This window comes from Numida meleagris, chromosome Z (assembly GCF_002078875.1).
Source record: "Numida meleagris isolate 19003 breed g44 Domestic line chromosome Z, NumMel1.0, whole genome shotgun sequence".
Taxonomy (NCBI): domain Eukaryota; kingdom Metazoa; phylum Chordata; class Aves; order Galliformes; family Numididae; genus Numida; species Numida meleagris.
The window spans coordinates 16,794,985-16,867,073 of NC_034438.1; the positions used below are offsets into that span (position 1 = coordinate 16,794,985).

General features: G+C 40.5%; 1 protein-coding gene across 2 annotated transcripts; it reads right to left on the reverse strand.

Moving 5' to 3' along the window:
* On the reverse strand, positions 17,416-58,152 carry LOC110389709 (chondroitin sulfate proteoglycan 4-like). Of its 2 annotated transcripts, XM_021380575.1 has the most exons (11): positions 57,998-58,152; positions 46,952-47,115; positions 44,503-46,361; positions 42,804-43,647; positions 41,469-41,939; positions 40,498-40,674; positions 34,927-35,125; positions 31,319-31,450; positions 26,246-26,418; positions 22,979-23,162; positions 17,416-22,458 (listed from the first exon to the last, which is right to left on the reverse strand). In XM_021380575.1, exons 1-11 carry the CDS (start codon positions 58,107-58,109, stop codon positions 20,405-20,407), a joined length of 6,369 nt encoding a protein of 2,122 aa, XP_021236250.1. In that variant the 5' UTR covers positions 58,110-58,152; the 3' UTR covers positions 17,416-20,404. The 2 variants fall into 2 exon arrangements, with proteins under 2 accessions (XP_021236250.1, XP_021236249.1); XM_021380574.1 differs by having other exon boundaries at positions 42,804-46,361.

A 72,089-nucleotide genomic window follows, 5' to 3' on the forward strand; every position in this document is an offset into this window, starting at 1 on the left:
ATATCTGCAGTATTAGCTCTGAATATTTAAGCCACACATTTAAACTTCTAAGTTTAATGACTAAAGACAGAATAGGCCAGTATGGGACCAGGAACTGCATGTGTGTCTGTCAGGCTCTTTCCACTGAAGTGAAATAATCTTAATTTTCCCAGATGTGGAGAATTATCTGATGTTCTTCATTTTCAAGCATAGGCCCTCATTTCTATTACCAGAACTATTAGATCACACTACAGATGTACCTGATCAATCAGTTCAGCTACTAAAAGATCAACATCTTTGTTTCTACAGGAACTCACCCTGTTTTCTTCTGCCTGAGTACAATTACTCTGGAAGTAGTACTTCACAGTACGTGGTTTTGTTTTTGTTTCCGTGGAGGTGTGTGGGGGAGGGGCAGGTTAATGAGCACCTTGCTAGGAAGATGAATTTAGTGCACACAGCCTCAGCAGCACTTGTGTTACGTGGCAACTGATAGGATCTGGAATCTGTTTTGTCAGATGAACAACTGACCCCAAGGATTATGACATTTCATTTAAAAATATATCAGAGCAAAGCAAGTAGGTTAGTAAGCAGTTCCTGTTTGCAAGCAGAGGAATCTTTTCAACCTTACTCAGCATTTTGTGTCAGACACTGGATGTCTGTGGTCATAATCTCAAATTCCTGTTTATTTTCAGTGACTCAGCTGTTTTGCTTTTTTTCCTGAGAAAAGAAAATCTAAGTCTAAGTCTCAGAAAACAAATCATTTCACAGGACTCATTTTCTGTAGACATTGTATTTGTTGTGAGATACAGAGCATATGTCACTTCTTGTCTTCCTTGCCCCTCAGGTCATGACAACCCCTCTCATTCTTCTCTATTTCTTTCACTCTTTAGAACATACCTGACAATTGGGCTTATTTCTCAAATACAAGAAGTGCAAAAGCCATTTCCTTCTTGTACTGTGCAAGAATTGCGTGTGAGAAATAAGCATTTAGTTCAACATCTTATAAAGGGAAAATAAACAGAACATGAGAACACGTATTTTTTGTAGGGTTGTCTAGCACAGCACATTGAAGTAAGACACATATAACTGTGAAGCCACTGGGATTATATATTTTCTTCCTGTATCACTTGCAGCCCTGTTAAAGCTTTTTGTCTATGTGTTTTGCTGATGTGAACAGTCTTCCTTCTCTCTTTTTTTTTTCAATAAATGGAATTGTGGCCTAGTTTTATAAGAGGACATCTCCCTGGAGAGTTTGTACACCAGAAGGAGATGGGCTGTTGTTTGCTGGGCCTTGGCAATACCAGACAAGCAGATCATGCAGCTGTGAGCCACAGGGCTCTGCTGTTTCTGTGTCATAAACTCTTCCAGCATAGCCCTCCACTGCAGAGGAGAAAAATTATTTTCAGAGAGGCTTAAGAATTTGCAGCTTATATTCTTACTTGAATATTGAGTCAAAGAACTAAAGTTTGCTGAAAAAGTTATGTGAAGGGGTTTTGTCTCCTGTTGTATTATCTCTGTACTGCAGCCCTATATTACACTGAAGCACAAGGCAAACATTTTGTTAGCTAGGCCAATGCTGTAGGTTGTTCCTTGCCATTGGCACTCAGTGTTGTTAGATCACCAGAACCTCAGTAAGGTTTTGGTCCAAGACAACAAACTGACTCCCCAGATTTCCTAGATAGTCAGTTTTCCTAGTCAGTTTCTTAGGTTAGGGACCTTTCCCAGGGAAGTAACCTGTGGGCATCACTCTTGGGAAGGCAGGAGGGATTAATAGGATGTGGGCTCTCCTAAGAGAATTGGCTCCTGTGCCAAGTAAAGATCTCCGCCACGTTTGACTTACTTGCATAGGTGCAACCACTAAGCCAAGCTCTTACCTGACTTCTATAGTTGTGGTCTTCAAATTTTGACTATAGCAACTGGTGACTGTGAAGGATGTACTACGGCCTTTAAATCTACTCCAGAGATTCTCAGTATAGCAGGTTAGACCCTATCACTATACTACCATGCTGTCTGCAAATCTCCTGACCTAAATTTGACTAAAATTGGGTCAAATTCAACTTTTCCATCTTCCATCTGAAACCTGAACCGATAACACTGATCTTGGGAGCCTCATCACACAGCTTTCTGGGCAGCTAACACAGGAAAATGGAACTTGCCTTTGGAAAAAAAAAAAATAATAGAAGCATTGACATGTGCTTGTGCTTTTGGAATGAAAAGTAAAAGTAATTTTTCCTGGATGGGAAGAGAGAATGAATGCAGTAAACAGCAGTATAAACCAATGAAGCCAATTCTGATGATTTTTTATGAGTGGACTGCATGTATAAATGAATCGTTCTTACTAAAACTGGCAGGGTGGTTACTGGTTTTTCAAATTTTGCTGTTCAGCTCTTCAGGCACAATTGTGGCAAATACTTTTTTTTAACAACCTGTTTTGTGTCAGAACACAGCAAAGAGGTGTGAGTTTCAGAAACAGGGAATAGCATGACGGTAGTCCTTTTTGGCCATTATACTTTTCACCTAAGTCATCAAGGGTCCTATAGAAATAAATAAGAATTAAAATATTAAAAGCAGAAAATGAATTTGTCACTCTTTGGGGGTTATTTAAGCAGCTGGGAAATTTTCTTGTCATGATCATTTCCACTCTCATTTTTTTCCTCTCTGTGTTTCCCTTTCACTCTTTAACCCCACTTCAGGAAACGGAAAAATAAAATTGAGAAGGAGAGGTGCCTTTGGAACAACTGGGAAAACAAAACACCATGTGAGTGGAAGATGGAGGGATTCCACAACAGTGGATTCATCTGTGGAGTTCGTAGCCTCCTCTTTCCAGTCTGCCCAGCAAGAGGCCACATTGCCCAACCTAGCTCATTTTAACGCAAGAAAAACCCATGACTATCGCAAGCAGGAAGTGTTGACATAATGGAGTTACTAAGAAAACCTGAATGTTAGTCATTCTCCAGACTAGCCACATCACAGGCAAGGTCACACAAGCATTATTCAGGCAAATACCAACCGCTCTTTTGTTTTGGCAGACAAAATCAGGCCCTGACTTTTTGTTGATATATGAAATAAAACAGCATTTTCCTTGAGTGCATTGAAAGAAAGTGTGTTAAGCCCATAGTGTGGTTGTATGTTGTGAATAGAAAATAGATCTACTGCAAGGGGAGTGGCATTGCAGAGAATTGTGAGGACAGATTAAGATGAGTGGGGGTATCTTCTTCCTCCAGTTGCTTTCATTTATATACATCTAATTGAGCTTAAAAGCCCATGAAGAAACATTAATCCTGTGTTCAGGAATTCTCTCTTAATATAAAAAAATCTGAACAATAAAGTGCTTTTAAGCAACAACACTTTGATAAATAAAATCCATCACAGTAGCAGCAGGATACATGGAAGATGATTGAATAACTGAGGTTTCTGTGGCATGAAACAGGGAGAGGAAAGCAAGAGCGAGTTGCTTTTTCTGGGGATGATGAACAAAACCATGAGCAGATGTGCAACCTTACACAGCTTTGGTGTCATGAGTGGGCCATTCCCTTTGCGGTGGGAAAGGAGAGGGAGAGTGCTGTCACAGACTGTGGGACCACCTGTATGTGGCACATAGGTGTGCTCCTGAGCAGAGCTGCAAAGGTCGAACACCTGCCTTTGCCTCCCAGTCCCTGCAAAACCTCCTGCAGGGACCTTTGCTTTCTGATCAGTTTCACTCTCACTCATATGTACCCCTATTAACAGCAACTCATTTTCCATCATCTCCCACTTTCCCAAGACAGAAATATGGCTGATTTTCATCACGTTATACAAAATAAAGATCTCAAAAAGCCTTTACAAAAGTTAATCTACCATGGTTGTGACAGTTTGGTGGAGGTGAGGTTGAAGATTATTGCTCAGAGTTGAAAAAATCGAGGCAAAGATAAGCATTTATTTAGTCACTATTTTTTGGCACCTTCATTTCTTAGGCTCATTGCTTTTTGATACTGTCATATTTAGGCCTTGAAGATGTGAGTAAATGGTCCCTCCACTAACACACTTCATCTAAAGACATGGACTAAATCAGTAACTGTTAGAAGTCAGAATTTCTAACATCTAGATCTTCCAATGTAACTCACACTTATCTATTTCCTGCATTTCAGAGCAAGTGATCACAGAGGATAAAGGAACACAGAGGATATTTCACTCATCATGTTTAAACTGCAAAAATGTTTGGCTTTTATAGTGAACTGATATGTGAGGAGTATATGGACAAAATCTGAGTTTCTTCTCTTTTGTTCCTGCTTGCTGCAAAGCTTGAGTCCTTGAGTAAAAACAGCCATTTTGTTTAAAAAGGACATTAGTACATCGGCTTCAACTGAAATAAGCATGCATGAAATAGAAGCTTGTATTTCTCTGTGAAAGCAAGTCATCAGTATTTTCTGGGTAATTAAAAGGGTATATGTCACAATGGAGGGATCGCAGACAGGACTAACCACAGGCATGTCATTTAACATTTACTGTGATGCTGAGAGAGGAAAGTCAGTCTTCCTTTTACATTTTAAAGCTAAAGGTCAGGTTTGAAACATTTTCAGGTTATTTGTAAAGTTAAGGTTCTTACCCCCAAAAATATAAATACTCTGCTCTGAATATGTATGCCAGAGTATACAGTTCTGTGCAATCCAAGCTCTTTCATGTGTTGAAAAATACCCCAGTTGGAGTTGCTTGTCTTTCTAATTGAACTGCAGACATGTTTCTTCTGGATAGCATTATCATCTAATGACTCTGAAAAGCTGAATTACTGAATCTAATTTAAATTCCACTCTGAGAAAATGTAGAAAACCCACTACAAATCTGTTCCTGCCAAAAATATTTTTTTGCCCTTAATTTGTGATTTAAACTTTAAAAGAATTATCTCATTGTTTTCACCCTGACGTTTTAGCTAACACAGTTAAAAATAGCAGTGAGGAAGAATACGTGAACTTTTAAAAAAAAGTCTCAGTTTTCCTTTGCATTTTGTCTCCTTTAATGTAGCAAGTGCATTTATTTCCAGACTAGGAATCTCAGGACAGGCACAAAGCACCTGTCATTTGAGGCTCAATATTAGAAATACAGCAATACCAGAAAGATGGCATTAGGAACACTCGAGTTGCTTCTGTTTGCAAACAAAACAAATCAAACAGAAACCCTCCATATTTTAATGGCCTGAAAAATTAAATTAACCCCTTTCATTGTGGAAAGGTTACTTAGACTGCATATACCCCAGAGATTTTGGCCTCTTTACCAATTACTCTGGTAATTTTCAATGATTTGGACACCTGTTCTCTGGACACACAGTTCAGGCCACCATGTTCATTTCATCTGGGACAATAAGCAGCAACCAGATGGCTGCCGATTATAAGCCTTTTAGGAATTTGAACCTGAAGTGGGAAACAATGTGTGCTATTCTGTTTCCCAAGAAAATGAGCCGCATACATACTGTGAAAATCCAGAACAAAAGAGCTACATTTTCCTCCTGTGCCATTGGTATTTCCTTGTCTCACTCTCTAAGGTAATATAACAATATCAACATCAATACTACTAATTGTAATTAAGCTCTTTGGGGAATAAATGCCAATGTCCTTTTGAAAAGGAGTATAAATTTCTTCTGTATAGATGTGCTGAAGCACCTCAAGTGCATCCACACAGGGCAGAAGGAGAAGTATATCATGCTGGACTTTGGCACAATGCAGAGGCTGCAAACAGAAAGTGACTTGGCTCTTTCAGTGCAAGTGTCAGTTAACAAAAGTCTACTCAAGTATTAGGCAACCCTTCTCATTCTGCTTTTTCCTTCCAAACCTTTAATCTCCAAATTAAAGCCTCACTAGATTGAGAAGAACTTCTGGAATGACAATGACTGGATGCACCGGGGATACATTTAAAGCCTAAGGTAACTCCAGATAGGCACCAAAATCTCTAGCAGAATATGTATATAACTGCTAAGTTCAAAGATGTAAGGAACATACTGTAGCTCTTTTATGATTTCAGGAGAACTTCAGGCAAGAGTTAGCCTGTCAGAGCAAGGTGTGAGTTAGGCAAGAGCCTAAAGAAAAGCTGCACTTTGGACCTATCACTTCAGATGATACACTTCAGCTATACATTCAGGTAAGCAGTTCCCATCATCCCTGGACATATATGCTGAAGACTGTCAGGATAGAAGAAAGTGCAGTTCAGGGAGGAGGGATGTGTTTGGGCATTAGATGAGCCAACTTTTTAACTTCCCCCTCCCCAGACGGATGAGGTGGGCAGCATGTCTTTGCTGCGCTGCTGGCATATTTTTTCTACTTTCTTTTAGCACCAGGACACTTTTCTTCTGATTACCATTATTTCTACTCTTAATTTCTTCACAGTCAGCTTCAAATTTCACTCTGGATTTTTTTTTTTACTATTGATTTTATTTTATTTTATTTTATTTTTCTGTTAGCATAACCTGCAGTCAGAAATCTCTGCTCCAGAATTGTAACAGCCAAGGCCAACACCAAGGCAGACCTCAGACATTTTTTCCTAAGAAGAAAAACACAATTACTAGTCTTCTCTTCAGAGACATAAGTTTGATTTCCTCAAGTATATCCCCCACCAAATCACTTTGGTTTAGGTTTCTTTCCTACTTATACTGCTTTTCCAAACGTGCACATTAGCAGTAGGAAAACTGTTCCTTTTTGGTCCCCTTTATGTAGCACTGGGATAACACTTCATCCTTAAGCCACTTGGATGTTCTTCTGCCCATAAGACCAAGAGTTGTCCTTGCCTTTGATCTGATGAGTAGCATTGCAGACCAGGTTTTCTGTTGTCATCTGTAGTCATCTGCACTTTCTGATCAATATCACTGCTTTCCAGGAAGGAAACTTTACTCGGACTTACAGTCTTCCCTCAGACACCGTTGTGGTTATAGGTTTTTCAGAAATGTAGTCTCTCATTACTACTGAAGTACAGCAAAAGAAAAAGGGTGCCAAAAGAAAAGGAGGAGAAAACAACATAAACAAACAAAAACATTGTGAAAGTATAGCCATAAAGAGGATGGTGAAGAGCAACTGTAAGAGCATAGTAACAGAGTTTATTTTTGACAATCACAAAACACATTTTAAAACATTATTCCTTATTCTTTAGCTATCTACTAAACATAATTTTAGCAGATTGTTTCCATGTAGCTGAGTTACACAACTCAATCTTTCAACATATGCAACTCTTCAAAACTTCTTTGTACTCCCTAATTGTTCTTCCCTGTTAGCCTGTTGTGTAAGGGAACAACCCCTGTGCAACTGTGCCATCTGCCTACCTCCCACCTCCAAAGTCAGTGGTACAGCCAGCTACATCCAACCACAGAAGGGATGCACGGTCTGTAAGACTTGACATTGTTAGAAGTTCTGTGAAAGTTGGCAGCTGAAAAGAGGAAAGAAGCCCAATTTAGTACCTCCTGGTGAGGGAAGGACAGGCACAATCCTGCATCTTCTCTATTTGAAGAGGGAGCAGCCATACGACCAGTGCATACACATATTTTGGCTGGTTTGTTAAGGCACACAGCTATGAATCAAGCAGAGGATGCAATGAATCTGACTGTGTAAGATATGTATGAAAGAGCTGAAGGTGAACGTGGGGAAGAGAGGACTAAAACACAGCTCCACAGGAAGTTAGGCCTCATCTGTCTTGCTGATCATCATCTTTCAAGTGATTCCCTTTAAGGAAAAGACTACCTTTTTCACAAAGGCAAGGAAAGGAGAACACTGATATTCTTAGCCTCAGTGTCAGGTTGCCAGTGGTTTTAGTTAGGTATCAAACAACAAAAGGGCATATCAGCACAGCTGATAAAATAGGAAACCTCTTGAGATCCCACAAAACTCAATGAAGAGGTGTCGACATTATACTAATACACTTTTTGTGCCACCTTGTCCCAGTGTATATGGTCACATCTCACACCATTGTTACCATATGCAAAAGGTGGCAATATATTGTGCATAAAATATTTAAGCCAACACAATTTTATGCCAGCTTCCTGTTAAATGTTGTTCTCAATATGCTTGACGAGGGGCCTTTCTTTCCCACTCTGTGCTTAGCAAGGTTGTCACCAATTTATTTGTAGCTCAGACATACAGCTGTTTCTATCACTTCCAGATTAATACAGAAACAGGTTCTAAAATACTCTGCTCTGAGTAAACTGACAGTGAGTCATTAAGGATTTTGAAGTTAAACCTAGCACCGTTTTAATATTATTTCTACACTCAGAAAACCAGTTTCTATTAAGATAGAACTGCAGCAAGGCCAGGCAGTGTCTGACAAGGCTGCCTCTTGCATTTTTTAAAAACAAGCCAAAATACGCTCATATTTTCTTTTCAGGTAGGCCCAAGGCAGCTCAAAACCAGAATGGATTATATGAAACAGTGTGGTTTTGTATTGTACACATCTGAGAGAGAGAATCTGCTGTGGTAGATTCACATCTGCTACCAGCTGAGCTATTTTACTGGGTGTTAGAATAACATTAGGAGCTGGTGCAGCAATGGGAAAACAACATTTCAAGAAAGAAGCAGGCATAGCTGCATGTAAATCATTAAAACTGGAAAACAAAGTAAGCATTGTCACAAAAGTAATGGGAAAACATGTTTGTCGGGTAGCTGCTGGGTAACAGTAAAATGTCAGAAAAATTGCTTTGCTTGAGACTGTCATGATATGATTTCTGTGAGACAGTTTATATGAAAACAGAAAACAAAAACATCAAAAGTTGTAAAACAATGGGTAAAAAAGCCCCTGTCATTAACATCTAAGGGCAGTTCTCTGGAGAAGAAAATTTATGTATTGCCTTTGTCAGAGCAGATTTGAATGCTCAGACACCACCACTCTGGGAGTTGGTGGCTGTATATAACATATTAAAAATAAAATCTGCTAGCTAATGGGTATGCAGGAGGTGGGGGTCACAGCTTTCCCAGTCAGAGAGGAAAAAGATTTAAACTCAGATTTCCCTAGTAATATATGAGTGCTCCAGACAATAAATGTATGGAAAAGCATCCTTACCTGGCAAAGCTTTGCAAATATAGTGGCAAGGGAACAATTTGTTCCCTTTGTTAATGCTGCCAAGGTGCTGGCTGGAGCAAAAGGCCAAGACTTTGCTTCCTCTTCAGCTGTTGCATTTATATGGCCACTGGCAGAAATAGGGCTATTAAGAGATTTGGGAATGTGATATTGCTACCTAGTCCCATCATCATTGCTGCACTGGTGGTTAAAGTTGGCAGAATGATGAGAAACTCAGGTCACTTTCTATGCTGAATTGCCAGTCCTGGCCCCAGCCTAAGGCATGCCCAAGGGCCAGTAGTGTGAGGATTGCCTCCAGCCAACTGGGCATGGCAGGGTTGAGGCCTTCACATGGGTCGCTCTCTGTTAGATGGTGACAACAAGGCAGGTGTGGAGATAGCCAAGTCCTTTTTGTGATTTACCTCTGCATGAAAGTGCTCACTAGATGTTCCTTCTCTCTGTCATAGTCTGTGGCTAACAGGAAGCAGGATTCTGGTGCCAGCAGCACTCACTCCTGCTGCACCTCTGTGACAGATCTCTCTGAGCTGAGATAAAGAACCCAGCAAGGTCACTTCCAGCCAGCCGGCCCCCGGTTGGCTGTGTAGCTGTGTAGTTGTGTGACTTTCAAACGCTTTCCAAAGCATACAGGAGTCCTGTGGGTCTGCCCTGAACATGTGAGAAATCACACATGAAATACCTTCATGGGGTACTTCCTAGATCCACCTTTGGCATTTTTTAGGCTTGTGCTGTCAGCGTACCCAGCTGGATGGCAGTGGGGACACCAAAGCCCATTTCCATCCCGAGATGCTCCTCACTTCCTACAGAAGGGCAGTCAGTCACAGCAGAATCTGCTTTAAAAAAAGAAAGAAAGAAAGAAAGAAAGAAAGAAAGAAAGAAAGAAAGAAAGAAAGAAAGAAAGAAAGAAAGAAAGAAAGAAAGAAAGAAAGANNNNAAGAAAGGAAGAAAGGAAGAAAGGAAGAAAGGAAGAAAGGAAGAAAGAAAGAAAGAAAGAAAGAAAGAAAGAAAGGAAAGGAAGAAAGAAAGAAAGAAAGAAAGAAAGAAAGAAAGAAAGAAAGAAAGAAAGAAAGAAAGAAAGAAAGAAAGAAAGAAAGAAAGAAAGAAAGAAATGCACAAAAAGGAAGTTAAATTTCTCACAGGAACTGGGTATGTCTGCGTTTCACAGAAAAGATCTGCCCTCTGGTCACAGCTGTCAGTCTGAGAATTCCCCAGCAGGGTGAAAGCAGGGGTCTGCAAAACCAGAGCAGAGGAGCTCTGCACAACAGCCCATCCAGCACTTCCCGCAGAAGAGGGCTGCTCTCAGGGGCTAAGGAGGGGCAGAGAGGTCTCAGGGAGGGCTTAACCCTGAGCTGTTAAATGCCTAAGGTTTGCCAGGGCCCAGGTGTGCTGCAGTCATGCTGGGGCTGAGGGAGCTCTGCCTCCCAGCAGTGGCAATGCAAAAGGAAAATCCTGAACCCACCATTTGACATTTCAGGCATCCTGGGGAACCACAGAAATGGACATGGTGTATAATGTGTCTTTAAATGTAACTTGTGGATTCAGATTACAGTAGGCCACAACTCAGATCAGTGACAACCAGTAGTTACCACCCCACGACTCCTGCAAGGCATGGACAGAAGCACTGGGCCGAGGCCAGATCCTGTACTGACAGGCAAGGACCAACAAGCAGACCTCCCACAATCCCAGGAATCAGAATGAAGGGGAAAGACTAAATGATCATAAATTCTACAACTAGGAGAAAGGTGAGAAAACACTGATGCTTAAGCTGCAGCTTTCCTAACAGTGTATAGCACCTTGGTTGGATATTCCTAACTGACTAAGAGGTGCTATAAAGTAGGAAAATGTTCTTCCAGCTGATTCATACCACTTCTGCTTACTTTGTCCCTGATCTAATCATAGCTCTAGCACCAATCTTTAACTGTTTTCTGCAGCCACGTGTAAATGAGAATGGTCCTCAAGCTACTTCCATTTTTTTCAGGGACTAAGCTCAGGTCTATCTTTATCCACATTAGTTTGGTGCTCTGAGTCAGAACCTCTGTCACCACTCTTTCAAATACCTTCCAGCATTTGCAGCTAACTAGAGTTACCATTAATCATTAATTGTGATTACAATCAGTCAGAACCTCAGGCAAGTCCACCCTGTTCCATTCCCCAGTTTGACCAAGAGAATAAGAACGTGGCAGCTGTATTTTTAAGGGAATATTCATGCCAACAGGCTTTACCATCTCTGCTATTTCCTGGCTAACTCTGCTCAGTAAGGCTGGGCAATGATTATATAAGGAACGATCTTTGTGACCTGATCTGATGAATCCCTACCACTGGACTTCATGACAGCCAGCCATCTTCTAATTCAACATTCAGTATATTCATGTCATAGCAAGTTTAATTCTCCTGAATCTCCTGCCAGCTGCAGAGGAATGTATTAAAAAAAGCTAATTGAACTTTTCTCCTTGAATGGCAAGGGAAACTGTCATCTCAATTCTTGCTCTTCCGTTCCTCTGTCAGAGAGGTTACTTCTCTAAGCCATGTGGCATGTTGCAAGCATGCAGTACTTCCCACAGGCTCAGCCCCACACACCACCTCTGCCTTTCAAAGAAGCAAGTCTGCTTCTAAGTGACCGTCTGTGGTTTTAATAAATTTCCACCTACCCTAGTAAACTTGTCTCTGTCCTGTCCTCTGGGCTCCCCCTACACTAACCACCATCCTCCCCAGTACTCCTTGATAGCAAAGCAGCTCTCCTGGAGGCTTTGCATGTCTGAAACCAACTTTGTACATGTCTCTGCCATATTTATTTAACCTCATTTATACATATTTGAACTTGTATATGAAATGTGTACTTTCAGTCACTGATTATTTAAAAATTCTGTCCAGAATCTCATTCAGCCACATGTTTTCCTGTACTGTTAATGAAAACTGCTATGTAACAAGTTTGATCGGTCACATGCTATAAATTACACCACTTATGTATTCTGAGCTATTTGCCTGTGCTCTTTCAGACTGTTCTGACGCTCAGTCACATGCCATAACAATGCTCAGTCTTCATTTTCCCCCACTGAACTTATGAGATCTGACACTCTTCTCTTTTTGTGGACTTGAAAACGTGATGCAGCTAAAACTTCAGTCTGCAAACAACTTCATGTTTAGGCAGTGGTTACCAGCATGTACAAGGCATTACCACAGAAATAACCAAGAAGGAAGACTGGAAATGAGGAAATGAGCATGCAAAGCAAGCATTTCGCCATACCAGGTCCCCCTGCAAAGAGATGTGAAACTATAGATTGCAGTGAAATAACATTTTGGTCCAGGACTGGATTAGGTGTAGGCAAGCTCTGGCAGAAATGATTGTTTGAAACAAGTGAAGATAAATTAACAGAGTTTCTGTTGAATATGCCAAGACAATTATTTTCAGCATCTTTAAAAATATTCACAGAATGTATTTCAACATAACATCACAAGGGCAGGCTTGAAAAAAAAAAATGGTGCAGGCAGGAGGTATGCCTGTAGCTTAGCACACTGCAGTGGATTCACTACTGAGTTTGGCCTTGCAGTTCTTAACAGGCTGTTGCAATGTAGCTGGGACTTACGGGTTTCTGCGTTTGCTGATGGCCAAGATGCTGTGTCATGGCCCTGGGGATGCTGCTCTCCTGCTGCCACCAGAATTCCTAATCTCAAGCTACAGAAACAACAACAAACCATCCAAGTTCTGATTAAAGAAAGATCGAAAGTCAGGTTAAAGAAAGCATTTATGGAGTAATAGTGTATTAATTTACTATCCTGAAATTGGGAGGCAGTTTTAGCATAAAGTAATTTTAAAATTCTATCAGTTAAATCATGTAAATGTTCAAATAATCCTTTTTGCTCCAGTTTAACAATTCTGCTTTGGTGTAGCCGGAGTAGAAGGGTTATTTATTTTTGTAATCAGGAATATATGCATCAGTTTTGAAGTTAGATCAGCATTTTCTGAACATCTGAAAAATTATTTATAGTCAGCTCCAGTGCTGGCCTAGGTCTCTCAGAGTGCCAGCTCACCTGCTCAGAGCTTCCTCACAGAGCCAGCCAAGATGTACACAGCCTTATTCTCTAAGGCAAGCATAAGCTGCTTAAGTTTTCACTGTATCTGATTGATCACTGGGTACACAATTAATATTAAAACAGCTGAGTAATTCAGCACGACTGATGCACATGGCTGACAGGTATCAAGAGGCTTGTTCTACTGCCTTTTGAAACAGGGACAAAACAGCAGTAATATATTAACACTTAGAAAATTGGTACTTCAAGATGTCCTAAACATACGTAGTGGAATAACATCAAACTTCCTGAAATACGCCCAATGCAGTGCTGTTTCAGAAAGTTTAAATCACAGAATCACAGGACAGCAGGGGTTGGAAGGGACCTCAAGAGATCATTGAGTTCAACCCCCTGCTAAAGCAGGTTCCCTACAATAGGTCGCACAGGTAGGCGTCCAGATGGGTCTTTAATATCTCTGTAGAATGAAACTCCACAACCTCTCTGGGCAATCTGTTCCAGTGTTCCATTACTCTTACCATAAAGTTCTTCCACATGTTAGTATGGAACTTCCTATGTTCAAGTTTTAGGCCATTACTCCTTGTCCTATCACTACACACCACCGAGTAGAGCCTGGCCTTATCCATTTGCCTCCCACCTCCCTTTAGATATTTATGTACATTAATCAGATCCCTCCTCAGTCTTCTTATTTCCAGGCTGAACAGACCCAGGTTATTCAGCCTTTCCTCATACAGGAGATGCTCCACAACCTTTATCATCTCTGTGGCCCTCTACTGGACTTCTAGGAGATCCCTGCCTTTCTTGAACTGGGGAGCCCAGAACTGGACAGAACACTCCAGATGTGACCTCACCAGGGCAGAGCAGAGAGGGAGGATCACTTCCCTTGACTTGTTGGCCATACTCTTTTTAATGCACCCCAGGATACCACTGGCCTTTCTTGGCCACCAGGGCACACATCTGGATCATGGCCAACCTGTTGTCCACCAGGACCCCTAGGTCCTTCACCGAGGAGCTCCTCTCCAGCAGGTCAGCCCCTAACCTGTACTGATGAATGCAGTTATTCCTTCCCAGGTGGAAGACTCTACACTTGCTCTTGTTAAACCTTATCAGGTTCCTCCCTGCCCAACTCTCTGGTATGTCCAGGTCTCGTGGAATGGTAGCACAGCCTACCAGAGTGTCAGCCCATCCTCCCAGTTTTGTATCATCAGCAAACTTGCTGAGGGTGGACTCTTATCTCTTCATCCAGGTCACTGGTGAAGATGTGAACAAGATCAGACCCAGCACTGACTCCTGGGGCACACCGCTATATACAGGCCTCCACATGGACTCTGTGCCTCTGATGACCACCCTCTGAGCTCTGCCACTCAGCCAGTTCTCAACCCACCCCACCATCCACTGATGAATCCCACACTTTCTTAGTTTCATAATAAGGATGTTGTGGGAGACAGTGTCAACACCTTGCTGAAGTCAAGGTACACAGCATCCACTACTCACACCCCACCTACCAAGCTGCTGAGGACATCAAAGAACACTACCAGGTTGGTCAAGCATGATTTCTCCTTGGTGAATCCATGTTGACTACTCCTGATAACCTTCTTGTCTTCCAATTGCTTGGAGATGGCATCCAGAACAAGTTGTTCCATTGCCTTCCAGGGACAAAGGTGAGGCTGACTGGCCTGAAATGGCTGCATTAATTTTTATGTTACGTTCATGCCCATGCTGAACATGGCCAAGTGGACACATGATAAGGTTTCTCTCTTTTTCCAGGCATGTGGACTATGTTAGAGGCACAACGCTGCACACAGAACAACACAGACCTTGCATGTGCCTAATTTAAAAAAGAAACATCTGAATACTTGTTAGAACAGTGCTACTGGCAGTGGGATCCTGGTGTGTTCCTGCACTGCAGTACATTATAGGTCTTCAAAGAAAACACAAAAACTTAAGTGTGTGGATTATAAAGAAAAAACCTGTTGATTTTATGTATGTTTTCAAGGCACTTTTATGCTGCATTTTAAAACTACATTTGGTAAGAAAATGAATCCTTCATAAACCCCATCCACATGAAATAAAACGAATAGCTGTAGTGCTAGGGAAACAAGCAAAAAATTCAAACCGGATCTTGACTGTAAATTATGTTTGTTCTTGGAATCACAAAAAGAATCCGTAAGTACAAATCGCTGGGGACGGGCAACATGGGGATAGTACAAAGAGGTTGCCAGGATGTGCAGGGAGAAAATTAGAAAGGCAAAGGCCCAGCTCGAATTAAGCTTGGCTGCTGGGATTAAAGGGAACAAGAAACTCTTTTACAAATGTATTAACAGTAAGAGGAGGACCAAGGAGAATATCCATTCTTTACTGGACGCGGCTGGGAATGTGGCCACTGAGGACAATGAAAAGGCTGAGGTTCTCAATGCCTTTTTTACATCTGTCTTTAAAAGCCAGACCAGCTGTCCTCAGAGCACTCTACTCTCTGACCTGGAAGTCTCGGATGGGGAGCGAAACAAACCCCCCACGATTCAGGAGGAAATGGTCAGAGACCTACTACTCCACCTGGACTGCCACAAGTCCATGGGGCCGGATGAGATCCACCCGAGAGTACTGAGGGAGCTGGCGGAAGAGATAGCCAAGCCGCTTTCCATCATCTATTGGCGTTCCTGGTCAACTGGAGAGGTCCCAGAAGACTGGAAACTTGCCAATGTGACTCCCATCTACAAGAAGGGTCATAAGGAGGATCCGGGGAACTACAGGCCTGTCAGCCTGACCTCGGTGCCGCGGAAGGTTATGGAGCAGATTGTCCTGAGGGAGATCACATGGCATTTGCAGGACAACCAGGGGATCCGGCCCAGCCAGCATGGGTTTGTGAAAGGCAGGTCCTGCTTGACCAACCTGATCTCCTTCTATGATCGAATGACCCACCTGGTGGATGAGGGAAAGGCTGTTGATGTGGTCTACCTAGACTTCAGCAAAGCCTTTGACACTGTCTCCCACAGTATTCTCCTGGAGAAACTGGCAGCCTGTGGCTTGGACAAGTACACCCTTTGCTGGGTAAGGAGCTGGCTGGAGGGCCGGGCCCAGAGAGTGGTGGTGAATGGAGTTAAATCCAGCTGGCGACCGGTCACGAGTGGTGTTCCCCAGGGGTCGGTGCTGGGGCCTGTCCTCTTCAATATCTTTATTAATGACCTGGGTGAGGGCATTGAGAGCACCCTCAGTAAGTTTGCAGACGACACCAAGCTGGCAGGAAGTGTAGATCTGCCTGGGGGTAGAGAGGCCCTACAGAGAGATCTGGACAGGCTGGATCTCTGGGCTGAAGCCAATGGGATGAGGTTCAACAAGACCAAGTGCCGGGTCCTGCACTTCGGCCGCAACAACCCCAGGCAACGCTACAGGCTTGGGGCAGAGAGGCTGGAAAGTTGTGTGGAGGAAACGGACCTGGGGGTATTAGTCGATGCTCGGCTGAGCATGAGCCAGCAGTGTGCCCAGGTGGCCAAGAAGGCCAATGGCATCCTGGCTTGTATCAGAAATAGTGTTACTAGCAGGAGCAGGGAGGTGATTGTACCTCTGTACTCAGCCCTAGTGAGGCCCCACCTCGAGTACTGTGTCCAGTTTTGGGCCCCTCACTGCAAGGAAGACATTGAGGCCCTGGAGTGTGTTCAGAGGAGGGCGACAAAGCCGGTGAGGGGTCTGGAGCACAGGCCTTATGAGGAGCGGATGAGGGAGCTGGGATTGTTCAGTCTGGAGAAGAGGAGGCTCAGGAGAGACCTTATCACTCTCTATAACTACCTGAAGGGAGGTTGTAGTGAGCTGGGGATCGGCCTCTTCTCTCATATAACTAACTGGAGACAGGACTAGAGGGAATGGCCTCAAGTTGCGCCAGGGGAGATTTAGGTTGGACATTAGGAAATACTGCTTCTCCGAAAGAGTGGTCAGGTGCTGGAATGGGCTGCCCAGGGAGGTGGCAGAGTCACCAACCCTGGACACGTTCCAGGAACTTTTAGATGTTAAGGAGCATGGTTTAGTGGGACATATTGGTGATAGGTGGACGGTTGGACTGGATGATCTTGTAGGTCTTTTCCAACCATGGTGATTCTATGATTTGTTTTCCAGGTACTTTTTTGATTTATAATTGTTTGGAAAACCCAGGATAAGATTCATCTAAGCAAGTCGGTGCCATCTCAGAGTTGGACTTCCAGGCTAAGCCAGTCACTTCAGCTCATTTAGAGACAACAAGAAGAGATGGCCAACTCAGAAGAATCATTTATCTCACCTATATTAAATATCTATGTAAGAATAAGATAAACCATTCTCTGCCAGAGACTGTTCTGCCTTGTCCATTGGGAAAGCTTATGTTATATTAAGGCACTCTTTTTTTACACAGGACTCAGGATATGATACTGAAGTAGAATCCATATGTAATTATGAATTATAATTTTACAAGAGAGAATTTTATATGAAACCCAGCAATCACTGATACAATATATTTCTCCACAGAGAGTTCTCTTCTAAAAGTTCCATAGTATGGCAAGTATTATTGCACAGTTGTATTACAGCAGCACTGAGAGAGCAAACTAAATGCTGGTATACATCACTGATGAATCAGGCCTTTAGGTTTTCATTAAAAAAAAAAGTCAATGTTTTAGAAAGTGAGCCCAATACTTAAAACACAACTCATAGTGCCTGTTCTACTTGAAGTAAACTCCTTTGTCAGGCAAAAGCAATTCTGAAACAGAGAAAAAGTTTAGTTCATTATGCTTACATGAACAAACAAAAGACAGCAAAAATTCAGCATTCTTCTCTGCATTTTTCAAGTATTATTTCTTGCTTGGAGAATACAAATACAGATATTCAGAGGGTCCATCCAGTTCCAAAGTTCTAATTGCATTACTGTTTTTTTTATTCACTTGATGTTATGTTGTGCCTTCATTTTTTACCATCACCATCATTGCAGTAGCCCTATGTTCCATCTCTATGACACAACAAACACAGCAACCTCGCTTACCTGTCTTTACAATAATAAAAAAGAGACTTTAAAAAGTCTCTTAAGCACATATTTCATCTCTATATTTTTATTCAGCTTGTCAGTGGTCTACAATGTGGACTTTGTCACCAAAAACTTTGTCAGCAATATTTTGATACTGCACTGAAAGCATATAACTTCATTCCACGGTAGGTACCGGAGAATGACATCTCTTTTTTTGTTGACAGGAAGGTCTCAGTGATAGGGAAATGTGAGACATGCTTCTTTAAGTGTCATGGAACTACTGGATTATAACTCTTTATTATTATTTTTTATTGGAGTGGAGCCTTGGAGAAGATACAAAGGATCGGGTTCCTGCTACTGCCTAAATGGCATTGGAGGAAGGGTATTGCAAATGCTCTGCTCACAGCTGGGATCTGGAGGAAGTTGCTGTTTGCTTGGTGACAGCAAACAAGGTCTCAGGAAATGGCAGGAGACATACAATTGCACCTCCACAAAGATGCTAGGGTGTCCCCGCGATGGCTGACAGCACCACCTCTCTGGCTGATGGTTTCTAAAATAGTAGCCAAGATTCTTTTTTAAACTAGAAACGGCCTGTATTGCAGGCCTGTGCAGTCCATCTGGAACACCTCAAATCCCAACCTTTTACACTCATGGTAGTGGGTGATCTCAAGACTGCTCACAGTGGCATCAAGGCAAAATGCTAATTAGAAACAAAAATTGCATATTAGGCTTCGAATATATTTTAGTTTGAGCATATGAAAGCTTCGTATCTTTTGTCACTAGTGCTCCACTAACTCAAACAGCTGAAAACGTTGCCTGCATATTTTCCACTGACACTGACCTGGCAGCAGGCTCCGAACAGTGCACTGCTTCAAAATGTCTCTGACTGGGCATGCTACTCAAGTATTTATCTCCTGGGACATAGCAGTAAGCAGAGATTTAGTCTGGCCCTTCTCACTGGCGAACATTTCCCCCAACTGAAATATGTAAATGCCAGAAACACAGTTAATCAACAACAGAAAAAGACATCCAAAACAAAGTACTGTGAAATTAATAACACCAAGTATATTTAGGCCCATACATCGATTCTATAAAAGCAAAAACAGCAGTAATTCAGCTACAACAAAAATGTTGTTCCTGTGTTAATAATAATAATGGAGCAGTGAGATTTTTGGACTGAACACAGCGTTTTTACAGAGAAGCCAACTGGAAGCTGTTAAAGCAAAGTACAAAAATATATGAGAAGTTCAGTGGTCATTTTGTACTCTGAAGTCAATAAGAATTTTGCTGTTGTTTTCAGTGGAAGAATGGACCTTAACAGGAGACTGCACATCACTATTCATTTTCATAAATACAAAATTTATCTTTACAGAGAAATTACTGCACATCTTAACTAACAGCTAAATTAGAGTAGGTATTACTTGTCAGAGGGCATAAGGCACATAAGACCTGCATTCTGGGAGATGAAGGGTAAATTGTGATCCTTCACAAGAGAGTATGTTTTTAGTCACAGCATTCAGTCAGTAGCTCCACCACACAAACTAGTTTGCAGCAAAGGATTTGATGATACTATCATCTGCTTGAATGCACAGATCCCAAAGAGAGCTGTGCTTGCTTCACTGAAGGCAGAACTTAGCCCTTAGTAAGGAACAGGAAATTTGATATGTTCTTCCAGACATAAACTGAGCCGGAATATAATTCAGCAGACAGATTGACTGGCAGAGACACAGTTTTTGCCATGTGGATTAGAGGCCATGGATGCATTTTGCCAGTCTGCAGACATTAAAGGCTAGACTTCAACAACAAGTAAGGAAAACACAAAACAATCAATCAAAAAACAGCCACCTCACAGTAAGTGTTTTACCAGAACCCTTAATTACTGCCGCTGTTGTAGAATTATTGCTGAAATTAATTCTAGATTTCAAGCTCACAGACCCAGATGAACACCTGGCAAAATAATCACAGCTTTGTTTCTTTAGTAGTGGCCTTTGAACAGTGGCCTTTAAAGTTCTCAAAATGGAAGTACCAGTTCAGGAAAGAACACAGGATCTTTACAGCAAACTTAGTTCTTCAAAATAATAATAATGTTAAAATAGATATAATCCATGACAGTAGCTTTTACTTTACCCCTTGTCAAGAAAAATAAAAAATACTGCATACACCAGGTGCACTAAAAATCTATGGGGACAAGTTCTGCATTTGATGAGGTGAGAAAACTCAATTTATGTCCACTGTAACCAATAAGACTTTTATCATTTCAAAGCTATCTGGGTTTCACCTAACAAACAATGCACCATTTGACCTATTATAAATAAGCACAATAAAGAACTGTATGTCAGTAAGGTACATTCTCCTTTCCACATTACACCAATTGGCATGACCAAAGCTGGCCATGAACTACACCCAGTACTGACTGCGCTTCAAAGTTGGATTTGTTTTTCGACAATATTGGATCATTTCAGGATCTAGGTTTAACCAGCTATTTTGCAAAGGCTGTTCTACAGTCGGAGGAAGCACTGTAGGAAGCAGCTGTTCATGTCTTACTGCCATCAGTGAGGAGGATGTACTTTCCTCAGCTCTCTTCAGGAGAGGGGTCACTGTAACAGTGGGTACAGTCAAGCTCCGTTCCAGACAATGACCTGGACTACTGAAGACTACGTCTGTTTGATTTCTGACAAGTGGTTTTGCCCTCTCTTTCTTCTGACACATTAGCAAAATGCACACAGAAATAACAGCAATAATGAGTAACACAGACAACAGGACCAGGGGTATAATGATGTACCAAAGGTTGCTGCTTTCAGCTGCTTGCTCTCTGGACCTCATGGCATTAACCTGATCTGTGGTCTCAGTCCCTTCAGATCCCCTTGTTCCCACTGCCATATTTAGCGATGGACGTTCCTCAAGTTGATTTCCCCAGCGTTTCCGACCTAACCACATGCCTGGGACAGTTTTCTTTGGTGCTACTGTAGGTACTTTATCATGGGAGGAAACTGGCACCCTGTCATTTGAGGTAGCTGGAATCTTTAAAGTGGTCATACTAGTTATGAAAGGCACTTCAGCTATAAAATTTTGCACAAGAGAAGGACTGCATGGCACTATGGAATACTCAAAATGGCCAACAGCAGGCTGAACATTATCTGCCCTGAGCACAAATGTGAATGAATCATTTAACAGATCAATGCCTGTCATATTCGTATCTACACTGAGAAGCACAACACCTCCATCAATGTCAGTTTGGGTGAATGTCTGAACATCTTCAAACACTGCATCATTCACAAACCTTTTTTTTACAATCCTTCCATGAGCTGGGGGCACTATCACTTCAAATCTAGGATTACTGTTTGTTAAATTAGCTAGCTCAGAAGCATCCAGGTCATCGCTTTTGAGTTTATAAACTGCTTGATTTGAAATCTGCATGTCAGACACAACTTGCACTAAAGGCTTCATTGTGATGTTCAGCACTTGTTCTGTTAGATTACTTTCTACAGTGAATATCATAAACTCCAGTACTTCTTTGAACACAGTGAAATTTGTCAGGTGGTAAGACAGTCTTCCTGAGTTCAAATCTGCCTGCTCAAATTTACTAACCTGCTCATTTTCAATCATCAGGTGCCCATACTTGAGGGGTTGAGTTATTTCATACATGATATTAGTGCTTTTTCCATTTGTGACAGCAGAAAGCTGTGTGTTAGTAACTGTGACAGATGTCTGGCCCTGTGGAAGTGCAACATCAGTAAGGTTGACCAGGACAAGAGCAATTGGTACAACTTCAAGACTGAAAAGTTTGTATAAAGGACGATGTTTACCATCAGTCACACTGAAATAAAACACCCCAGAAGAAGAACTTCCATCTTGTACAAACCAAACCCTACCACTGTCAACATCAGCTTGTGTGAAATCCTGTACAGAGACACTGAGATTGCTCTTCATTGCTAAATAACCATTGTTGGGGTTGCTAACAATAGTATATTTGAGCTCTGCTGGGGTGTTGTCTAGGTCTTCAACTTTCAGATTCTCTGAGCCCAGCACTGACACATCTCCCTGCAGGACTTTCAGGTGCAGTCTTTTAGTCTTCAGTTCTGGTGGTTGATCATTCACTGGAACAACAGTGATATTAAACATCTCTTCTAAAACTTCACTATGGGTCCTTGTTGCAGACTTGGTCTTTAGGTTTAACCAAACAGCAAAAGTGAAATTGTCCTTAAGTGATTCAGAATTATCGTGCACGTACACAATTCCAAATTTGTTCAGTATGTATTGTGAGAAATTAGGTTTTTCTTTTGTAACATTTCTTTCTCCAACAATTATTATACCATGTTGGGGTAAAGACACAACTTGATACCAGACTTCATACATGGAGCGTTGTACTTCAGGTAGCTTAATCAGTAGATTTGAAGCATCTAAATTTGTTCTGTTGATTAATATTCTACCTCCTTCCTGGACTATAGTACCTAGCAGAAAGGAAAAGAGAGTCTTAGAAACTCAGTATTTTGTAAGTTGCAGCGTTGCAGAAATTAGATATGTGTTTCAAAAATTGATAATACTCAAAAAAGAGAACATGGAAACAAATACTTTTCTTTCATGGTATCCTTGACTTCCATATGTCATCACTAGAAATATGTTATAGCTACTCTTAAAATGGATCTACACATAACTGACCAGGTTTTCTATTGATTACAGATCATGATTAAAGAAATATCAGTAACTCAAAGCTCCAGATGTTGCTTTCATTATCTCTACCCAAACAGAAAATATCCATTACAGAAGTAGGAAGAACTGAACATAGGTGGTTAATCACATTTTTAAAGATGCAGTGATACACCTACTTTCTACACTATACCCTGTGATTAAAATATTCTGGTCATTTGATACTGAAGAAAAATTTTCCTTTGATTTTTCGTATTTGTTCACTGAAAGCATAACAGATCCTACTCTATTACTGTGGAGAGCCAAATAGTATGTTATTTTTACCTGTATTTGCTAGAAGACGACTGTTCCGATCATGCCTGGGAATTTCATATGAGATGACAATATGGAACATCTGAGGGTCCAGAGCTGATGGTGGAGAGGAGACAGTAAATGTAAAGAAATCTTCTGCACTCCAGTCAGCTGACTCTGCATCTGAGTGCTCATACATGATCACACCTTCATTCACCTGTTTTTGAGTAAAGAGAGCCATAGGTAAAACAGGAGAACAATTCTAAATTCAAAAGAATAAGGACAGAAAACAATCATAAGACCATTGGTCAATAAAGGATTTTCTACCTTAGTCCATGTACAATTACTGTGTACATAGCTTATACTGAGAAATTATCTTGCATTTCTCTCTTTGAACATTTCTCTTTTTGCCAGACAAGTAAACTTGAAAAAAATATTTGTACTAGACACAACCATTCATTAGTTTAGACCTAAAAGCAAAAGCTAGCGTCTTCATACTAGGACTCTCATCAGCTGGAACTATACCAGAACTTAAAGATTAGTACTTTAATACACTGAAACTTCAGTAAGATTCCTAACAGCCACAAGACTACAACAATAACTACATCTCATTCAGTACATTTCACATTGCCTGTCAATTCATTCACTGACCTGGAGAGAAGACAGTTACCTTGTAAATCCTTGGCAGCTTCCCAGGTAACTACTGACCTGGATCGTCTGTGTCAGTTTATAATTGCCAAAGAGATCCCTGTCTGAGATGGTGTCGGTTCTAAGTCTGCAACTTGTAATGCACTTCACACAGCTTTGTAAACAAGCTGAAGGAACTTATTAGCACATATTCCCATGATATATGCTTAAAAGGTGTGAAAAAGAAATTCAAAAAATCCCTGTTGCAATCATGGATGAAGCACTTCAGCATTTCAGAATTTGATCTGCAGCTATGGAGAAAGCTAATCCTGAAACCACTGTAACAGCCCTGTCTGAAATCACTAAGGAAAAAGAGTTTTCAGGGTCAAGTTTTCTCAGCACTCTCAAAACCAGCTGACCTTACTGTTGATAAACCTACCATTAGGTTTACATTTTCCCTATACTGATTTAATTCTTAATAGCTATTATGGGACAGAGCACACAAAAGTGATATTAAAATGATATGTTGTTTCAAAACAATTTGTCAAAGCATGCCTCTAGGCCTTCAAGTTGAAGAAAGCAAATTAATGTACCAAGAATAGGCACAATATGCTTCTTATAAATTCAGTGGTGTTAATCAACTGTTAATGTTCCTACGGCTATATAGTTTTAAATGCAAAACCATGCTAATATCTGCACTAGTAAGAAAATGGCACTGGTGAGCATTGCCTAGTTTACCTCTGCGATGACTTCAAATATAATGAAGAAATTATGGACTGCTACAAGATGAAAATACTTTCAAACTATCATAGAAAGTACTGTCAGAGAAAAAAAAAAACACCTTGTGTTCAAAACTACTGTGCTATTCTAATCTATTTAATGCATCATTAATTTTCTTATATTGGATTCAGAACAACTGTCCTTGAAAAATTCCACTGGAATGCAACTTTTTTTTCTTTTTCAGCCACAGGGAACATGCAAGAGTTCAGCAGAATAGCAAAAGTGCTAACTTCTTTTTATAATCTAGCTATAAACTAATTTTCAGAAGCAAAATTCTAAGTTCCACAACAGAGAGTTATGTATGTGAAAATGCAAAGAAACTACATCAAAATACTTTTCAATTCAAATCAGATTTAGAAGTTTTGAAACAAGAAATTGAAATTCTTATTCCCTGTGTAATGAAAAATATATAATGCCTGCAATACCAATGTCATTTTTTCACATTTTTTCATATTGTGGCTATAGCCTGCTAGACAGTAAGTTTATTTTGGATCTCTTTTCTTCCCCTAATAGCAGGATACCTCATTCTCTGCCAGAATAAACAGTGATCTGGTTAAGATACCTTAATTTTACCTGCGATGAGTCACTTAGCTCTACTTGTTTGAAGTGAAAATGGCCAATACAAATACCTCCAACAGAGAATAGAAGCACACACAGTATTAGAGCTCAAATCCTTACACAACTTACAAAGTTCAAAGCAAAGTTAATTATACATTAGTAAGAACTAAAATTATAGAGAAAAAGTGGCATGCTCTGACATGGCACCATCCAATAAACATATGTAAATATTGCATCTGTACGGAAAGAGATTAAAACATCATTCTTAGCTGAAAGATTTTCTGTCATGCTTAACTATTTCACTTACTACTCATAAATATCATCCATTTTAGGAACTGAAGAGAATGCCATCATTAGCCAGCTCACCTCTCTCATAATTTAAGAAAAAACTCACCTCAGTAATTATTGCAAATAAGATCAACAACAGAATGAGATTAGAACACAGTTTTAAGAGAAACGTCTTGTCTTCAACTTGATTTATATAGTTCAGGTGGAGATACATTCCACCACAGTCCTTGGTTAGGTTGTTTCAAGTTTAATTTTAATCAGTAAAAGTGCCAGGTTTTTTTCTGTTTTGTTGGTCATGTTTCAATTTCCAATCAATAGATTTTCTCAGTCCTTCATTTAATTCTTTTTAAATCTGTAATTGTAGATTAAGATCAAATTGTCTCTTCTTTTTTCCTAAAGTGAAGTCATATGATTGAGCTCCTTTTACCTCCCTGGTAAGATTTTCTGAGAATATCTTACTGTGTGCAGAGCACACAGTTAGACTCCACACACAGACATAACCCATTTTTTCAGCTGCAGAATGTTTTCCATCAAGTTACATGAACTGCCACGTTTTAGTCATTCAAGTATGAGACCCTGTATCACAGTTAAGATTCTTTAAGCACTTAATATCACAGCCAATCAAGTCAATAAAAGTCCTCTGGGGGACACCCATGAGGACTGTGCACAACTGAAAAGAATCTGATACTTGGAGTTTTCATACAGCACAAGGCTACTCCTACTGCCAAAAACTAAAGGCTTCAAACCTCTGACTGCTGGTTAATGGCACCAGAACAGCTCTTCTTGAAAAATACTGTTACAAGCAAAACAGTGGAAACTGCCAAGACTCTGGTAGTATTCAAAGACAGGAGGAAAAAAGCTCCTCTTGCAGTCATTACTACATGCCAGATATTTAATGACACAGCAAATCTGGGCAATCACATTGATGGGACGCATATGTCTGGTTACTAAGCAGATATAAATCAAGCAGACAAAGAAAAAACAATTGGGATGTCCTTTGAAATAACAATCTATTGCTGAAATATCCATTATAATGTAAATGCTTACCATAGACTGTGTAAAACTGAGGATTTCCTGGGTGGTATTATCAGAATTTATTCTGATCAGCCTTCCAAGTTTGGGGGAAACTACAATCATAAAAGTTATAGTTCTGTTTCCTGCGTTGGTCACGTCACTGGTTACAGCTTTCAGATCATGTTGTGAAATAGGTTTCCTGGAACCTAAAAACCATCAATTAAACGTTACTTAGATTTGCAACAGCAGTTTTTCAAAAAGGATACAAACCACTCTCTCATCTGCTTACTCTACTTAACATTTTAATAACGCTTTATAAGATCAGCAAGTTTCCCCTATTTTTGGTTACTTTCAGATAACACAACCCTTCCGTAACATTCTCAATTACAAAGCACAGCAGTATGAAGTATTTTTGTTTTACAGAAATGAAAAAAAGTACAGTTCTCTTCAGCATGTGTAACTGCTAAATTCTAGCTTCTGTAAAAGCAATCTGAGCAAAGGAGTAGAGCACATATAAGAAGCCCTGTCTCTATATTACATGTCTAGAACTGAATTCAAACTATAGCTGAAGTCAGTATTGGCAATGTATTTAGTAATCCCAGTTGCCCACAGAAGGTATGATAATTTGGCTGAGAATTCTTAACACAGTAAATTCGCTAGTGTACACAGATAACCAAAACCAGTTATTATCGGAAGATTAAACCACACTTTAAGAATATGAAAGATTATTTTTATTAGATGAAACTGAAAAATAAATACTGAATTAAACAAATTAGGAAGGACACAGAAATCATGGTCTAAACTGAAATAAAGTATTATTAAGATGCACGGACAACTGAGAGGTCCTGTTAATACACAGAACTGCTCTAACCAGTACTTCTTGGCTTAAAGATTATAAGGAGCTTCTTGGAATTTAATCAAACCAAGACAATTTCTGACAGATGTGACAAAGCCAAACCTCATTATTTCCTAAAAGAAAAGAAAAAAAGTCTGTTTTGGCATTTTTTTATTTTATGTTGCACTGTGTCTTGATGGTATACACTCAGCAAACTAAATCTAATGTTCACTGATACTTTTGGAAGAGCAATAGATTTTCATAATCCTGCTCCTCCTGCCCCTACTTCTGCCTCTCTTTTTACATCTTGTTTTTTCTTGAGCATCATGCTCCTGCAGGTATCAATGCAGCATTTCAAACAGTAGCAACAGAAATCCTTCAGGTCTGCATTAACAATCCATCCCCCTTATAAATCTACCTTCTGTTTACAGAGGACTAACATAAAATCTTTCTCCTGTAATATTCAGAAGAAAAAAACATAGTAATCAAACCAAAGAATGGGAATCTTCTGCAAGCCATTCATAACATGGTTTTACAGAGGGACCTGGATAGACTGCATCGATGGGCCAAGGTAAACCGTATGAGTTTCAATAGGGCCAAGTGTCGGGTCCTGCACTTTGGTCACAACAACCCCAGGCAACCCTACAGGCTTGGGGAGGAGTGGCTGGAAAGCTGCCTGACGGAAAGGGACCTTGGTGTGCTGATGGACAGTCGGCTGAATATGAGCCAGCAGTGTGCCCAGGTGGCCAAGAAGGCCAATGGCATCCTGGGTTGGATCAGGAATGGTGTGGTGAGCAGGACTAGGGAAGTCATCCTGCCCCTGTACTCGGCATTGGTGAGGCCTCACCTCGAGTACTGTGTTCAGTTTTGGGCACCTCAGTACAGAAAGGACATGGAGGTGCTGGAGCAGGTCCAAAGAAGGGCAACAAGGCTTGTGAAGGGCTTGGAGAATCTAACGAGAATCTACGAGGAGAGACTAAAGGAACTGGGGCTGTTTAGTCTGGGGAAGAGGAGGCTGAGGGGAGACCTCATTGCTCTCTTCAAATACCTGAAAGGTGATTGCAGTGAGAGCGGGGCTGGTCTCTTCTCAGTGGTGACAGGTGACAGGACAAGGGGAAATGGCCTCAAGTTGCGCCAGGGGAGGTTTAGGTTGGATATCAGGAAAAACTTCTTTACAGAAAGGGTTGTTAAGCACTGGAACAGGCTCCCCAGGGAGGTGGTTGAGTCACCATCCCTGAATGTGTTTAAAAACCGTTTGGATGTGGTGCTCGGGGACATGATTTAGCAGTGCGTTGTTAGGGTAGTATGGTTAGGTTGCGGTTGGACTTGGTGATCTTGAAGGTCTTTTCCAACCTGAGCAATTCTGTGATTCTGTGAACATCAGGATTCTACTTGTTTACACATAGCTATGCTGTGGTTAAAATCAGATCTACTTTGAAATACAGTTGTTATAACAAAATGAAATCTTCCGGCTCTTTTCTCCTTTTTACCTTCCCATCTCTCTATGTACCAGTGTTGCTTAGAAAAGTGAAGCAGCCCCTCAGAGCTAGAAAAATTCTCTCACTATCTAATTGAAGAAATCTCCCTTCTTCTCTCTACTATCCTTCTTCCTCTTCTGCACTGCAGACAGACAGGGAAGCACAAGCATGCGTTGAGTCTGCAGCAGATGTGATCAAGAATGTAGAACAGAGAATAAAAGTTCATCAGACCACATGTATCAATATACAGTTATTTCTCAACAACCTCACTAATGTAAATCAGGCCCTGGCACCATAAAAAATTAAGACAGAGTAACTTCCAAACATGGTTACACTGTAATGATGGTTGTGATTTTTACAATTCTTCACAAAGCCCCTGTTCCTTCCCAACAGACCTGACCTCACTCAGGAGCCAGGACTTGATCACAAAGAACTTCACTGCACAGTAGAGGCTGAAATACAATTCAGGGCCACAGACTCTGAAGTCTCTTACACTCTCCTGTGAAATGAGGTCCTGCTCAAACACAACCTTCTCCTGAGTGTCGTTGATGCACATAATGCAAGTGGATGAATGCTTTTCTTCCGAGACACGAAATACTTTTTCTGGCAGTTGCAGCAGTTCTGCTATGGTCCAACCCCTCAACAGGGAGAAGACTGGTTATTTGCCAGCCAGCAGACTGGGTAAAGGAGAGGGAAATGCGATCACAGCTTGCATGCTTCCCAGCACAAGAGCACACAGTTTGCAAAAGTACCACCACCCAAACTATGCAGAAAGATTCAGGGAGAGGGGATGGGCAATTCACAGTAGGACCAAGCTAATCCAGACAAGCAGAACATAATAGCATAAAACTGTTACCAGTATTTAATGATTTTGGTATCTGTTTTTAATGCCAATATTTAAAATCAGGAACCTACTCTGGTATGACCATTTTGCCTGTCACTGCTAAACAGTAATGGATCATCTTGTCTGCTGACTGGCTTAGATAGCTATGCTTATGAATACCTGAAATTCTTCTTTTCTTCTCTAAGAGCATCTCATCTAATTCCTTCTTCAATTAATTGCTTCCCTGAAGAGAGCAAACATTCATGTTCTAGATATCTAGCATACATAAGAGAGCTCATGTGTCTATCACATAATGTATTAAGCACACTGAACAAAATGAGCTGCTGTTGGACAGAAAAAATCCATAAGCTCAATAAACAATTCTGCTGTATTCAATGCAAAAGAAGACAGCAGTACATGCTCTTATAAAATTCCAGAACAATATGCATGAAAGAATACTTTATACCCAGTCATTTCGACATGGCAAATTCTTCACAACATATTCAAGATTTAATTTCCTAGAGGGAAGATTCTTCAAGATGTCTCAACATTAACATTTCCCACACACTGCTACAAAATATAACAAAGCACCGGCTATTGTTTTTGTGTGTGTGGGTTAAGTGTCTGGCACAATCAGTTTTAACTGTCATACCACAACGAGCAAGTACCACTGAAACCTGTACAAATCCAGAATGTTTTTAAAACATATCATGAAGAGAACAGGCAAAAAAAAAAGCTAAGCAATACTTTTTAACATCAAAAAAGAATTTTTGCTAACTCAAAGCAAGCAACAATTCAGTAACAGCTGCAAGCTTAAATGAATACAGCTTGCAGTGCCGAAAGAAATATTCTACTTTCCAAGCTGCAGAACTGATAGAAAGTCCAGAGACTATTCTACAGAAGTATCAGGCATACTTTTCTTACAATTATCTTTGGCTTAAGACAAAATTCCTGTTAAGCCCTGTGCCTAAGGCAAACTTACACACCAAAATCACAGATTAATAAACCTTTTAAGTGGGTTTATTTGAATCTCATTATTATTGACTGAAGAAGGTCATGCTGCTACAATCTCATTTTTTGTTGCCTATGTTTAAGTAGCTTTTTCTGCAAGCCTTTATTTATACAGCTTACATTCATGAAGTCTTAGAAACTGAAGTGCTCCTCTTCTGTACTGAATTAATAAATCAAGATACAAATAAATACCTACAGAGCTTTCCTAGCTCCCTGTCTCTCTCTGGCCGTGTTTAGAGAAAAAAAAAGGCGGTAGTGCAAACAAGAAGCAGGACACAAGAAAAATCAAGGAGGGATTACCCTTCCCAGTGCAAAGCAGGAAATGGCTCTGGTGAGACCCTCTTAACTCCTGCAGGAGTATGATTTCATTGAAAACCGTCCTCACCTCAGCTGCTGAGCCAGCTAGCTGCAAATGCACAAATACACACAAAAGTTGTTCAGTCTTTCTTATCTGTCCTTGAGTCTGTGCTGCCCTCCATAACTCTGTTCAAAGAGTAAGAAAGTGAACTAGCAGTATGATGAGATTAAGTGTCCAGCGGACAGGCTCTTCACTCTGTATTTGCCACGCAAAAAACACTACTAGCTAAGACAGCCTGAATGCCCTAACAAGCACACTGCACCTCTAACTCTATGAATACATTATAGTGCTTTTAAACTAAACTACTCTCAGTGAGGAATGTTCAGAGCATAGCTTGACAGTGTTATTGTCACATGGTGCCTATATGTTTTACGGCCAAATTACATCACCCCAAGCACTACTCATATCAAAAATTTAAAGACCATACAAACAATAAATGCAGCTGACACAACAAAATTGTTCTTTTAAAAAGCACACAGATACATGTTTACAAGTACAGTTATCTATATTTTAGTCAGCTATCTGGTAAATAAATGCATACATGGTCACCTATGCAAATTTTTCAAACGCACAAAATCAAGGTAAGTTGTTAAAAACAGACCTGGGAAGATTCTGAGTCCTTTGTTTACTTCAAGGCTAATGACTAGAGTCTGAGCTGTGATGCTAAAAATCTGTCGTGGTGCAAAGTTTAAACCATCTGTTACCTGAAAGTTGAAGCCTCCAGACATTGCCCCTGTAGATAACAAAACGTACATTTATTGTAATTGTTGTTTGTTTTTTTTTATAAACATTCAAATATACACACTAGACACCTTTTGCTGTAGGCAACATTGAAATAAATACAAAGACATACCGAAGCAGTTTCTGATTAGTACTTTTGTATGTAAACTAGAATCTTATTAGTTCATAATGCAGAAAAGACCAACCCGAGGAGGCCTACTGGCTAAATATCTCAGAGCTGTAAAGCAGAGTGCCCCTTCCCCTCTTACTTCACTGATCTCAGCAGACCTGGAACCCAGTTAAATCGGCTTTCAAATTTTCTACTCCTATTACATCTTAGGAGGGATCCAGGCACTTAAGAAGCTATTTTGGCACAAAAGTAATTTTAAGAGAGAAGCTACAAGAATATTCATTTTTATTTAAATTTAGAGGACTGAATCAAATCACAGGTTGCTTTGTTTCTTTGCTCTCCTTCAGTTTTACTGAAGAGGATATTTTGCCACAGCTCAGATTATTACAGATGATATGATATTATGATACTCATAATAAATGCACATTTTTTTCTTTAATCTTAAAACTGATGTGTAGTTTGGCCACAATGTAATAGCAAAATACCTCCAGGAGACTGAGCAGATTCCTGAAGAAACACAGCTTTCAAAACTGACTTATTAAGGTGTACAGGTGTAAGACTGGCTTTAAATTGACAGTGTCCAAATTGTTTAATTCGGTACAAAAAAGGAGAATGAAAAATGAAAACATTAATTGTTAATTACATAATAATAATATAACAAAAGAGTTATAATTGCTCTTTTACTTACTTTGCCTAATTTTGCAATAAGATTGCTACATGAATATATATCATGAAAGTACAATGTTGCCCTGTACTTTCACTTAAAGACCAGCATTCCTTGCCTAGCAATAAATTAACATATCAGAAGAATCAAACGTGGGTCCTAAGATTATAGCTAACAGTTCCCCTAGGCAATGCTCCCACATCCAGCCAGATATAGAAGCAGCTCTGGAAAACCAGGCTATATTGCTTTTTATTTTAAAAGCTTTTATGCTCTGATGTTTTCTTACAATAAAGACACACAAGCAGCTGCACATTTTCAAAGGCACTGAGGAATCAACCACTTGCTTCAAGTTGGGAGAAAAAGGCTTACTTAGCTTCACTTGCTTTTTTGGACAATGCAGAGCAACTGTGTGATTGACATAATCTGACACTTTGACATTGACAGAGTCAAGAACAGAACTAATCCTGAAGCGCTGCTGAGGTATTATTTTATCACAATTTTTAAAGAGGTATCTGATCAGAGGTGATAAAAAGGATATCAGAAAGAGGGTTGTAAAAACTGCATTAAGACACTAAGGCTGACAAAAGGTCAGTTCAGTTCTTTCTTAAGGAAAAATTAAGGGCGGACTCCATACTGTGAAAGCTGGACAGGGTGCACACTGGAATGAAATGGAGGCAGAAAAGGGAAGGAATTCTCACACTGAAAGAGGAGTACAGAAAAGAAAAGGTCTGATCTGGTTCTGCATTCATAAAAAAAGAGAATTTATAGGGTGCATTTGCAACTCACAGCACAGAATAAGCAGTTTAATGTAATTCACAGGACTGAGCAAAGATGAAGGGAAAACTTTACGAAGATTTATGTAAGAGACATAAAAACAATGCATGTTAGTACTTCATTTGTACTACAAAACACCCTGAGAACAGAGAGCTAGTGCCATGTATAGATGCAAAAGCCCTGTGACAGGTGGAGCAATCAATGCCACTGCATGGAAGAGTCGCCTCAGCCAAGAAGATGCTGCTCTTCCTTCCCCTTGGAAAGGTTCACAGTGAGTGGGAAAAGCAGAAGACAGTATGTGGAGGACATGAAATGAGGTACTTCCCAGGACGAGTCAAAGAGGCTAGCACATAGCAGAAAGTTGAAGATAAAGGACAAGGCAGCTGAAGATGACGTTAAGAAGCATTGTGACAGCAAGAGATGAGGAAAAGGTCCAAGGCAAGGCTGGGAGCAAGAAGAGCATAGCAAGGACACTTCCAGCAACAGTCCAAGATGGAGGACGAAAGAAAATTATTTTCTTCCAAGATGAAGGAGGAAAGTCTGAAGAAGGAAAAAAAGTGAAATGTCAAGAGTACTTTCTGAAACACTGGAGGTCATGATGTGGCCAGAGCAGCTGGAAGGGCTGATGCATGACCTGGGCAATTTTACATTTCAAATCTACTGTACATCCCACATTCCCACTCACTGGAAAAAATGGAATTTGCTATTCTTTTTGCTTTTATTAATCAAGATCCACTTCCTAAGGCTACAGATGTGCATTTGCCCCTTCTGGAACAGAATGAATTCATTTCCTCACGCTCAGACTACCATCTTCCTACTGCCATCAGGGTTTTTACATATCAAAGTCTCTCTTGAAACAACTTAAACAGCTGGGCTCACTTTTACTATGTTTTTGACCTTTCACCTCCTGACCAAATTATTTGAGTAGGATACCAACAGCTCAACAACAGCTGCTTGTAAAGCAACTTCAGCAACATTTATGCACTCTGCAAGATACTGCTCTGAAAGTCAGAGCCCTTTAACCTGCACCAAGCCTCATGGAGTCACAGCACAGATCTGGAGTGACTGCTGAACCCAAGCGAGCCCTGGAAATAATTCCTGCTCACCCCAGGGGCTGGTGAGATAATTCTGTACCTCCTCCATCTCCTTCCCCATCATTCAACTGGTTTACCCTTCTTTAGCACCTCCTTTCTTCTCCTTTCAGCTGATGCAATATGATAACAGATCCGGAGCAAGGAACACAGCAGCTATTGTCCCACAAAAGCCTCACCCCCTCTTCAGACTGGAACCTCACAGGGATATTCATTCCCAAGGCTTCTTGGCACTGCTACTTAAGGACCCAGGAGGCTGCCCTGACTCCTTGTTTTATTGCCTACAAATTCTTTCTGTAGAAGCAGCAAAAATAAATAACGCAATCTCTATCTCTCACTACTGGTAGAAAAGAGTCAATGGTTATAGCAGAATTTCTTCACAGCCAGGTTCATATCACCCATGTAAGCCATAACTTCATTGCCCAGAGCTCTTTAGGACCATGACTATACTGTGACAGATATCTGAGAGACGGCTAGTCCATGAATAACTCAGCAATGTCAAAAGGTTTTTAGAAGACTCTCAGTGACAATGGTCAAAAACACTGACTACATATCTATGAAAGCTGCAATGTTACCTTTCTGCAAACCATGGGTTCAGTAAGAAGACTGCTACTAACAGTCTTCCCACAGAACACCAGGCTTTCACGATGAGTATTCATTTAAGTGGTCATAAGGACCACTTCCTGTCTAGGTTGTCAGACCATGCATCACATAACCAGCACTCTGAGATTTTTGTGATGTTACAAAGAGATCCACAAACAATTACAAACACAAATACACTGAACAAGAGCAGTATATTGGTAACAGGTGGTATTTTTGAAACCACATACCATTGTGTACAAATACCAGCTGCCCTTCAATTATATGAGCCTGAGTAAAACTAAGGATGCTCTTGTTTGGAGAAGACTTCAGTGCCAAGTACCCATTGCTAGGTGGTGTAATTGAATATATCAGGTCTGATGGTGAGGAGTCCTTATCTTCTGCACAGAGGTCGTCAATAGTTATTTCTGTGACTGAACCCTCCCAAACCTAGAAAAACAAACATAAAATTAAAAAAAAAAAAAAAAAAAAACCGAAAGAAAGAATGAAAACGCATGCAAACAAACCTAAAAAAAATGAGAGATTTACGCTGTACGGCTCTAGCAGCTATGGTAGGTTCCCTGTCTAAATTTCTGATCATGATTACTGTAATGGTTAAACCTGGCACATGGTTTTCAAGAAACAAGACCACAAAATAACACAAACAAACACACACTACATGGGTTTGGATTTTAGAGAGCTGAAGTGTAAGCTCTCTATTTGTCAGGCACTATCCAAAACTCTTATGAACAGAGCAACATCATATTTTCATAACTGAGTCAAGGAGCTCCCTTCCAACACATACATATGAATATTATTGTCACATACTTCACAGCAGGCACAGCATTCAATATGCTCTACTTTCAACTAGCAGAACGGAAAAAAAGAAAATGGCCTGAGGACAGCATAATCTCTAATACAAATGGAAGACTTGTAGCCATATTATTTTATTTTAACAAACTGCATTAAAGCCCCTTTTTCAATGCACCTAACAACCCACAGAGCAGAGACAGAGGAAGGAAACCACACCCCCAACAGCTGCTTAGCACTTTGCAACATTGCACATACAGACAAAATAAATAATGTATTTGAGAAGATGCGACAAAACCTACTACTTATTTCTGGAAAATCAACATGCTTTTTTTTTTTTTTTTTTTGTTAAGGAAACCACACCCCCAACAGCTGCTTAGCACTTTGCAACATTGCACATACAGACAAAATAAATAATGTATTTGAGAAGATGCGACAAAACCTACTACTTATTTCTGGAAAATCAACATGCTTTTTTTTTTTTTTTTTTTTGGTTAAGATCTGCACAGTCTGACAGATCCTTCTTTTGAGCAGAAATAACTGTTATCTTGGCTTCATTCACATCTTTACACACATAGATAATCACACATAGATAATTTCTAGCACTGATTGAAAATTATAGGCAACAGACTGCTTTACTCTTCATCTTTCCTGTATATAGTCAGAAATACAGACAAAAGTACTAACAAAGAATAATACAAATTTATCTCAACATTAAGTAAAATCTCCAAATATTCAGTATATCAATGTCAGTTCTTTCCAAGCAGTTTGTACCACAGAGTATAAGCTAAAAGGCCTAGCCTTCAAAAGACTTATCTTGAGGTTCAAAACACAAACAGCATTGCTCCTTTTTGTCTTCCCAGGTCCTCAGCACACCTAATAAGTATCTGGTAGCAACATTATATCAGGTAGTTTAAGACAAAATGTGATCCCTGAAAAAAAGGCATTTTACTTCTGCCAGAAACAAAAATCATCGATCAGATTTTTCCTTAACTATCACTGACTTTTTTGAGACTATAGAAGAAATCTTGAATGCTTTTTTTAAATCCACTGGGATTTTTACCACAACACTTCAATAGCAGAAAGATTTCAGCCTAGTCTATGTCACAAAATACATGCCATAGAAAAAGAGATAAAACGGAATTACGTGTTTTCTAATTAGGAAAACAAGTTTGAAGTTGTGTTACTTTTTGTAATAGAAAACTTCTTGCAAATAGGAAATTAATGTTTTCTCAAGTGAAATGTGTATTTCCTTGAAATGCAATTACTAGTATCTAAGTTTGATGAAAGATATCACCTATGAACACAAGATAATAACTAAGCAAAGGATGACTGAGCATTACCACGTCAGTACATCAGTGCCACCGGTCTCATATCAAGGCCCTCTTAATTCCCATCAGTAACACTGTTTCGGATTATTCTGCACAGGAAATAAGAAGTCACACAGAGTACACACAAACACATTAGAAAGAACTATGCAAAAGCTGCTGCGCATGACTCAGGCTAAATGTCTGTAAGTTCAAAAAAAATCTCTTAATAAAAGAAAAATTCAGCTTCTTTTTCTATAAAAAGGCAGTGTTTATTTCTGTTTTTCCAGAACACTGTCACACAATGCTTTTTAAAGTACTGTAAATGCTGAGTCCCCCGTGACCTGTAATATGATCCTCAGGGAATGAAATGAGATACAAGAGCTAAACAGGGCTGTAGGGAAGTAGACACTCAGAGCACTGCAAATACTATGCAGGTAGAGCTTATTTTCCACATCTGGAATCAAGTCCTCCTTGAGGAACACCACAAAAACTGTATTTGAATTTCTAGAATGTAGCAATACACAAATTTTGCACTTGCCTACCACATTCCACAAGCATGGTCCAAAAAAAGGTCCATGACCCTGCCCATTCTGCTTTGCTTAAAGCATTCTGCTTATTAGTTCTTCCTTGTGTGCTGTGTATCCATGTAAAAAGTCAAAGATATTTTAATACTCTGGTAAATTAAGGATTTAGAGGGAAAAAACCAGCATTTCAATTTCATTTAAAAAAAAAATTAGTTGGCCCTCGTGTGGCAACAGGAGGATGCAGTCGTTTCAAAGCATCACTACTAATAAACATTCTGAAAAATATTAAAAAAAAAAACCAAACATACAACTTGACAAAGTTTTAGGAAATTCTGCATTACTGTACAGTTTCTAAGTATATGAATATCTTCAGCATTTACTGTTCTAATGAAAAAGTTATAAACTAAGTGCAAGGATTACTAGCATGCATTACTAAAGCTCTCACTGTAATAACATTTCCCCATATCATTTGTTACGTTAATGTAGGTATCTCAGCATGTAACAAATTCTCAACCAAAGGGAAAAAAAAAAAAAAGAAAACTTCAATTACTTTGGCTTCCTAAAGAAAATCACAAACAACCCCAAAAATATTTGGTTGTTCATCTTCTTGAAACTCCTCCTGTTGTGTTCATAACTTTGATATAAGCAACAGACACTGTTGTTTGAATAAGGGATATGTTATGGATGCACCAGAAATAAGGGAATAAGATGAAAGACTCATTCAGCTTGTATGAACATGCTCCTTTCAAGGAATTTTTGTGCATTTGTCTACAAGTCCCATGACAAAGGCCAAAACTAGCTAACATCACTGACCACGTCACTCGGCTCTTCAGAGAAGCTACCTTTGATAGCAGGTGCCATATGGAAATCTACTATTTCCAATGTTCAGTTGTTCTTTCTAACTCCCTTTATAATGAGATTTTCAAAATTTCCGAGGTGCCAAACTCCAGCCAATTCAAATGGTCCTACTAGACTTTAGTTTTCACAGTGCTGGTCCCTGATCTTATACTTCTGTACATTTTCAACCTTTCAAAATATATACAGTAAAAGAGCCACTGCCTTTTCAGAAGCAACACACAGTTTATTTCTCAACATTCATCACTAGCAGCGTCCTTGTGGAGCACAGACTGCTTGGCTCAATTGATCATCAGCCCAGCAAGCACTATCCTACACAGGAATGCCTAGCTCATCTCAATATTTAGCCAGCTTATGATAAATCCATTTTCTCCAACCTATTTGAGATGTGCAAGGCTCCTCTGAAGAAAGATCTTAGCGTATTCCTCCCAGTATGTAACTTGACTGTCACCACACTGTATAGGTGTGTATTAGTACCTATTCATAACAAAATCAAAGCTTATTTGTCAGCAACAGTTTAGGCATGATGAGCAGAACTACAGGATACAAAGGCAATGTCATGGCTGTGAGTATGCAAACTGCCTGCACAGCAAAAAAAGACCAACTTTGGCTAGGTTTAACTGTGTTATCATTGTTCTTGGGAAGCCAGGACTTAACAGCCATTTTTAGAAAAAAGCCATTTACTGCACTGCACTGCACTGCACTGGCTCAGTTCTCTGAGCAGAATGCCACTCTAAGCCTACACTGCACACAGAAAGCTATCAAACTGGGCACACATCCCTCATATGCTACCAGACAAACATGACCACGTGCTGTGCTGCTGTCTATAGAGTACCTCTGTGGTTAATTTAACCGTGGAAGGTTTTACTCTATTACTTGAATGCTTGTGAAGACAGTTTGTCCTTCTACTGGCAATATTTGCAAGGGATAGGGTCCTCTGTGTTGTGCACATTTGCAGATTATCACAGACTTGCTGCAACCACTGTGAAGATGCAAAGCATTACCACTATCACTGCTTAAAAATCCCATCTTTTCTTGCACGAAAAGGCAATATACACAACCCAAAGCCATGGTCATCTACACAGTAATTTATTCTCCCTAGGCAACACACAATCAGATATGTAAAATTAAATGCATTTTTAGATGCCACCAACTTGTAAGTACATCATCACACAGCACTAGGAACAATGTAACCACAAAATACGCCAATTATCTACTTTCAAATCTATTTTGAAATGTCTTCTCTGTCTTAATAGCCTCTCAGCTGGTCTACTCTAACCACAAGTTGTTACCTAAATCTTACCCATTTAATTCTGTTTCTCAGAGCCATCTGATTTACTTGCCAGGTCCCAGGGAGCAAGCCTTTAAACGCTGAGGGTTTTTTGTTTATATGGGGACATATAAACTGGTTCTTGTTACTGGGTGCAACAATAAAATAAATAAATAGAAGGAAAAAGGAGGGAAGGATGGACAGGACAGAAGGAAGCAAGAAAGGGGAAAAGGGAGAGAGAGAAAGAGAGAGAGAAAGAGAAAAAGATCTGAAAAAGCACTGAAGTGACAGAAGTGACTTTTTTCAAGAGCAGAAGGTTAAAAGGCCAGCTATTAATGCTTAATGAGCATCAGTCAGCAATTTTAAACTTTCCTTTAGGAATCGACAAGGTGGGGGGACTGCATTTTCTATCAGAAATACTCAATATGTAGTGATGCACAAATGAGAATGCTGCTCTCTTCTACTGTCCTGTCCCACTGTGGAGTCCAGAGAGGAGCCAAGAGTAGTTAACACCTTAGCAGGTCTGACCCTTCAGTATATTTAATAGCAAGAACAAAGGCTGCACAAAGGCAACAGTAAGATGTTTGCACTCATCATCACTACTCTTGGTATTTTTCTAAGCCATATTTATTAACAGCCCTGAAGACATCCTAGCAAAGAACACTACAATACAGCAATGTTACTAGTATGAGCAGTCTACCCCAAAAAGCCCTATGTTAGTCTAAGAGATTTCATGTAATCTTAAGAGAAAGTTCCAACAGCCTTCAACATATTCCTTGTTTTACACTAACACAGCAGAAAACCTTCTTCATGACATCCCCTAAACATTCCTCATTCTATATCCTAAATGCAAATTACCCAAGTACTACATCCCTTCATTAACACAATTTGATTTAAATTCCATGACTGCCACTTACTGCATTGAATATTCCAACAGATACAAAACTGTAAGTGCATTAACTCTGTTAATGCGCTAACATTAACTCTGTTAATGACAGTACATTAAATGATACCAGGTTAGAAATCAACATTTTAAAATTATGACAAACATACCTGAAGAATTCTGTTAATTTTTATAACAGGAGTTTCATCATTTACTGCAGTAACTGTTACAAACATTGTTTGGGGCAAGCTTTGTTTCCGTAATTCTGTGTTATTAACTATAAAGGTAAAATTGTCCATTAGTTCCTCACTGCCATCATGAACATAGTAGATTAATTCTTGTTCCACCTGAAAAATATAACAACCTAAAAAATTAAACATGCTAAAAGAAAATGAATGTGACATCAAAAAACATGTAAATCTGGTCAAGTCCTCCAGATTGCTTCAACTTTTTGTGACTCCAAAGAATTCATTTACAGCCATATCTGACCTGTATCTCTACCTTTGTTCTACCCATGACCTCAAATTTTACAGCTCTATACCTCTACCCAGTTTTAATTGACAGTCTTGGCATTCCCCCTTCATCCTATAGAGAAAATAGTAGGATTCACTCCCACTGTATTTACAACATTTCCTGGGAGCTACAAATGGAAGAAAAATGAGTATTAGTAGGTGGTGACTTATCATATCATTTTCCTTTTTAGAGCAAACAAACTGAAAATTAGCTTTTCACACATATATTTGTTCTCTATGAACACATAATCTAAAAATAAAAAATTGCTTCCACATCTCTCCTTGTTCAATTTACATATTATTTCATCTGGTCAGCTCTTTTCAAGATGTACCCAAGAATGCAAGGGGCTCACCAGTCACGTGTGACTAAAGCACACTGTTTTGTTTGACCAGTGGCACCCAAGGAAATGATGTGGTTGACCATAAAAAAACAGCCACCCTTCCTCTGAACACCAAATGACCAGCAGCAATATCTCTGTTACAAGGCCCAAAGAAAGCTCAAACTCATGCACCTCACCACCTCCCACTAAATCCTCGCACTTGAGACAAAAATTAGCATTTAACAACAAAAAAGTTAATCATAACTATAGACAAAGAATTAATCATGACAATGAATCTAAATGCATTACCTGTTTTTTCGTAAATTTGTTTAACTTTATTCCAGGAGCATTCAAATCTTCAAAATACCCATGGTTTGGCTGGTCAACTAAAATAATTTCACAGCTGAGTCCTGCAAAGTGTCTACTAGAAATTTTTAGATAGTCTTCCACTAGGGCTTTTGAGCCACCTTCAATTACTGTGAAGTTCTTTACTTTCAAGGGAATCACTCTGGGAATAATGTCAACTGAGATTTCTATTCCATTCACTGTTTGGATACCATTGGTCACATCCAGAGAAAAACGGTCACTTAGTTGGTCAGAAACTGTCTGCACATACTGAACTTTGCCCTCATCAACATCTTGCTGTGTGAAGGTCAGAACCGGCTTTTGGTCGGCACCAAGATAACTCCCTTCTGATGAAAACTTCCGAATATACCCATGTACTGGAAGTTGTCTTACTGTGAACACAATCTCAGATGGAGAACTGTTTTCATGGGCAACCTTAAATTGGAAAAACACACCCCAGAATTACTTAAACAGAAATAGAAGAAATTATTTAATTCTCTTGTTCTGTATTTGTCACTTTTAATCTCAGGATCATCTACCAAATTAATTGTCGTTCCTTGTCCGGGGTACACGTGTATCTGCAGATTTTTAATATACAATAGTTCTTTAAATAGGCATGTGTTAGATGGCATGGGGTTGTATTGTAACTCTGAATACGTTTTGTAAATTTTGAAAGAACACATTCCAGAATTAACTAAATGAGTAAGAGCTGTAGACTCCTGCTTGAAACAAGGACTTACAGTCAGCACAGCAGTGTGCTGGAGCAGCCCCCTCGTGGTGGTTATTGTAAGGCCACATGTAGACAATAGGGAGCGTTAACTAATATTAACAAATGAGATAACACTCATGTTCATGACTTGATGTTTTTAAAATTTTGGATCAGTATTAACTGAACTAGCTACCAACTGAATGAAAAGAAATCCTTTCTTCCCTGGCATATTCCATCAGATTAACTCAGGATGATACATGAAAATAAATACAAATAGCTGTCACAACTAAAACAAATACACAAATGAAGACCTTAATTTTCTCAAGCACCAATACCTAACAGTGTCAAATACTACAGTCAGTCCTTCTGTTTCTTTAACATAACTGGTTTTCTCTCCTAGCAATGGAAGCCAGCTGGTATCAGACTCTCTCCAGAATGTGAAAACCAAAAAGAGCTAAAGAAGAAAGAGAGTAAAATTTTGGTGAAAGAGAGACTGCAGATTCTGCAATGGCTGAGAAAGCAGAGAAGAAAACTTGCTACTAGAGTGGAGAAATGGCCCATACAGTTAATTAACAATACTGTTAACTTACTTGCAGTTTTCCTTTACTGATTTTAACCGGTTTTCCTTCTTCAACCAAGAGAGTGCTATTGTTCACAATCTTTGGTGGCCACTGATGACTTTCCAAATACATGCGAACATACATAGCAGCATCAAGATGGACATCTTTAGCACAGACTGTAAAGTTAAATGTGTCAATAAGGTTGTTGCTGTCATCATGCCTGTAGATCACGTACCCCCTTATCAGATCGAGCTGAGTGAAAGAGTCTATCATTAAACTATTTACAGATATTCTTCCATATTTTGGGAAAGTGGTTATCTCAAATGTAATCTCATGATCATTTCTGATGTCTTGGTTTGTAATGGCGCTTAGGTTAGCTGTTGTAATAACTTCCTCTTTTCCTTTTTGAACCAACAGGCCTGTATTATTTGCCAAGCTAACATAAGGATCGGTGGCATTAACTTCTAGAAGGAAAGACGTATAGTGTTTTCCATCTGTCACAAAGAGTACAAAACGCCCGAAATCTGCACCACGGTGTATAAACAAGACTTGCTTTTGCTCCAGGTCTGCTTGTTTGAATTGATAGAGTTGGTGCAACGAATCATTTGTTAGCACCAAATCCCCATTGGAAATGCCACGTCTGGTGTATAGCAGCTGCCCATCTTCAAAATCAGAATCAGGATCATGATAGCAAAGATCTGCCAAAGTTAATAATCGCTGTCCATTCCTCACTATGTTAAACACTTTATCAACAACACGTACTGGCTTTTCATCATTCTTCAGTTGGACAGAAATGTTGAATCTAACTTCTACTGAGGAAAGTCCTACTTCAGAATCAAAGTTTGTCCATTCCATTGATTCTTCATTGGAAGCTCTGACAAGAAATTCATCAAACACTGTCTCAGAATCATCATGCACATACATAAGGCGCTTATCAGTTATATCTTTATTAGTGAAAGTGGTGAGATTGCCATTACTCTCAAATGACTCTGAAAAACTAATGAGCTTTAATTTCCCATGTTTAGGAAACTTCAAAACTGTATATTGGAAAGTTTTATTATCCAGCGTTTGCACAAACAACTTTGTGCTTGTTATTAATTCTCCTTCACCTTCAGTAACAGTTAAGCCATTATTAATTAAAATTATGTTTCTAAAGTCTGATTTTATGTATATTTCAAAGTCAAAGATATTTGATTCCAGATACTTTGTAGAGATGAGGAATTTAAATGAATCGTGGTTGTCTTCACAATTGCTGATAAACTCATACGCCACTTTTTTATCAGCAATATCTTTTTGGCTAAAGACTGAATCTTTTTTCAAAGACTGGTCATTAAGCAGTATTTGTCCACTCGTTGGTAAGGACAGCAATTTAAAATGAAGCTCATCTTCAGGTATTTCTTGACCCACAAGCACAGCAAAAAGATTATCTGAATTCAAGTATTTCTTTTTAGATTTTTCAATGTCTAGAGGAGTATATTTCAATAAACTGTACCTTAACCACTTCACTTGGATTGGAAACACATACTCTTCACTGATTCTGTTTCCTATGCTAACTTTGAATTTAAATTTGTCAGTAATATTTTCCAGCTGAATTTCTTTAAAAGTGCTACAGTATCTCACACGGCTGCGCTGAATGGAGCGTTGAGAGAAAGAGTTGGCTTGCTTCCATTCCCCCCTTGAATGCTGCCTTTGAACTTCCCCAAACTGAGGTGCATCTGTGATCTCATACCGTATCTCCAGCTCTTGGAGGTTGGCATTTGTTTCAACTGTCAGATGCCTGGGTGTGATTAGAGCTGTAGCACCCTGGACAAGTTTTATTCCTGGGTTGCTAACAACTTTGTAATCCAAAGGAATTGCCATGACACGTAACACGATAGTGTTGCTCACTTTCTCACCATCGTTTGCCCTCAGAACAATCCTTGAGTTCCTGACACCTGTGTGGACAAAGAAAACATTGCCTTTTCTTAAGTCCTCATTAGAAAAAGTAGTAATAGCCTTTCCAGGATGCTTTGAATTTTCTAAATATCCTGCATTTGCATTAAGATTTCCAAGCACTGAAAGACTGAGGTCCAGAGGATCTGTATCATTATCTAATACTTTTATCAAGTCACCAGTCAAACGTTTCTTCGAGTTTTCTATCAAAAGAAGCAAGTTTCCCTCAGCAAGTGTGATCTCAGGAGCATCATTTACTGGAGTGATGGTAATGCTAAACATATACTCCTCATTTCTTTGCAAATATGGAGGCACAATCTTTCTACTGTTTGCAGAAATTGAGAAATTAAAATAATCGTAAGTGTCTTCAGAGCCACCATGGATGTACAGAATCTTCCCTTGCCACACGTCCTGCAAAGTAAACATATTTACCTCCTGCACTGGTTCAATATCTAGTTTCAAGTTACCATGAGATGGTGGTTCCTTTATTTCAAAAAGAATTTGTGATTGATTAATCCCTAATTTCTGAAAGTCTAAGTTGACCTTAATATGTTTAGATTCAAGGGAGGCTTGTCCACCTTCTTGAACAATCAAGTTACTCAGAACTAAAAGGTGGCTTTTATCTTCCCATCCCAGAGAATTTTCAGGGGAAATGGCAAGTGTTGGGGCTGCTTTTACAGTAGGATATCTTACAGCCATCTCTAAAGAAAGATTTGTATTAAAAGCATTTTGTGTTTCACATCCAGCTGAAATATCCTTTGTTACTTGAACATTCTTCAGTGACTTCTTTTCTGAATTGACTTTTAGGTCTCTTAAGCAACCTCTGAAGGACCTTCCTCTGGCATACTTCCCAGACATGGAAGTTAGCTCTAACTTAATCACTTCTGATCGTTTACTGTCATCTACACCACCTACAAAGAGAGACCCCTTCAGAAGTGGCAGCCCGTTTTGGGGAGGGAATGATTTTTTCACAGTTTCTTTATCCAGTGTCAGTTGTAAATATTCTGCAGTAAATTTCAGCTTAATATAATGCCAATGACTGTCATTGACCAACCTATGAGAGGAAAGCTGGGTTCTACTTTTATGCTTTCCAGTATAGGCTTTAATCAATCCATCTTCCATTGCCATTGCAACGAAATCTCCTTCTTGCCCAGGATGATAAAGCAGCAAGCCATGTGCAGCTGAGGTTTGCAATGCATACTCCAAGATTCCCTCACCATCAACATTCCATAATGGGAAAGAAATATAGGATCTGGAACTGAAAAAACTGATGGGTTCATCTTCACCTGCAAAGAATTCATCACTACATCCTACTGAAACTTCATGGATTTTTTTAAAGTCAGAAGATCTCAGGGGCATCAGAATGTCTAGCTGATTAAATAATACATTATCAATACATCCTCGAAAGCTGGGCAGTGCTCCAACAAGGTAAGGAACGTCAAGTTCAATAGTACCACCTAGGTAGAATCCGTGATCAATATTTAATTCATGGAGAAATCCAGGCATTTTTGTAGTAGTCCTATCATTTTTATCAATTAACAATGTGACATTATCACGTTCATGATGCAGTTCAACCAAATGCCAAGCTAAATCATTCAGATGAGATCTTTGCCGAGAACGCAGTATTTGTTCTCCCATGCCAAAGTTAATTCTCAACTGCAAGAGAAAATTAAAAATATATCAAAATCCAAAGTAATATTTTTTTACGATCATATATTCATAGATACTTGCTAGGTTAATTTTTATTAATTTTCATATTAAGCATATCATTCATAAAATATAATTGAAAAAAAAAAAGAAGTCTCATTAAATATTTGTGTAGGTTCACTTGACATCACAAATTTGACTTGCGTAATTGAAAAAGAGGGAATGGACTGCTCTCTAGTTTTGCTAGAACCAAGAACTGAGAATCCAGGTGACAATGTTGTTTCAAGAACATGCCTTGTGGAAAAGTTATTATTTGGATCCCAGCATTTTCTAAGATGCTAATATCATTAAATCTGAAATTTTACCTCATTGCACCTCATGGCTTGAACACAGTGATTTTGATCTTAAGACTTTATAGATATCTAAGAGGCTTCTAGATAACTAGCTTCTTATTAACTATCATTGTAAGAAACATATAACATTTTTTGAAATTATCAATTAAATTATGTGACGTTTCCATTTTTTTAAACATAAACTTTGAGAAAAACTCAACAACACAGGCTACACATATCTTTTTTTGATATAGTTACAAATCATACCTGCAGATTTCCTGACTGTAACTCTATCAAACAATAATCTTTCTTCCCAGCTGCAAGAAAGAGCAATCCATGTGGCTTGTTTGTTAGAAACTGTAACTGTAAGGTTGTCTGATAGGATGCTTCTGCCATCTTCAATGCCACAAAACTATTACCATAAAACGATACTAAAAGAAAGAAAACAAGCATGACATTTACTTACACATAAAATCTCCTTTTCTCATTTGTATCTAACTGTATATAAAAAAAAAAAAAACTTGTATTAACTCTCCATATAACTATTTTTATATCTGTCTTGGTTTCAGATAATAGTTTTCTTTATAGAGTCTGGTATGACACTGTCTTTTGGCTTTAGGATAGAAACAAAGTTGATACATTTTAGCTTTTGCTGAGCAGTGCTGCGCAGAGCCAAGAAAGTTTCAGATTCTCATACTGTCCTGCCAGTGAGGGGTCTGTGGGGCTGCAGTGAGTTGGAAGGGGACAGAACCAGGACAGACGACCTACGCTGGCAAAAGGGATATTCCACACCATATGGTGTCACACTGTACTATAAAACTGTGGGGAGTTGGCTGTGGTGAGGAACCTCTGCTTGAGGACTGTCTGGGTCAGTAAGCGGTAAGCAATTCACTGTGCATCACTTGTTCTGTATATTCTTTATTCTTATTATTATCCCTTCTGATTCTGTCTTATTAAACTGCCTATCTCAACCCATGAATTCTACTTTTTTATTTTCTCCTGCATCCCAGTTGGAGGGGGGGAAGTGAGCAAACAACCATGTTATGCTTAGCTGCCTGATGTCTAAATCACAACATTCATAGAAATAGATCTTAGATATCAAATTAACCCTGTAATTGGATAAGAGCTCGATGGCCACATCAGTTTGGACAAGAAATAGACTACTGGGCTATGTACATCTCCAGCAGTGACCAAAGGACATCATAAGAACAGCACAAGTATATTTAACAACTTCCTTCAAATACTCCTCTAGTCTGCAATTCTTTCTCATTTCAGGTCTTTTCCAGAGCTTGTCACAGTTGGTCTGTTTTTGAATTGCTCAAGTATTTCTCACTGAAGTACTTATCCAGTTTCCTTTTGCATACATGTAAGCATATTCACCTATAATAAGTTCGCCTACATCTCTGCCAGAGACATCCTCTGTCATCTCAGGTAAGAAGACCTGCAGGTCTCCTGGCACCCTGCAGAAACATATTCTTTCACATTTTCTTGTCTCTTTCTTTTCCAGGCTCAAGAGCCCTACCCACACTACTGGTTCCTGTATGCAGCCATCAACCAACCTTGCTGCACTGTACCCCAGTTACTCAGTTCTGAATAAACCTCCTTCAATTCTTCACTATCTTCTCTCCTCTCTACTGCCTTCAAAAACAGTTACAACAGCAAACTTCCTCATTTGACTGCTCTCTGCCTTTACCACCTTCTCTATTACTACACGGAACAAATTGCAAGACAAACTCCTGTAGAACTCTTCTGCTAACAACTCCTCTTTCCCCATAAAAAAAGGGATTTCAGCTTGAGAATCTTCCCAGTTAGCAGGGAACACCATATTATTTAGCTTCTCTGCCATAGTCATGCCCTTTCTGAGTGCTTTTTATACTGATAATTTAATCAAGTGAATGCACAGATCCTCTGCAGGATTTTTGTTCTTGATGTATTTACAAAAGATTTAGTAATAACTTTGATTCCTCCAGTTAGCTGATCCTTCACCTGATTTTTTTCAGGCCTGCCTATTTACTCATTAGATCTGCGAGGGCCTATGATGTCTTCAGTAGTGTTAGGACACAATCATTTAAAGATGCCATGAGTTAAATATTTAGTCTGCATGTTTCAGCTTCATCTTAGACAACTTTCTCATTTTAACACGGTTCTTTTTAAAATTAAGCATAACTGCAGAGAACATTTTGGCATAAATCATTTGTTTCCACGTTAACTGTCCTCCTGCTGAATTTGACAACACTTCAGTGACTCTTAGAAGAAGTGCAGCTTCAACGCAGATTCCAGACTCATTTCTGCATGTTCCAGAGCATCAAATCAAAGGCCTCGTTAACAATCTGTTCGATGAAACAATCACTAACAGTATCTAAAGTTTTGCAGTAGTAGGCACAAAGATTTTAGGTGCCTTTCCCAAGAACAAGATTTCTGCAAATCCCAGAGCCAAAAGCTAAGTAATAGCATATTATATTAAGTACCCACAGAAACAGAGTAGGGATTTTTAGATTACTGAGGTACACACATTTCTTACAAAGGAAGAGTCACTACTGTGCATAGAAAAACTGGTTTCAAATTGAACAAAAAAGACTTCTTCCACATCATTTTACTTCTAGCATAAAAGACACTTTCATCAAATAGCTCTAATAAACCTCACAGGTATTCCACAAAATCCATACAGAAATAGAACAAAGGCTGTTTGTTGTATATAGAAATGTTATTATTATGGGGTTAATAAAGAAAATAGCTTATAAAAATAGTACTGGGATACGGAACCAGATATAAGCCCCCCCAGTATAAATGAGGAGTAACCTTCACTGATGATACAGATAATAGGTTAAATGTTGATAAGTGTTATATAATGGTAAACACATATAATGGTAACGGCTAGGTATGTTCCTCTTCCTACAGATGAAATGTAGGTGACTGATGGCATTCTACAGTGCTTTGGAGCCAATGACACAGGTAACGGAGAGAAGTCTTCAGATGTCCATCTCACCAAATGAAGCACTGAGATACTGTCTTCCTGAATGTCACATGAAACGTAACCTAGCTTTCTGAAACAATTTGTCTTAACCAAAAATTGACTGATTTCCTTCAGTCACTGCAGTAACATTAGAACAGAAACATAACACAATGAGTACAAGAAGGATCCACGGTGAGAGGCTGCCCCTCACCTTACTGAGAATCTAAGCAGTTTGCTCACCTTGTTACTTTACATTGTAGCACACCCTATGGATGGGGAAAACGATTCACTATAATTTTATCAGTGAGGTTTGTCAGAAATTAACAAATAAAATCCAAAGCTTTCACAGACTTTAATACCATGAAAGTTTCATTATGATTACTGTAATACAGCCCACAAATTTCATTCAGGAATTTCTGTATCTAAACTTATGACCATAGTTGGAACTTGAAAATAACTTCTCAAGACATCAAATTTTCATTAGACTCAAGTATGCTGGAGGTAAAATAACACTGGATGTCTGGGGAAGCAGAAGTGAGCAGAAAGACAAACTTATCCATTACTAAATGCAACACAGAATAACTAGAAATGAAGTTGCAGTGAGACGATATTTTTCAGTGTGCTACTGGGAAACAGTTTGGCATTTAAACTGGTTTTCCTGGAAAAGAAAAAACAAATATAAGCTAATGCTTTTGCCTCCCACAAAAAACTTCAGAGTCACAATCCGCCACTGAAGGTGGGATAGGAAACTCAATAGCAGGCATCGATCCGGCACTAAATGAGATCTTGGGCCAAAACCACCTACTGTGCTTTGGTAAGCTTTCCGCTTCAGTACCACTAAACTAAGCAGCATGCTATTACAACTTAGGAATCAACTTCCTTTAAAGCAGACTCTTTCGGGATGATTTTAGAAGGATTTCTGGCTGAAATCAAATTATGACTAGTGCCACAGCTTTAGAAAAGGGGACATTTGCTCCCTTGATAAAGGATCATGTGAGTTTAGCATATCATAGAGTGAACAATTCCTTTGGATTGCCTGGGTAGGCAATCTATTTTGCAAGGTCAATCTATGCCCCAAAGGAAAAAAAAGGATAGAAGGTGATAAGAATAAGATCTAAGTCAATTATAATTTCCCTTTGTGGACACATATATAGAATGGAATCAAATTGATCAGAACAGAACAGGTTAGAGCTACAGAGCTCATCAAGTCCAACTGCCTGACAACTCCAGGGCTAACCAGAAGTTAAACCATGTTGTTATCCAAATCTAATTATCCAAGAGGCATTATCCAAATGCCTCCTGAACACTAACTGGCATAGGGCACCAACCATCTCTCCAGGAAGCCTGTTCCAGCATTTGACCACCCTCACTACAAAGACATTTCTCCCACTGTGCAGTATGAACCTCCCCCACTGCAGCCTTGTGCAGCTTTGTGCTGTTCCTGCAGTCTTCCCAGGGAATGCTGGCTTCCCCTGTCAACAAAGATATACAAAGTCAGAAAATACGGACATCCATTTAAAGACCTGATTTGCCAGCTAATTTGCATTCCTTATCTCTCTTCCTTCTTCTCTAGAGCCCACCCCCAACTTTGATGAGAAACACCACATTGAGGCTATAAATCCTTTCCAGTATTTTCATCATAACAAATTATACTTACATGTAAAGTTTAAGTTTTGAGAAGTTTGAAGTAATTCTATTGAATATTCCTGATCAGCTCTGCCCATAACAGCTTTCTTAGAATTAAACACAAGAAACCAGGCCAAACAGAAAAAGCCTTCAGAATAACAGAGCAAAGAAACCTTCACTATGTTACCTAATGGAAGCATTAGGTTAGCATTTTAACCTTTTGTTCAGCTTCTTTTTCCTTTGCTGTTAAAAAGACCACCATATTCAACAAGTTGCCACACTTTGAATAATCTACCTCTTAGTTTCTCTACTCAATGTACAAAAAAAAACAGAAATGTATCTACAAGAAACCAGCCTCAAACTCACTATACAGCTATCATGAGCTACACACATAAATCCAAGAACTATAAAATAAAGATTAAAAATGTAACTGAAAAAGTGCATTCTTTCTATTTCCACTTTTTTTTTGCCAATATTTTTCATTTCTGACTAGATCAGGTTTTCTCAGCAACACATACGGAAGAACTGATATCAGAATCACAATTTCATACACTAATTAACTGGAAGAAATTTAATACAAACATCATTTCTGATCAACTCCTTTTATTCACCAGTGATGACAGGAAACAGCCAAAGCTGTGCATATCTCAACCATTCCCTTCCTGGGATCCCTTCCACACTCTCTTCCCAAAGAAAGTTGTAAGAAAAGGTTTAGGCCTGGACCTGTAACTCAGTAAGGTTTTTATATTCATTCCATCCATAATGGATTTTATATAAGGGGTAAAAAAAAAAAAATATCACTTTTCACTGTTTTTGAACCTACTATTTTATTATCTACTTTTGTCACATGCTACACAGGTAACAAGGAGCTCCAAACAGAGAAAAGGTCCTTACCTGCTAGATGTTTTACACACATCCTTCCCATGACATTCAAACTGTACAAAAACCCTTCAAGAAAACAAAATCATATATCTTTCTCTGTGAAAAATGGAAAGCCAAAATGGAGCTGTCCCAACAGTACGATCAAGACAAAGCACAACAGGCACATGCGTTAGTTGTGCCTGGTCAGATATTGCCCTCAGTAGATCTATGATGCCTCTCCAAGTTGTTACGATGAATAAGCTTCCCCCTGTCCAGCTGAGATTGCACCTTAAAAAAAGATTAGTTCCCTGCAGCTCATTCACAGAAACATAACTGGCTCAGATAAATACTGATCTTTCAGAATGGCAGCGTTTTCCTTTGTGTGCTCATAAATACGAATACGTTTTTGTCTCTTTCCTGCTTCAGTGACTTTTCCATTTTAAGGTGAGACTAACTACGAAGCACATTCTGCAAGAGCTTACATAGGGGCTGGTGAGACACTGAAGCAGCATAACTGTGCCCTCCATGCCTTCAACCCTCCATTCTAAAAGCAAATAAGCACTTCTCCATAATAACACAATTCTTCTGAACTACCACATATTCTAGGGTGCTTCACTGAGAGACGGAGGGATTGTGGGATCTCAAGATGAAGACACATTTCCACAGGGTAGTAACACTTTCAGAATTCATGAAAGGAAAGACAGAACCCCCACTAAAGGCCGTCAGTTGCCCCCAGTGATGCAAATGTGGTAAACAATGAGAGATACCTTTAGATCCAAAGTTTCTGCTGTAACTAAGATGAAATAACTGAAACAACCCAGGGAACTAGCAACATAGAGCAACAGCATGGACAGCTGCAGCATGCATGCAACAGAACACAGTGATGCATGAGTATATATACGTCTTACAGCTTTTTCTTTTTTTTTGTTTCCCCTTTCTCCTGGTACTGAATTGCAGGTTTTAACAACAGAGGTGATAAGTTCCTAATAATCTAGAAGCAGGCTGAGCTGTTAGTTGTACAATGTGCAGGTTCCAACTCTTTTCTCATAAGCTAGAGGAAAAACAGCATGTGATCTCAGATGTAAACACAATAGGTAGACTCTCCCTTGGGACAGGATCTGAGTGATGGATGCAAGTGTTCAAAGTATATTAATACCAAATATAAATAGATCATTGTGATATTAATAACTTTTAAAAGTCTTGTTCATTTTGATTGCACAGCACAAGTGGAGACATTAAAAAGTTCTGAAGAAACCAGAGAAATTACGTGTACCTCATGGAATAAGCTATTTACAGCTGTCCCCCATGAAAAAAAAAAAAAGCAGAACGAGGGATTAAAGAATACTTCTGCAACTATTGCACATGCTCTGTACTACAAACATGCCTAAAGCTGACCCAGAAACAAGCAACTTCTCTAGATGCTTTGAGATAACAGAGCTTTTCATCCAGGTCCAAGACTTCAACAGCTGTACTGCAAGAAGAGACGTCAGTCATCTCTGAAGTGAATTCTTTAATTTCCACAAACATGGACTCTACTTCCATAAATTTTTTCAGCTTTACCATAGACTCCTTGAAACTGGAACCATTCATTAGAACAACTGAGACAAACTCATTCCTTCACATGCTGCAAGTACGTGTTCCAAATTCCCTGTCCAGCTGTTTCCTTTCAATCCGAGGCTGCCACGCATATATTTGAAACCACTGTGACTACAGGAGAATCCTAATATCAAAATATATAAAAATAATTCAGAGAAAGAGATACTGGTCTCTATCAGTATATTACAATTATTTAAAACAGAGTAATTTAAACTAAACCCCCTGAAGTAAACATCTGAGTGGTGGGAGAAAGATGTTGTGAAAATATGTTTGCTATATGAAGTGTCCTAACTGAAAAGTAATTCTTTCATGCAGAATATTTCTATATGACTAACATGTTTCTGAACTTTTGGAAAGGTTGTTAACAATACACTATAGTATACCAGCTATTAAAACCACTATTTTTAAGACATAAAACAAATAGTAAAAGCCCATGTCCTGGTGAGGCCACACCTGGAGTACTGTGCTCAGTTCTGGGCTCCTCAGTTCAAGGAAGACAGGGACTTCTAGAGAGAGTGCAGTGGGAGGCCACAAACTGATGAGGGACCTGGAGCATCTCCTTGATGAGGGAAGGCTGGGAGACCTGGGACTGTTCAGATTGGAGAAGAGAAGACTGAGAGAGTATCTTATCAGTGCTTATAAATATCTAACAGAGAGTCAAGTGCATGTGGCCAGGCTCTTTTCAGTGCCAAAATAAGGGGCTGGGGGTACAAACTGAAACATAAGATGTTACATATAAACATGAGGAAAAACGTCTTTACTCCGAGGGTGACAGAGCACTGGAACAGGCTGCTCAGAGAGGTTATGGAGCCTTCTTCTCCAGAGATATTCAAAACCCAACTGGATGCTTTCCTGTGCAACTTAATGTAGGAACCTGCTTTAGCAGGGTGTTGGACTAGATGATCTCCAGAGGTCCCTTCCAACCCCTACAAATCTGTGATTCTCTGAAATTGCCATTATAGTAAGACATAGGTTTCATGGAGTTCTGAGGAGCAGCATATTCTAGAAATAAAAACAATCAGCTCAAGTTATTCAAAACTCATTCAAACTAGCAGTTGGAAAAAACAATATTTGACAGCAATTACTTTCTTAAAGTAATCTCATATTTGCTTTTTCCGTCTGATTAGCAGTGAAGAAGAATCAGATTGGTAGCTGATTTTTCTGACATTCCTGACTGAAACCTGGCTTCACATCACAAAAACTTTGTTTGTCTGCCCATTAGAACTAGACTGAATGGGCTTAAAATTACTAACCAGAAAGTCATGGGCTTGATGAAATGAGTAATACCCTTGCACAGGTGTAACCTGACACTGATAATAGCCCTGCCTTCTACAGTGAATCTCAGTGCCTCTTCTTCTAGCAGGGAGATGAAAAAGTGAACTTCCTTCCAGTCTGATTCAGCTGCAATTACCAATAATCATCTGAAGAAAAAAAAAAAGAAAAAAAAAAGAAAAAAAGAAAGAGAAAGCAGAACATGTATCTTCACAGTTTAAAATACACTCGTGTCTTCTTCATTTTATCTTGCAGCTGGATGGAATCATATTTGAAATACTATATTTTTAACTCACTTCTAGCTGCACCATATGATTTAACTTAACTGGTGAGACTGATAAACACCATCAGAACCAGTGAATATCCCAACATCACGCAGTTTGCTTACAAATCTTTGGTGGGAAGCTGGTTAAAATCTTTGTTCTAAAAAAAACAGTTAGGATCTAAATTGCAGTCTCTCATAATTCAGGTGCACTTCTTCCAAATATGCCTAATGACTAAATTTCACAGAGATATCCTTTCCTTCTTTTTCTCTTTAGCAAGGTTTCCTAAATTCGTTGGTGGTACAATGTTCAAAAAATACAAACACATTTCATTATTAAAATATTTGTCTCCTGCTCCACTTGAATGGTATGCAGAGATCACATACTACAGAAGCAGTAGGGAAGTCTGAGGGTGATCAAAACTGTATCTTTTCATCAGAGAAAAACAGAAAGTATCAAACTGCACTTTGGAGGACACACTTCCTCTAGATCTGAAAGCAGAAGACATTCTGACACTTAGGAATGCCATAGTATGCTGGGTTAACGTTGGAATTGTCTCTTCCCAGATTACAGAGTCTAAACTAAAACTACACCCCACAGCGTACCTTCCCAATACTTCATGTAACAGGAGTTTGGTTAGCGAAGTTTTGATACTAGGACAAACAGAAGAAACAATGCAGCAAAATGCCAGGGAGAAAACACAGAATTAAAATACAACACTTTATAAAGGAAAAAATACTACTTCCACTTTTTCTTCTTATTCAAGCTAGTGGCAGATGACATCAACAGCACATAAGGAGCACAGGAAGAATGGACATGTCACATAACTGCCAGATTTCCTAGGAATGCCATTTACAGGTAATACAGCCCTCATTTCAAAGTGAATTCTCAGTGTTGGTTCACACTTTCTCACTGTTGGATTTACAGCGAGATTATGTGGGCAAATCAAATGCTAAGAGTCTGTAAGCCTCTTACAGATTACAGTGTACACAGTGATACACATCCTTGTGCTATGTTCACATATGCTTTACATACCAGATTTCCAGGTAAAGATAGTCCTATAGTTAAAGCACTGAATATCAAATGAACATAGGTGATGTTAAGTTCTGGTTCCATCATAGAAACATAGTGAAGAGTTGTGCAAACTACTTAACACCTGATTTCAGTTCACCAGCTAGAAGAAGTTGTTACTGCTTTTTTTCCTTCTGAACTTCAGCAGGTTTTCCACTCTAGTCTAGATGTCTGGGACCAGGATCTGTCTCTCATGGCTATAATATATACTCCAGCAGCTGGAGTAGGAGACAAGTGCTGGATTTTAACACACTGGCCTGGTACAGATGCCAAACAACGTGGGCTGGCAGAACTCAGCATGAACACAGCTTAGATGAAGCATCCTACATTGCTGCACCTAGATTAGCACAAGCAGCTGGCTGAGTTTGACATCCTACCTTGCAATCTGGAAATGCAGCCTCCAGCTGTGGCTCTGCCTTGTAATGCCTGGAATGCAGGACACTACCGCAGCAGCAGCAGGCATGAAGTGGTCTGTCAACTTCACAGAGCACTGTTTGCAAAACTGTACTAGCTGACCTCACATTACTGCTAGCAAAGTAAATGACAAAACCCTTAGATCATGACATTTCTGACAATGCTACATCACTACAGAAATTTCAGTGACAACCAGATCTCCCAGATATCCATGACAGCTAAGAGATGTTTCTATAAGCAACAAAATATTCCCCCTACCATGCGTGCAGGCCTTTTGCCCACAAAACCTGCAAGATCACCTATACTGAAATCCTCCTGTGGAAAGACAAGAAAGGTATATTCCGTTTGTAACAATTGAAACTAATCCTTTCAGATAACCAAATGAGCCTTTGTTAATCTCTAAAGAACTGAAAATTATCTGTTAAAAGTTACAATTTCATATTAGGAAATGGCTCCTAACTTGTTTTCTGATCTACAGAAAATAGCCACAGTACTATCACGGACAATGAGACACACATAATTTTTAAAGAAAGATGATGGTAATCTGCTCATGTCACATGAGATTGCAAAGCATGCTAAAAAAGACACTTCAGGGCGTACTAGTCTGTTATTAAACACAGATATTTAAAATTAAAAACTTGATGTCCAGTCCTTAATGCTGTACCTACAGTTCACTCGAAGATGTATGAGAAGACAAACTTCAAATGTAAGTTTCTGCCCATCCTGGTGTCAGTTCTAGCAGCTTAGCACATCCACAAGCAGAGCAGCAGCCCCTGCCCGCTTTGGGAAGCCAGACGTTAGGCATAAGCTCAGTGTAGATGCCAAAAACCAGGCACCCGACGCTGCTGGCTGGTACTGACCATAGGGACTGCCTGTTGGCATGTAAGCCGAAACGGGAAGGAATCACAGGGCATACTCTTTCACGAGCCTTGGGGCTTTTCTCATGGCATATAATTACAGTCACACATATAACTGTTAAAAAAAGAGTTTTTTTCATGTTCTTGCTCCAGGCCTCAAAGACCGGCGCTGGGGGCCCGCGCCTAGGCCCACTCACGGTTCAGCCGCAGCTCCGAGCCTAGACCCCGCTCCCGGACGCCGGCGGGACACCCCCGCGAGGGCTGCCCTGTCCCCTCGCAGGCGAAGCCCCGCACCTCGGCCCTCTCTCTCTCCCCTGCACCCGGAGCGGCAGTCGGTCGGGGTCGGGGTCGGGGCCTGCCCGCAGCCCCGCGGCGCCGCCCGTCATGGCGGCAGCCCTACCTGCGAGAGCCGCCCGGCCGGCAGCCAGCAACAGCGCCAGCACGGCCAGCAGCGGGGCGCGCAGCCCGCCCGCCATGCCGCCGCCCGAGCGGGCAGAGCGGGGCGAAACCATGGGGCGCGGAAAGCCCGCCCCGGCGCTCCCCGCCCTCCCCTCAGCGACAGCCACTTCCCCCGTCCCGCCTCCCGCTTCAGAAGCACCGTGAGGGCGGCGGCTCCGCGGCGCCACAGCGTGGCCCGGCCGTCTGGGCGGCTGGGGCCGGGGTGGCAGTTGGCGCTTCGTGGTTCTCGCCAGGACGGAGCGGCGGGCCGTGCTCCGCGTCTTCCGAAATCGGCCACATTTCGGCACGAGAAGCGCCCTGACTTTTATTCTTGCAGTTTTCTTCTCCAGCTCACGCCTGGGACATATTGCAGCGCTTCCCGTCCTTCGTGCCCGGCCCCGGGCTGCCCCGGGTGAGCAGGGACAGAGGCACCGCGCAGCCCTTTGCAGGACGGCCGGAGCATTTACTGTTTTCCAGCGTTCAGCAGCTGCTCACCAGTTTCACAGCATGCTGTATCACAGCGTCACTCAAGCTGGAAGTGGCCACGGATGGTCTGCACTCCCGAATGTGACGTTGTCTGCGGACACAGAATTACAGAATCGTTAAGGTTGGAAAAGACTCCTAAGATCAAGTCCAACCATCAACCTGTCACTACCATGCCCACTAACCATGTCCCTCAGTGCCACATCTACACATTTCTTGAACATCTCCAGCAACAGTGACGACTCTTCTTCCCTGGGCAGCTTGTTCTGATGTATTACTGCTCTTTCTGAAAAGAGTTTTTTCCCAGTGTCCAACCTGTGAACCACCGCTGGTGCAGCTTTAGGCCATTACCTCTCGTCCTGTCGCAAGTTACTTGGGAGGACAACCCCCTCCTTGCCACAACCTCCTTTCAGGGAGTTGCAGAGAACAATAAGGCCTCCCCTGAGCCTCCTCCAGACTGAACAATCCCAGTTACCTCAGTTGCTCCTCGTAAGACTTGTGCTCCAGTCCCCTAACCAGCTTCGTTGCCTAACAGAAGTCTGAAATGGGCATGTAACAGATAACAAGCAGTACATCACCTTGCCTTTAAAGTCTCTTTAAAGAAAAGAAGGAAGTTTCAGTACTCTATATACATTCTGCCTGTGACTTTTCAAATAGCATTGCCATTTATAGTCGTATAATAAAATGTACTTTTATCTATTGCTTTCTTGATTTCTTTTTTACCAAATACAGTCTGTATCTACAGTGATAATACTTGCATAAAGAAGTACTATGCATAAAGATGTAAAACATATTTTCTTATAAATATGTAGCAGATAGATGAAATATTAGGAGCGCAACATGAGGTGATGTATAACCTGTACAGAACCTAAACTAAACAAAGGGAGTTCTGCATTTTTGGCTTATCAGTGGTGCCCTGTACTTGAAAGCACAAAGTTTCTTGTTTAATTTTTTTTTTAAAGAGCGTACTTGAACTACTCATGCATAAGCCACTCATCATAGTTCAAATATGCAGACATACCCTCAGCTATATACATTATCCATGCCAAGATTAGCCTTGCAGTCATAAAATTTTCTCTGATACAATCAGCTGGCAGGGCGCTTCTTAGTGTGTCTCAACAGGTCGGTTGTTTTTTCAACTTGTTACTCCCCTTACACATAGAACTGGAATTTGAGAGCTGAAAACTTACACTAAATAAGCAGAATAAGTAACCTAGATAATATTTGAAAGCTGCAGAAATAAGAAAAATTGTGATGGAATGAATATCTTTTCTGGGTCAGCCGTCTGGTTCTTCTCTTCCTTTGAGGTTTGTAGCCATCATTTAGTCTAGATTTTCCTTTGCAACCTTTGGCGAGCTTTGCTATCTTCATAATTTTAAAATAATGTACATAGTGTGTGAGAGCCATGTCTAGTGGGAAATCACAGGGAGTGATCTTCACTCGGATGCTGTTAAACAGCTTTATTCAAGATCTCAAAGGCAGAGACCTGATAAACTTCATTCTCTTCAGGTCAGCACTCTAAGAAGATTTGTGTAAACATGGAGAAGGAGTTGTAAAAAAGCATCAAAAGGATCTAGATGTGAACAAGAAGGTCAAAGAAATGACTCAGTATGGAATAGCTTGCCGTGGGTCTGTGACTGAAGAAGCAGACCTGCAGGTGAATGGCAGTGAAACTTTGCAGCTGGGGGAAAGCCTTGGGAAAAAAATTTGTCTTTGCAACGACCATGTGTTGCACAAGTACAATTCAACACATCTTCAGTTGGGAACATCTGCCTTTTCTAACCATGTTAGAAGAAAGGTAGGGCTGAGAAAGATGTTTGGTTGAGAGGCAGGAGGCAGGTAAGTGGGAGTATCTCATACATACAGAAGTGTAGAACCAGGCATTATTTTTAAAAACTTTATGATCCATGTCGTAGGATAAAATTGCAGAATATTATATGTTTATTTTTAGGTATGTAAAACTTAAAATCTATTACACGTGGTAGCTACACTCATATAGCCAAAAAGACATAATCAGTCAATTAATATTTTATCTGTAACTCTAGTAACTCAGCAGTCACTGAATGTTTTCCTTAAGCAAACTAATATCTTTTTACTATGGTCATTTTGAAATTACTTCTCAACCAAAGAAAGGCAATCCACTGTGACATGGAGAAGTGACTGTCAAATCTGGTGTTGTTCACCATGGAAAAGAAAGGGCTCAGTGGGAATCTCATCAATGTGTATAAACAAATGATGGGTGTGTCTGCAGAAGGGAGAGCCAATATACAGAGAGAAGACGAGGCAAAGCGAACAGACCAAAATACTGGAAATTCCATTTAAACACAGAAAACTTTCTCACACTGAGGGTGGTCAAAAGCTGGAACAGGTTGCCCAGAGAGGCTCTGTCCTTGACGGTATTTAAAACTTGACAGGACACAGCCCTGAACAACCTGCTGCAGGTGACCCCCAATTGAGAAGAGTAATTGGACAAGGTAATCTCCAGAGGTGCCTTCCAACTTCCACTGTTCTATGATGCTGTGATTCACATAAATATCTTTATGGTCATGCAAAACCGCTGTAAATAGACTTAAGAGATAGATCACATTTTCACAAGAGTCTTAAGTAATCTACATCTTTAAGCCACAATTTCCCAGTCATCCAGAAGTTCCCAAATCTTAGTCCTACTTGCTTTCAGCAAGACTTAGATTTTTTAAGAAACGTAAAGCTGAAATTTTATTTTATTTCCAGGGAGGTTTGTTTTTGATTCAGTTTGTTGCGGTTTTGGGGGTTTTTTAGTAATCCTTGGCATTTATTACTCAAGGATTTCTTATGTCCTCAAAGCATGGCAGGACTTGTTCCCCAAACAAAAATGCTGGTTATGTGGTCAGACAGGCAGAAGTTCAGTCTGTAAAATGTTCTGTTTTCTGTTCTTTCTTCCTCCTCTTCCTGTAAGCCAGCTGAATACCCAGCAGTCTTGACCTCTGTTCTGAGTTTTTCTATGAAAATGTAAAAAATTGTCCAGCTAGTTAACAGATTCTTTCCTATGAATGAAGGGGATCTGCTTGCTGGCATGGGACAAAGCAGAATGCATGATATTACTGAGCTCTGGAATACTCTATACATCAGTTTCTTCCTATCGAATTTGTTTGGATAAAGTTCTTACTGAGAAGAAAGGAATTTGATGCTGTACCAGAAACAACTTAAGAAGTTAGTTTCTATTCAGTTTTCAAACAACAATACTCTTTGAAAACTGCAGCTGTGGCCTAGACTTCCTAAGTGTTCCTATAAGCTTTCAACCAATTTCAAAAGCCAGAACTGTCCACATGTTTTCTAAAAGCTTATATCAGACTTTTCAGGGTTTGATTAAGTTTTGTTGAAATCACAGTACTGCATGAGTAATGCTCAGAAGAAAAGTCTTGATAATTCTGATGGAAAAGACTGAACACTGGCTGCAAGCAGTCAGCAGACTTGGTGTGCTAATAACCTAAAGATCTCCAACTATATAGAATAAAGTTACAGTATTTGGACAAAGCAGTGGTAACTGAACATTTAGTCCATTAAAATGACACATTTCAGTTGTAATTTTAAGTTAACACTGTATCAGATGACAAAGATTTAGCTTGGATCTTCTGAGTGAAGGGTTAGTACAATGAGCAGAAACATTTAGACATCTGAGATGCAAATAAGAAATTATTGATGTATGCTCTGTAGTCATCAAAAACAAACAAAACTCCAATGGTCCATGAAGGAGATTCCCAAAGAGTCTATCTATAATGACACTAGAGGGAGTCCTGAGTCTGCAAGATAATCTTACTTCTGCAAGTTGTTGTTTTTTTTTTTTTTTTTTTTAAGTAACTAGTGCCTTACAAGTGAAAATGTTGAAATACAGCTTCTGGGGGAAATTAAGAGGTCATTCAGTTCAAGTGGGATCAAAAGGTATTCAAATTCTAAACTCTAGGTTTTCCAATGATTCATTTAGCAAGCCAACTAAATTTTAAAAGGGCATTGTTAATAAGGATTTTATTTTCTTCAGTAAAAAAAAAAAAAAGGATATTTAATGTCAACATTCAAAATAAAGTAAAATATATTTTAGACTTTTGTTCTGTCAACTTAAATAAGCGGAGCTCCACTCTACAAAATCTGTGCTCTTCTTGTGATCCCTCATTGAGAACTTCAAGGTTAGATGATGCACATTTTCAAGCTGGACAACTGAATTCTTATTTACCCTGAAGGTCAGGGTACTTATCTGCAATAAAAATTTGTTTAGAAGAAGTGCATAGGTGAGTTGGAAGCACAATTTACTGTGGGATGCTAGTCCATACATGCTCCAAAACCACTTCAGCAATTTTCAAAATTGTGTTTTTGGTATCTGAAAGAGAAATTTCTGTGTGTACCCAGAACAGGTAGCACTCAGTAGCTCAGAATTAAGAATTATTTTTTCTAGTGGGATTGCTTAAAGCAAGGCAAGGCACTCTGCTCTGTACAAAGGTGGGAGCTGATGTTGGTCTTTCTTCACCTTGGTGGTCCCTTCCCCAAACCAAGATTCTTAGCTTTCTTCATGTATTCTCCATACCGTGCTTGCCCCTTCAAAGACATTGCAGAGTAAGTACCCAGCTCTTACTTCTCGCCTGATTTTTTGGTGAGAGATTTGAAGTTGCACTGAGGAACAGATCACCTACGAGACCAAAATATTCCTCTTCTTCTATCAGAGTGGCACAGCCTGAGGGACTCAGCACAGGAGGCTGCAGCTGCTACAGGGAGGAAGAGGTTTGGCTGTTGGAAGAGCCGAAGGAGAAATTGGTGAGATGGTACTGGTGGGTAGTGGCGCCCTTTTACTGTACAGTGCTGGTGTGCCACTGAGAAGAAACTTCTGAATGGTAGTCCTCTCTGGGGTGTTTATGTGTTCAGCCCAAAGCAGATCCCCAGTGTATTAATGTTACCACAGCAAGAGGAAAATCACAGCCATGTAGGGTGCCAGATATTGTGTATTCTCTCTGGAGCTACCCATGGGGTGAAGGCCCAGGCATTCTGCTCCTCCTCCTTTTTTCCCTGTGGATAATAAAGCCCAATTACATCAGTTTGCTTCTGTGCACTTCTATAGGCTTTGTGAAGGACCCACTGTCCTCATGTTCATTCCTAAACTATCATGGCTGCTCCATCGCTCTAATGAAGGCTGCTCCTTCTGCCAATGCAAAAGGGTTTCAGGAAAGACACACCATGAAGAAGCATGAGTTTGTGTCATGATGCTGCCACAGTGTGAACTCTACCTTATTCCTCACAGGATATTTGTTAGCAAACACAAGATGCTCTACATGTGATCCTACCTTGAACCAGATTTACTGCAATGGCTGGGCACTGTAGTGGTTTCAGCCCTGTGACAAGGGGTGGGAATGCTCTCCTGACAGTCCCACAGAAACTACAGGAGCCAGAGTGTGACCAATTAGCAGCTCCGATCCAGAAAACCAGCTAGAGTTAAGAGGAAATGGTAAGGGTACGCAGTTTTGCAGCTTTCTTCTGGGAGATCAGATACGATGTTTGGATAGTGTATCTTTAGATCATCACAGCCTTCCCAGCCTAACAGTTTCCAAAACAGAGTCCATAGAAATCTGGTTGTGCTATCAAAGTATGTTCAATGATGGCAACCAAACTTTGGGGCATCAGCCCAAATTAATTAAGCATTAAAATCTGCCCATCCATCATTATTTTTAAAACAGCAGTTTATAACTGCCTCCTTTTTAATTATAAGCACAACATCTCTGTAGTCATTTCTTAGCAACACCTGTCTTTAATTTGCAGGATATACCATTGAGTATATTAGTTTAAATGGTGTTATTGAAGTCAAACTATTATTATTAATACAAATGTAGAAAGTGCACTGAATTATGCAGTATCTTTAATTTGTATTATTTTTGCTTGTATGATCACTTTCAGCCTGTGGAGATATGTGTCTTTAGCTCAGACAGTTACTCTCAAACGTATATGCAAGACTCTGAACTGTCACACTGGCCTTAAAAAATATTTATTTGCCCTAAGATATCAGTGTTAAGTATTGTAGTTGAGTGTTCTCCCCCTCTGCAAAACCATATGCAAGAGTCAGGTCATTTATAGAATCATAGAATTACCTAGGTTGGAAAAGACGTACAAGATCACCTAGTCCAACCATCCACCTACCACCAATAACCCCACTAAACCATGTCTCTCAACGCTATATCTAAACGTTTCTTGAACACCTCCAGGGACGGTGACTCCACCACCTCCCTGAGCAGCCCGTTCCAGCGCCTGACCACTCTTTCAGAAAAGGAGTATTTCCTAATGTCCAACCTAAATCTCCCCTGGCGCAACTTGAAGCCATTCCCCCTCGTCCCAGGAACGCCGATAGATGATGGAAAGCGGCTTGGCTATCTCTTCCGCCAGCTCCCTCAGTACTCTCGGGTGGATCTCATCCGGCCCCATGGACTTGTGGCAGTCCAGGTGGAGTAGTAGGTCTCTGACCATTTCCTCCTGAATCGTGGGGGGTTTGTTTCGCTCCCCATCCGAGACTTCCAGGTCAGAGAGTAGAGTGCTCTGAGGACAGCTGGTCTGGCTTTTAAAGACAGATGTAAAAAAGGCATTGAGAACCTCAGCCTTTTCATTGTCCTCAGTGGCCACATTCCCAGCCGCGTCCAGTAAAGAATGGATATTCTCCTTGGTCCTCCTCTTACTGTTAATACATTTGTAAAAGAGTTTCTTGTTCCCTTTAATCCCAGCAGCCAAGCTTAATTCGAGCTGGGCCTTTGCCTTTCTAATTTTCTCCCTGCACATCCTGGCAACCTCTTTGTACTATCCCCATGTTGCCCGTCCCTTTTTCCACAGGAGGTAGATTCTCTTTTTCTCCTGGAGCCTCAGGAAAAGCTCCCTGTTCATCCACGCCAGCCTCCTTCCCTGCCGGCTCATCTTGCGGCTCAGGGGGACAGCCTGTTCCTGCGCCTTCAGGACTTCCTTCTTCAGGAGCAACCAGCCTTTGTGGACCCCTTTACCCTCCAGGACCGAATCCCAAGGGACCCTCCCTACCAGCCTCCTGAACAATTCAAAGTCAGCCCTCCGAAAGTCCAAGGTCGCCGTTTTGCTGTCCCCTCTCCTGGTTCCACCAAGAATCGAGAACTCTACCATTTCATGGTCGCTATGTCCAAGGCAGCCCCCAGCTTCCACATCTCCCACGAGACCTTCCCTGTTTGTAAACAGCAGGTTTAGCAGGGCACCTCCCCTGGTAGGTTCTCTCGTCAGCTGCAGAAGGAAGTTATCTTCCATACACTCTAGAAACCTCCTAGACTGCTTCTTCTGCACCGTGTTGTATTCCCAGCATATATCAGGGAAGTTGAAGTCTCCCATGAGGACAAGGGCAGGCGATCGCGCAACTTCAGCCAGCTGTTCATAGAACGCCTCATCTGTCTCTTCATCCTGGTCAGGCGGTCTATAACAGACCCCACCAGGATGTCTGCCTTGTCAGCCTTTCCCTCGATCCTAACCCACAAAGATTCAACATTGTCTTCCCCAGTTGCAAGTTCAATAACATCGTAACAGTCTCTAACATAGAGGGCCACACCACCACCCCTCCTTCCTTGCCTATCCTTTCTGAAAAGCTTGTAGCCGTCCATCGCAGCACTCCAGTCATGGGAGCGATCCCACCATGTTTCCGTAATGGCAACTAAGTCATAGTCTGCCTGCCGCACAAAGGCTTCCAGCTCCTCCTGTTGTTCATGCTGCGGGCATTGGCATAGACGCACTTCAGTTGAGCCCCTTGCCTCAACCCTAATTCCGATGCCCACCTAGGCACACCTCTTGCAGGGCTGGTTTTATCCCCTTCCCCCTTCCTCTCTAGTTTAAAGCCCTCTCTATAAGCCCGTGGAGACAGGCCAGACCCATCAGCAGACCTCAGGCCTGGTGCCGAGTAAACCGCCCCATGATCAAAGAACCCAAAATTCTTGCGTTTGCACCAGCCTCTCAGCCACGTGTTTATGAGATGGGTTTTCCTGCCCTTTTCAGTGTCCTCTGTCAGTGAAGGGATAGAAGAAAATACCACCTGTGCTCCTATTCCCTGAACTAACTGCCCTAGTCTCCTGAAGTCATTTTTGATAAGTTTCAGGCTTCTGTCAGCAGTCTCATCGCTGCCGGCCTGTACTATTAATAAAGGATAATAATCAGAGGGGTGGATCAAATTGGGGAGTTTTCTAGAGATATCCCTGACCCGAGCCCCAGGGAGACAGCACACCTCCCTACAGGTAGGGTCAGGCTGACATATAGGGCCCGCTGTTCCCTTCAGAAGGGAATCGCCTACAACGATCACCCTTCTGTCCTTCCTGGCAGAGGTAGTCTCAAGGCATGGAGTCGACCGCCTCACCTTGGGCAACTTTGGCAACCTTGCAGGCAGAGCTCCTCCTGCATCCTCACTCACCTCTCTCTCAGGTTCCAGGGCCTCAAACCTGTTACACAGAGGCACCTGGGGAATTGAGGTAGGCTGGGATGGGGGTTTCCTGCGTCGCCGAGCTGGGACCTGCTTCCATTCCTCCTCTTCTCCCAGTTTGTTTCCCTCAGCTCAATCATGGCAGGCGAGAGGATCTGCCACCGTCTGAGGGGTATCACTCCAGTGTCTTTCCTGCAGAGAGTTACACCACTAGTCTACTTCCCGCTCACATTCCCTGATGGATCTTAATCTCTCTACCTCCTCCTTGAGCTCCACTACCATGCTGAGCAGCTCATCCACCTGCTCACACCTCACACATGTGGAATCCCTGCTACCCTCCCCCGGCAGCAGCAGCAGGCTCAGGCACTCCCTGCAGCCTGAGACCTGAACTGCTACATCTCTGGGCAGGCCCTCCGTCTGGGTCGCCACAGTCTTCTTGAGGTGAGCCCGCTGTCTGGTGGAGACCATGTTTAAACTCACAGTCTCAGAGACTGCAAATGTGAGAGCAGGTCTCCTGACGAAAGAAGGACAGCACTTAGACACCCTGCTCCTCGACCCACCTCACACCCACTGCAGTACAGAATGGGCAGTGTGGGCTGTTGTCACGCACTGATTACCCCTCCTTGTTCTCAGCGGGCAGCAAAGCACCTCACTAACCATGCGTGAGCTGTGAGTGTGAGCTCCGCAAAGCTACTAATAGCCTAACGGCCAGAGGTCAAGGTCACAGAAAAGATTAAGAGCAGGCAGTGCCTGCTCTCTTTCTTTCAAGAGAACTTATATAAAGATTCCAACTCCAGTAGCTTCCCCAGAGAGAATCTCCAAGAACTGGGAGTCATGAACCAGGTCTTCACCTGTCTGCCAAAACAGAAAAACCTGCAGTCAGCCAGAAGGCTGGCAAAGGAAAAAAAAAACAGAAACACAACTGCAGCAAAACTATACAAATTATCTTACCACAGGGAGGAGACTAGAATTCTACCTTCACATAGCTTAAAGGAGGCAGAAGAACATGAATCGATGGTGCTGAAGAAAATGCTTTCATGCTCCTGACTTCAGCGTGCTGAAAGAGAGAAGCACCTCCCCAGGGCAGCAGCACAAGGACTCACTCAGGACTTCTGAGGAAATTAAGTTCTTAGGTTTTAGTGAAAAACATCATCTCATTTTATGGCATGGTTGATAAGATGTCTACATAGGGATCAAACACTGCAGCAGCCCATTTGCAAGTAGCAAAATTAAGATCTTTTCATACAGCTCATCTTTTATTTTTCTAATACACTTTGCTTCACTGGTTTATGCAGTTTTACTCATATTTTTGGCTTTTGCAGGCTCTTTATGCTATGGCTATTGATCAGTAACTCATTGTTACTGATTGTTTTTGTAACTCAGACACAGTCAATTAGACCCTTACTCTCTAGGAAAACTGTTCATGCTCATCCATACTGTGTTTTTCTCATTTCCTCTGCAAACAGTATATATATATATATATAACAGTATATATACGTAACAATAACGGTAACATGTCTTTCATTCACCAAGTGATTCCTGGACTAGGGAGAACTGCCTTTGGTGTCACTATTATCCTGGTTGAGCATCTGGTACCTTTGCATGTGATGCTTTTAACGTCATTAAAAGTGAATGATGTATTTACAGACATCCTGCTTTTATACTTACATGGCTCTCAATCCTATTGCTTATTTTAAAAGATGCATTTGCAAATGCATTTTGTACAGCTTTGCTTTTGAAATTACTTATCAAATTGCAGCTGTAGTAATTTCACACCATTGATATGCAGAAAGCTGTCTCTTCCTGTAAATCAATACCCTCTGTTAAAAGTAGCTTTTGCATCTGTATTGGATTCCTGTCTAGCATCAATCTTACACAAGTGCTGCTGAGCTTGCTAAATTATCTCTGGTTCGTGGCATGTATTTTCACAGTCCTCATGATTTTGACTGCTTTACTCTTTTTAAAACACTTGCATTAGAAGAAATGAGAGCCTCTCTTTTTTTTCTGTTGGCTATGGGTACAGAATAATGTTGGCTGTGGGTGCATAACAACATGGGATGGAAGGGACCACCTGAATCATTAAATCCCACTCCCAGCTACTGCAGACATTACCTCATGTAATAATCTCTGTTTTTCATTTATTGAGCTCTGTCTTAAAAACATTCGTATGGCTTGGTCTCATCCTTGTCCCTCCCCAATTCCTCCTTTGCAAAACTGCCCCTGAATCTATTTATCTTAATGGTTTGGAATCTTTGGATTTTCAAATGATGTTCCTTATGGACAGCTGATAACTCATGTGTGCCTTCTCTGCTTTTTAATCTAAACAGTCAACAGCCCCTTAGTGTTGTTGTCTTCCCTTGCTGCATTTGTAGAGAGTAGTATTTTCTCTCTCTGTCTGGCTGACCAAGCCTACCTCACCTACCCTCTTCCCAAAAATTAGGCAGTTCATACCCTCACTGTTCTTTTCAGCCTTCTCTGCTCCTCTTCTAGTTTGAAGACATCTTTCTGAAACATAGGTGAGCAGAACAATATGCAGCAGACCAGACCTGGTTGCAGAAAGGCTCTGTCTCACAACTCCCCCTTTACCTTTGGAAGGTCTGTCTCTGTATTATTCCATGAACAAGACTGTTAAATCTAGTGGTGATTCATTTCCCTCAAACATGGCAAAGGAAGGGACAACTGCAACAGCTGACAACTGAGATGGCTGTCAGCACCCAGAGACTCCAGCTTTCCCTCTATGGGCTGTCTGACAGCTGCCTCTCAATGCCAGATTCTGATAGGAATTGCCAGATTTGTGCCATGCTTCCCACTCCGGATGTGCGAAGCATACAGGGACTGATGTTGGCCTCATGCCACAGTAGGACTTATCAGCCTTGTTCCAGCAACCTGGAACCTACACAATACATTATGTGTGTTGTTGTGCCTCTTTATTCCTTAACATTTAGATATCATTTATTCCACACACATTTCAAAACTGCATTGTTTGGTTTCTGCTATATCGAAACATGTTGCCTGGCACTTTTTTCTTCAGGAATTTTTGCCAGCTCTGTTCTTTCACTTCTTCATCATCATTTGTTTGCCTTAGTATATGAAATGCTCTGGTAGGCAGCTTGGAAACGACTGTAGACCAGTGGCATTGGAAATAAGTCTGATGAGATAATGAGGAAGTAGTGAAATGTTAGACTGAAATGAGGTGTGATGAGATGAGTTGTAGAGTGGACAATAAAGCTGTATCTATACTTTGAATACATTGGGAATATGTTTCTACAGTGATTAATATGGTTAATTTTTATATATATTATGCAGGTCTTGCCACAGAAGTGCACATGGAAGAGAACGTTTGAAGACTGCACATGGTGGTTTGGTGCTCAGGTGTTTGGGAACGTTGCACTAGGAGAGAGGACCTGGGAAAGTACAGCAAGGACTTTGGTTGGAGACGAAACCAAAAAAAATCAAAAAGAATATTAAAACTAGCATCCTTGATGAAGTAGATTCTCCAAATTCCATGATGTACAGCCCTGAGTGTGAAGGCAAATAATAGTATTAAACTAAGGGCATGCTAGCCCCCCAAAAAGGCATTCAGAAAATTTGAATACAGTTCACATAGAAACATGGAAATATGGCAGGTCTTGAAGTTACATGCTCACCAGTAAATGCTGCTTCCTAACAGCTGGAGTTTTAGCAGGGTGGATGAACAAGTCCTTCCCTAGCTTTGCCATTCTGCAGCCAGCTTGTCATCCAAACATGTTTCCCAGTGTTTCCCACCTAGATCAGTTCCTTATAGAAAGAAGAACACAACTAATTTGATTTTTAATCCCTCAATTTCCTTAAGAAGGAGAAGAACAGTTGTTTAAAGCTACCTCTTAACACTTTAGGCATGTTTGACTCATCCTATCTGGCAGATCCCTCAGTGCCCTAATAAACCTGGTATGAACACTTTGTTCTGGTGTGTGGTATTTCAACTCTGAGATTACATTTTGGAACCAGCCTGGTTATTGTATCCCACTCTGATGTCCAAACCCACTGAATTGGAGCCAGTTACTCTGCACTGTTACTACTGAGGAATGTTTTAGTGGTTTGGGTGTCCCTGAGGGAACTGGAAGAGAGAGAAAGTCATACTCTGAAACCAGCATGAGCTATACTTTTGGACAAGAAAAGGTTTTCCCATCTGTAAATGAGATCAGTGATACCTACTCCATTTTAGTGCTATTGGTAGTATACCTGTAGACTGATATGGGATTTACCAGACTCTTTATCTCTGTCCTATCTTGTGAATAAGCAGTCCACAAACCTAATAGTTGTCCATCCCAGTGTTAGTGCATGTAATCCCACAACTAATACGTGCCTGCCCTGCTATTCAGATGGGGCCTGCATCTGCTTCCCCATCGATAACTCTGTCACTCTGTGTTTCATTCAACTGTGTCTGAACACATGCTATTCCTGTGCATCTCCTTTAGACTGACCACTGATAAAAGCTTGTTCCCTTGCTATTATTCAGCTAGAAGAGTTTGGTGCAAAACCATAGATGGCAAAAAGATCATCTGAGAATACAAGCTTCTCCCTTGACAGCTGCCATAGCCAAAGCAATCATTTTTGTTCATCAAGCACTGCTTGTGTAAAAAGAAGTACGAGTTCAAGCTCTGGCTGATCAGAGATGGTGGTAGGACACATCTGCAGTACCATTAAGTGCAAAATACATACCAAATATTACGAGACTCTTTTTTTCCTTCGATCTTTTACTGGTCATTTCGGATCTGTGTGGTCCTGCTGTTTTTCAGCTAGTCCTTTGGTATTCTATTGAGGTGGGGACTGCTTTTTTCTTCTGTAGTTTAAGAAGGATAGTTCTCATCTAAGAAGACTTTCCCACACTTTCCTACTGTTCTCAACCCAACAGCATTATTATCAGCATAAGTAAAACTTGTGCCCTTGTTTTAAACCAGTTCTCAAAACTTGCCATGACACACTAAGCACTACAAACAGTCCTTCCAGCCAGAGAGGCCAATTGATGTGGTAGCTGAAGCAGCAGCAAGGCCTGGAGACCCACCAGTGCTCTGGACTGCAGAGGCCTACGAGTGGACCTGAGTTACTGGTGAGAGCAGAAATAAGGCCAGATAAGTCACACGCCAAAATTACTCCCTGATCTGCATCC

Bases quoted from the DNA above. Each gene is read 5' to 3' on its own strand.
- LOC110389709 (XM_021380574.1), bottom strand. From the start codon at position 58,109: ATGGTTTCGCCCCGCTCTGCCCGCTCGGGCGGCGGCATGGCGGGCGGG. The intron at 23,163-26,245 runs GTAAGCATTTAC...ACTCAAAAACAG, and splicing joins TCAGTTTTACACAGTCTATG to GTGAATGAAGGTGTGATCAT. The intron at 22,459-22,978 runs GTAAAAATAACA...CCTTTCTGCTAG, and splicing joins TCGTCTTCTAGCAAATACAG to GTACTATAGTCCAGGAAGGA.